We start from the raw sequence: 70,817 nt of genomic DNA on the forward strand, positions 1-70,817 counted from the left end.
GCGGAAATCTTACAAAAATAAATGATAAAATGAAGCGAACTAAATATTATTCCCTGGTGCCACAAAGCTGACTGGGAGACGCCACCTAGATCAAGTCGAAAGCCTCAGTGTTAGGCAGCTCCTCTTCGACCACCTGTTCTTCTCCTGTGGGGGGGTGTGAGACAACAAGGGTGAGCTTACATATTAGTTCACCGGGAGGTGAAATGAAGGCCACACACTCATGCCTCCATGTTAATCTCAAGATTCAAGGAATAGATTTTCTAGTCAACCTAGTGGTCTTAGGATCCAATGGTATTGATGTGATTCTTAGACGTGACTGGTTGAAAAGTTGTGATGGAGTGATACAATGTGCCAAAGGAATAATTATGTTGACAAGTCCACAAGGACGAAGAATCCAAGTTAGCACATACATGTCAACAGATGCAGAAGGAGAGACAATGGTAAATCACTTCGAAGAAAAGCCCCTAGAAAATATCAAGATAGTGTGTGAATACCCAGACGTATTTCCAGAGGAATTACCAGGTATGCTACCTGATCGTGATATAGAGTTTTCTATTGAATTATTACCCGAAACTGCACCGATTTCAAAAAGACCTTATAGAATGGATGTCAAAGATTTGTTTGAACTAAATAAACAAATAGAAGAAATGTTAGAAAAAGGTTTCATTCGCCCAAGTTCATCCCCTTGGGGAGCCCCAGTTCTATTTGTGAGCAAGACAGATGGTTCAAGAAGGATGTGTGTTGATTATAGAAGTTTGAATGAAGTAACAATTAAGAATAAATACCCTTTACCTCGAATTGAAGATTTATTTGATCAGATGAAAGGAGCCAAGATATTCACAAAAATATATCTAAGATCAGGATATCATCAGCTAAAGATTCGAGCGGAAGATGTACCCAAGACAGCCTTCACCACGAGATATGGATTATATGAGTTTTTGTTCATGTTGTTTGGACTGACTAATGCACCGGCATACTTTATGTACTTGATGAATAAAGTATTCATGGAATATCTAGATCAGTTTGTGGTCATATTCATTGACGACATACTTGTATACTCTCCGAATGAAGAAACACATGAAGATCATCTAAGACTAGTTCTACAGAAGCTTCGTGACAACCAATTGTATGCAAAGTTCTCGAAGTGTGATTTTTGGCTGAAGGAAGTTGCTTTCCTAGGACATATTGTTACTGATGGTGGAATTAAAGTAGATCCAGTAAAGATAAGTGAAATACTAAATTGGAAGCAACCGAAGGATGCGTCCAAGATCAGAAGTTTTCTTGGATTGGCAGGATACTATAGAAGATTCATTGAAGGCTTCTCCAAAATAGTCAAATCCCTACTTCACTGCTAGAGAAAGGAAAAGAGTTTAAGTGGAATGAAGCATGTCAGAAATGTTTTGACGAGTTAAAGGAAAGGCTAACCACTGCACCAATATTGGTAATGATAGACATTCACAAAGGATTTGATGTGTATTGCGATGCATCACACCTAGGACTTGGATGTGTTCTAATGCAAGAAGGAAAAGTAATAGCTTATGCCTCAAGGCATTTGAGAAAGCATGAGAAGAATTATCCTACACATGATTTGGAACTAGCTGCCGTAGTGCATGCTTTGAAGATTTGGAGACACTACATGATTATAAACAAGTGCAAAATCTTCACGGATCACAAAAGCTTGAAATACATATTCACTCAGAAAGAACTCAGCCTAAGACAGAGAAGATGGCTTGAGTTAATAAAAGATTATGATTTGGATATTCAATACCATCCAGGAAAAGCAAATGTTGTGGCAGATGCTTTGAGTCGTAAAGGTCAAGTAAACAGTATTACTACCTATTTGATGCCACAAGAATTATGTTGGGAAATGGAACAACTCAACCTTGGTGTGCTGAATAATATGGAAGCAACAATTATGCAAGTGGAATCTACTTTGGAACAAGAGATTCATAAAGGACAAGAATCTGATGAGAAAATTAAAGAAATTAAAACTCTGATTAGTTTGGGTAAAGCCTCAGATTTCATAGAAGATAAACAAGGCTCCATTTGGTTTAAAAACAGAATATGTGTACCAGAAGTCGAACATCTACGACAACTTATTTTGAGAGAAGCTCATGATTCGGCTTATTCTATTCACCCTGGAAGTACTAAGATGTACCAGGATTTGAAGGAAAAGTATTAGTGGTACGGTCTGAAAATAGATGTTGCTACTTATGTTACACTATGTGATGTGTGTCAACGAGTTAAGGCCGAACATCAAAGACCAGCAGGACTGCTACAACCTCTCAAGGTAACAGAATGGAAATGGGAAGAAATCGGTATGGATTTCATAGTTGGATTACCCCGTACTCGTGACGGCTATGATTCCATATGGGTTATAGTTGACAGGTTGACTAAAGTGGCACACTTTATACCTGTGAAGACAACTTACTCGGGAGCCCAGTTAGCAGAGTTATATATGTCGAGGATTGTTTGTCTACATGGAGTACCAAAGAAGATCGTATCAGATCGAGGAACCCAATTTACCTCGTGCTTTTGGAAAAGATTACATGAGTCCATGGATACCAAGCTAAACTTCAGCTCAGCCTATCATCCGCAAATAGATGAACAAACAGAAAGAACAAATCAAGTGTTGGAAGATATGTTAAGAGCTTGTGCTCTAAAGCATGGTAGAAGTTGGGATAAAAGTTTGCCTTATGCAGAATTTTCGTATAACAATAGTTACCAAGCAAGTCTAAAGATGGCACCGTTTGAAGCACTTTATGGACATAAATGAAAAACACCGCTATACTGGAATCAAACGGGAGAAATTCAAGTGTTTGGTCCAGAAATTCTCCAAGAAGCAGAGAAGCAAGTGCATATTGTCAGGGATAATTTGAAAACAACACAGTCAAGGCAGAAAAGCTATGCTGACAATAGAAGAAGAGAATTGATCTTTGAAGTTGGAGACTACGTGTATCTTAAAGTTTCCCCAATGAGAGGAGTTAAAAGATTTAAAGTTAAAGGCAAATTGTCTCCTTGTTATATTGGTCCATTTAAGATATTGGAAAGAAAAAGAGAAGTAGCGTATCAATTGGAACTACCCGACAGTTTATCGGATGTACATGACGTATTTCATGTATCACAACTGAAGAAATGTTTAAGAGTACCGGATGAACAGTTACCCATGGAGGAACTCAACATTGATGAGGATTTAACTTATTTGGAGTATCCTATCAAAATTTTGGAAACATCTCGTGGAATTACTCAAAGTAAAGTTATAAACATGTGCAAAGTTTAGTGGAGTCATCATTCAGAAGATGAGGCCACTTGGGAAAGAGAAGATGAACTAAGAACATAATTCCCCCAGCTATTTTTAGAAGATTTTGTAACCATAAAGCTTATACTTAGCGGTAATAAATAGAGATTTAGACTATTCATCTGAAAGTGATGAAACATTTGAATTAATGATCATGACAACCATAGTTTAAATAGTAGCTAGATATAAGTTATCTAATGATCCTTAGATTGTGTGCCTCTTAAAAATTATTATAGTGCCGTGATGTAGATTTGCAAATGAAAAAATTAAAAAGGAAATATAATCCATGTGCTTCCCGATAGAAATATAATAAATAACTAGTTAATTATCTGGATTCCATAAAGGTTGAGCTAGTGTTATATTTACGTATTTTTAAATGAATCTATGTAGTGTGTTTCCATGATTAATTTACCATATAGTCTTTTCTAGGAAAATGGTGAAACTAAATAATTAGTAAGTCATGTCATAAGCAAATAGAATGATTACCGGTGTATTTTAATTCATATTATAGTTACAAATAAAGTTATGTGTTTGGATGTTTTCCTTTTATAAGTATGAATTGTGAGGTTGATCCAAACAGATCCATGGAAGTATCACAATAAACAGATGCAAGAGAGAAATCGAACTAGGAAATCCACGGAAGGGAAGATAGCCACCTCGAATCCTGAGACCTATTAGACTTCCACTAGACTAGGAAATATCTCAAAAGATCCTCGGCATGGTTCCTTGCGGCAGGGTTGATACAGTTTCTTGGATGGTGCTTGTTTATTTATTGGTGCATGTTTTCTCTTTTGTATGTTCGATGTGTGACGTGATTAGAAGCTGATTGTGTGGTAGAGGACCCGAATTTGTTTGAGGACGATCCATAGGACACTTTTGAGCAAGACAAGTGGATTATCCCTCTGCATTTCTGTTTGTACCCAAATAATACATATAATAATGTTTACTTTTTGAATATTTGCATAATTTGATGGGATTTGCCTAAATAGGATTTCCTAGAAATACCAATCCTATTCCTTGATTACCCTGGGATAAATACTATGCTTAGCAATTTGTGCTACCGCTCAACTTGATAATTATGATGTCACTCTTTAACGATACTATTGTTTTGGAAATGAAATTTGTATTATGATGTTAACCCGATGGTTAAACAAGATTATTTCATATTAAATGGAACATGGAGTGACCACCCAGGATAACAGTGCAACCACGAGTGTTATCATGGCTCTGGCTTTGGTAATTAGCTTAATGCACTTAGTACCTAGCAACCTTACCTGAAATATGGGCAATAGGGGGAGCAACAGTGGTGGCAGCTCACGTTAACATGGGGACATATTCTTGGCTAAGGTACCTCGCCCAGAGGGCCTCCACACCGACTTAGAAACCTTAGCAGGTTGTTTTGTATTAAGTGTATTTTGTGAAAACCTCATAGTGGATCCCTAGCCATTCACCTCGGCGGTGTTTAAGGGTCCGTACAACCCAGGCTAGATGGGATACACGACTTGTGGGTAAATTTGTACCACCTCTGCAGAGTGTAAAACTGATATGTCAGTCGTGCTCACGGTTAAGAGGAACCTGTACCCTCACATGATAATTGAACATAAAGATGGATAATAAATCGTGATTCGATGATTCACAAATGGTTTGCTTAAGTGATTTTACTTAAGTGTTTTGATATAATCTTATGCCTTTGATTAATTGGGATATTTGGGACACACTTATTAGTAAGACAGGTGTTGCTAATAAAATATTGACCAACTAAAATGCTTACCGCTTAACCTTAGCCTTACCTTGTTAAACTTGCATAATTTCCCCCACTTGCTGAGCCCCGACCATAAGTGAGCTAACCCTTGCTAATATTTTGATCAGAGGGTGATGAAGAAGACTTTGATGTAGATTTTGATGAATACTGAGTCTAACGATGCGCCGGTCATCTTCCCGTGGGAGATTACCCATGTTATTTCCGCTATACTTTGATGATACTGTTTAATATACTTATGTCTAGATGATGTAATAAAGTTATTCTACTCTCTTTACGCCTTTATTGCATTGTCTTTTGATATATTACACTTGTGACGTTAACATATGTGTGGAAAATGGATCCTGGCACACATATGCTATGCATTCGGTTTTGCCCCCAGAACCGGGTGTGACAGATAGACTGAAATCTAACGAGGCTAAGCTTGCTGCCCAAGCCGAAGCTCACAAAGCCGAAGTACAAGAACAAAAGAGGAAGGTTGCTGAAGCAACCGAAAATTTTGAAGTGGAAGTGGTGAAGCATGAGATATACGAGACTGAAAGATTAAGAGCGCAAAAGAATGCCGATGAGCTTCGTGCTGCCAAAGAAAAATGTTACGAAGTATCCTTGGACTGTGCTAAGAGTTTAAAGAACAGCTTCGCTAAGGTTCGAGCCTATTCTTCTAAGCAAAGATTTATCCGTGGTGACCCCGATGGAGTTATCCAGTGGATCAACGGGAAAGCCAAAGCTTTTGAAGAAATTCTCAGTGATTGAGGGGATTTTTGTGCCTTTGCTGGTGCCCGGGGGGCCACGTCCATCATGGAGAAGGCTAGTTGCGATCATACTAAGGCTATAGCTCAGTCAAACTTCGCCTTCTCAGTTGATGATATCAAAAACCCTTCAGGCGAAGCTACTACCCTAGGTGGAAAATTTTACTCCAAGATATGGCTGAAGGGTAGACGAGAAGTCGCTGATGAAGCCATCAAAAGGAACGAAAAGGAATCACGTGATGCTTCAGAAGAGGCAAAAAGGGCAGAAGAAGCTGCCGAGCGGGCTAGGCTTATAGGTACATCTATTGTGTTTTAGCTTCGTAATCTGTTTTAGCTTCGGAAGTAACAAACATACTTCAGTGCAGCTGAACTATCTCCCCTCCGGAGCCATATGATCCAGAGGCTGATCCGTCCCTGAAGGAAGCGCTCGAGACTATTAGAATTGCCAATGAAGTTATTGACGAAGCTGTCAACAAGCTGTTAAACGAAGCTGTCGAGAAGGTCCTGAATGAAGACTAGAACTTTGTATTTTTGCTAGTTGAATGTCGTTGAACATGATCCCTAGTTTTGCAAGAAACACTTGTAAACAATTTGTGTGTTGTTGCAATATATTTCTTTGTGATGCATGAAACTTCCGTACATACCGTTTTTGAGCCGCTGGCGAAAAAACACCTTCCCTTCTTTTCATGCTCCACGAAGAAAAAAATTCCCCTTCTGTCGATTCAATACTGAGTATTTTTCCACGGTTGCTGTATAGTAATACTGTTGACGAAGGTTCCCCTCCTATGTAAAAATAGGTCTGCCGAAGGCATATCTTGTGCTACAACACATTCTTTCATGAACTGACAGGTATTTTCGAAGGAGCAATTTTCCTTCTTCTCCATGACTTTTTGCTGATGCAAAATGATGTATCATGTGATGCTATGCTATATGATGGTATGATGAAAAATGATATTTATGCTGAAGGTAAAAATCCACATAAATACACACCCAAACTCTGCATCCCCTTAGTAACGACTTTGGAGTCTCTTCACCTTTTACTTAGGTGGTATTTCAGCTCTGCATTCCCTTAGGAACGACTTTGGAGCTAAGCTCTGCATCCCCTTAGGAACGACTTTGGAGCTTCTTCACCTTTTACTTAAGTGGCATTTAAGCTCTGCATCCCCTTAGGAACGACTTTGGAGCTTCTTCACCTTTTACTTAGGTGGCATTTTAGCTCTGCATTCCATTAGGAGCGACTTTGGAGCTTCATCATCTTTCCTGTTACACTCGATGGTGTAACCATAGATTTTTTACAACAAGTCGAAGGTTAAACCTTCTTATATTGTCTTCAAAGGGGAGAAACATAGGGACAGAAAGGTGAAGAGTACATTAGGTATTAAAATTTTGTAATGAAGCCCCTGTGTGACTTCAATAAATATGCCTCGACTCAGGCACAATGCTGTTGACTGTGCGAGCTTTGGATTCTTCACGCACGTCACGCTGTTGCTGAGCCTGATGATGCCATTATGGATGTTGGTTATGAACCAAGGTAGGCGCCAGTGGTGGAAGTGGTGGCAACTGAGCTCAGGAGGCTTGAGAGTGACTTGCCGAAGCAACAGAAGCCGTAGGCTGTTGATTGCCCACATACTCCGGGATATACAAGACCTGCTTCGGTGGGTTCTGCTGTGCTTCGGCTTCAGCGATTTCCTTCTGCTTTTGGATCGTGACTTGGCACATCCTTGTCGTGTGTCCCTTATCTTCGCCACAGAACAGGCAGAATAGTCTCCTGGGTTGATTACCATATCTTCCTCTAAAGCTTCTGCCCCCTCTGCCTCTTGGAGCTGGTGGCCTGAAGGAACTTTGTTGTGCCCCTGATGATTGGGAGCTGTGTTGTTGCCCTTGGGTATGATTTCCCCTATCGTCGCTTGAGCTGGGATTATGGATCATCCTGACATGCCTAGGGTGGAGTCTTCCTCTGAAGCCCCTGGTCATCTTGGAGTATCTGTAGGATTCTTCCCTTCTCTACCGAAAGTCATTGTTGGCTCTAATGTACTCGTCCATTTTCTAGAGAAGCTTCTCCAACATTTGTGGTGGCTTCCTTGCAAAATATTACGCTGTAGGTCCTGGTCTGAGCCCCTTGATCATAGCTTCAATGACAATCTCATTGGGCACTATAGGTGCCTGAGCTCTCAATCGCAAAAACCTTCGGACATATGCCTGCAAGTACTCCTTATGGTCCTGCGTACACTGGAACAGAGCTTGGGCAGTTACTGGCTTCGTCTGGAAGCCTTGGAAACTAGTGACTAGCATATCCTTCAGCTTCTGCCATGAAGTAATTGTTCCTGACCAAAGAGAAGAATACCATGTTTGAGCCACACGACTGCCATGACGAAGGACTTCGCCATGACAGTAGTGTTGCCCCCATATGAGGATATGGTTGCTTCGTAGCTCATCAGGAACTGCTTCTGAGTGCCCATCATACATGGGGAGCTGAGGTGGCTTGTAAGATGGTGGCCACGGGGTAGCCTGCAACTCTGCTGCTAGAGGAGAAGCATCATCAAAAGCAAAGTTACCATGATGAAAGTCATCGTACCATTCATCATCATTGATTGGGCTTTCCTGATGAAGCTCCCTGTGGTGGGGCCTTCGGTCTTGGTCATCCTGAGTAAGGTGACACATTTCTTCGGCAGCTTCGTCGATCTTTCTCTAAAGGTCGGCTAGTCAAAGCATCTTTTCTCTCTTCCTTTGCACTTGCTGGTGAATAGCCTCCAAGTCCCTGATCTCCTGGCCCAACTCCTCCTCCTGAGGTGTTGGGCTGGTAGCGTTTCTCTTCTGGCTCCTAGCTTCTCGCAGGGAGAGTGTCTCCTGATTTATGTCCAGTGGCTGTAGGGCAGCCTCTAGCGTTGTTGTCTTCTTCGGTGGCATGACGAAGGTGGATGCTTGCCAAAGGTTGTGGAAGTGAGTTCATCGATGGTGGGCGCCAATGTTGGTCACTTGTTCTCAAATGTTGTGAATCAAGAACAAGGCAACACAATTGTTAATTATTACGAACCTTCGTCTTCTGAAGCATTATCTTTGTATGGGTATAATGCTCATCGGACGAAGGACAAGAAGGACATACCTTCATCATTTAATATACCAATAAGAATGTATAAGAATGAAGATAATAACTGTATCTCGTCAATTCATTCGTATTTGCATTCTACAGAGCATGTGTGAATATTAACATAATTCATATTACATTGATACCTTCAGCTTGCTCGAAGGTGCGGACGCGAGAGAGTGATTACAAATCAGCGTGAACAGTACGGTGCTATTGTTCATCTATTTATAGGCACATGACGCAACCCGGGTAAAAGTACATTTATGTCCCTGACATCTATTTATAATTATAAAATGAATCGTTAAGGACTAAATAGTCTTTTTCCCCTTTCGGTCAGCATCATATTTAGTCTTCGTCACCATATTAAGACGAAGCTCCTTGGCTACAGTTTCGGCGACCATTCTTGTCCCCTTCGGGTTGCATCTTCACATCGTATGTATTTACCATGAGAGAAGACCTTTATACCGAAGTCGAAGCCCCCTCTGTAATAATCCATATACTGAAAACATATGGTCAGTCAAGTTTTTGAGGACCTTTGGAAGAGGAAGGCCACCAACACCTTGGTGGCGAGCCAAACCACGAGATAAATCCATGTCTTGTGTGCCTCATTTACATTCTTCCATATTCATATTGTTGAATTAGAGTTTGCGATCGATCTACTTGCTCATTAGTGATATACTTGATTTATCTCTCAATCTATAATCTATATACCTGCAGAAAGGTTAGAAATTTATCTAATCTAAGCTCTATAGGTGACATTTTAAATTTGGCGTATTTCTCCCCTGCGTAGGTTAGTAGTGTCATCCTTATAGGCCAGCAGCGTCGTCCTCTATTTTGATAGAATTTCGAATTGAATTTTTATAGGCTTATTCACCCCCCCTCTAGGCCTCCATCCTATTCCAGGAGATCCTACAATGTGATATTTTGATGAAAAATGACCCTTATACCCTTGAAACGATGTATTGAGATACATAATGTAGTTTTGTGTGTAATTTTCATTAGTAAAAGGGGTGAAATCAACATCCATTACATAATAGTTTTTAAACACTAATAATTCATCGAGTTCAAATATATATGTCAGAATCATTCTAGTTCCAAGTTAAGGAGATTGTTGTTGCTAACTCACCACAAAACACATCCATAGGTTGTGCATTAGGCAATATAGTAGATCCATTGGATAGAACTACATATTTGCTATACAATTTGATATTCTAGTCGCCATGGCTACACTCTCCCTGGGCGTGAATGACATGCCCTACCTACCCTCCACGGCCTTGGTTGTGCCCCCTTGCAGATGCGGTCCGTATCGGCGCGGGATAGCCTTACGCAAAGAGGCACGGATGGCCGACAAACATGGGGAGATGGTGTTGTCGGGTTGGGGATGAAGTCATGAATTGTTGTGTGAGGAGAACATCTAGATCCATAATGTCCATCCTCCCTTCGCCCTGATGGTCCTCTCCCATGGTTGGGTGGGGGCGAAGGGATCGGAGGAGAGAGGAGGCATAGGGGATTGAGGGGTTTTTTATAGTGGTAAAGATGAGGACATCTAAATCTTCAATTCATGAAGTACCCTTTCTCCGCTGCAAGAAATTTGTGAAGTTCTCCTCAACTTCATATTTTTTTAGTGAAGAGGTTGGATTGATTTGGATGTCGGTTTGTAAAGTTGAGCTGAAGCAGTTCCAAAAATGCCCTAAAAATGAACAAATCCCATCCTAAATGCCACTAGCAATCTAAAGAATATTTCTGTATCTCATGACTTGAAGTCTGAGGCTGAACATTGTCGTGTGGTGTTCAGCCACGTAATAATACTTAAATATGAGATACAATAATAATTTGTTTACACCCATTCATGTCAATCAGTGCACAAAAAGTAACCTCGATGTATTGTCTACTACTACTGCTACTACTAATTAGGTACACATCATAATCCTCTCACCAAACCTCTCCATGAACTTTGCCACCGACCAGGTATATATCGGTCGGACCCACCTGCCATTCTTTGAAAGTTTCACAAGATCTCTTCTCAAGCAAGGCCGCAGCACAAGCATTGCTTACGCCGTGAGCAACCAGTCCAGTCAGCATTTGTCGACGTCCCTCCACTTGAGGTACTCGACTCCGGCGTGGTAGTGCGCGTACGCGCCGGCGATGACGAAGAGGTGGAACAGCTGGTGGCTATGTCCGACTAGGTCGAACCTCCCGGGCGCCCACCGCTCGGGGACGCGCGCGGCGTACACGGCGACGCCGAGGCCGTAGAGCACGCCCATGAGCGCCTCGTACCCCGCCGAGGCTACGGCGCCGGGCGCCGTGCCGCCGTAGAGGAGCAGCTTGTGCGCGATGGGCACGGCGCCCGACGCGCCCATGCAGGAGAAGAGCGCGGCGCGGAGCGGGCGCAGCTCAGGCGCCTGGAACGCGGGGACCAGCGACGCCGTCACGGCGGCGGCGCCCAGCGCCGTGATGGAGCCCATGTAGAGCCGCTGCAGCGCCGGGTTGCAGAGGAAGGAGTAGTAGGCGAGCGGGTAGAAAGAGGTGACGATCAGCGCGGCGATGCCGGCGTAGTCGAGCCGGAGCGTCACGTACGCCGTGCGCTCCGAGTGGCACAGGATCAGGTGACACACGCTGCTCGTCAGCAGGCACACCATCGCGCCGACCAGGTACGCGAACAGCGGCCACCGCGTGATGGGGTCGGCGGCGGTGCCGGCGTCCACGGTGGCCGCCGTACCAGTGCTGCTCTGCATGCAAACACGTACAGATCATCAGATGCTGTTCTTGCCGGATTTAACTTTACTGCAGTAAACACAACAACTACTAGCTAACTCATGTCACCTAATGGAGTAAAAGTGCACCATGAAGGAATTGTCAGTTGTGGTCCCTCCTCAGATCTCAGATTTACTACATTTAATGATTTATTTAAGAGGGCTTTTCTGGTTACATGAAAATTCAACCATGTTTTATAAATCAAACATGACACTCAATTCGTTCCAATTTATAATTTATTTGACTTCTTTTACTACAACTTTAACCGACTCGTCCTATTTAAAAAATTTATAATTATTATAATTTTTACTGTGATATTGTTTATCATATAATATACTTTAAGTATAGTTTTAATTTTTTCGTAAATTTTTTGAATAAGACGAGCTAGTCAAACATGGTAAAAAAAGTCAAACGAATTTAGTATAAAGTAAGTATGAGCATTTGATTAAGCAGAAAAATTACACTTTGGCAACATATATAGTACACTAAATCTGAATTCCGAATGTGTGGTCCAGTGTCAGGTGAATTCCTGAGATCCAGAATTTTATGTTAGTCATAGTGTCAGGTGAATTCCCGAGATCCAGAATTTTATGTTAGTCATAGGTGAAGTGGTAATAGATCATAATCTAAATGATTCTTCACAAAATATTAGAGCCTTAAATAAATTGTAGTTAAAAATGAATAGAAATAGAGCCTGATTCTAATATAATCCTATCATTAAATCTTATAGTGTAAAATTTAGAGCACATTGTCACTCCTAGTCATGGGACCTGTTGTCCTCACAGCTCACTACTGTATTTGTTTTATCAATACGCGCACACACCCTATATTTGATTATACATATTTGAATGTTAGAAAAAATACTATATATATATATATATATATCTATATATATATATATATATATATATATATATATATATCTATATATATATATATATATATATATATATATATATATATATATATATATATATATATATATATATATATATATATAAAACTGCTGCAAATGCAAGTGTCGCTATCTCAATGCATGTAGCAATCATGATTATAACTGCTGCTGACCAAAACAAAACAAATCAAACCGGTCTAGTTGTTGTCCATCACATCAACAAATTTGTAGTAGCTACGGTTGCACTGTTTTGGCTGAAACCGTTACATATACACATCTATCACTCCAAGTTTCAGACACATTTGCAAACCAGCCAATTTTTTACTGCTGCTGCTCGTGCATGACAACCTAATAACTAGCTTGATGACATTTTGCAAAAGCAGAACACAACAGGTAAAGCAGGTTAAAAGCATGCATCAATGCATCAACAAGGTGGTTAAGAACCCTAGCTAGCAGGGAAAGCAGAAAGGACTTGCTGTGTGTGTGCAAATGCAATGCAGATGTAGCCTGCCAGCAGCTAGCTAGCTAAGCTAGCAGCCCATTAAACACATGCCAACTACTAACCCAGAAGTTATTAAGGAAGCCACCTACCTGAGATCAGTACCCTGACAGGGCCCATTAACAACAACAGCACATAACCACATGACACTGACAGTACTCTAGTCCTCCAGCTACTAATTGCTTATAAATTAGTCAAAGACTAAGAATAATAAACATAATCTTCTCCCTCTCATGACAAATTAGTTTCATGTAGGTGCCTAATTTACTATGGTCATCAGCACACTATTTTGAGGACGAATTACTGGCAAAAAAGTCTAGTAATTTTGAGGACCAAAGTTTTCAAATGGGAACTATATGCATGGAACCAGTGACTTGAGAGAGTACACGTACTAGCAGCTACTGGACTTGAAAACAAAGAAACAAAAAACAGTCTAGTAATTTGGTACCTGGATCTGGATGGCATGATGATGGGAGGAGGAAGTGTTGGGTGGACAGCTGGTTGGGATCTGCTGCTGACCATCTTCAGACAAAGCAGCAGCAGATGGTGGCAGCAGGAAACACGCTGCAAGTGCCTCGTGCCTCAGCGCTACCGTCATGTTGGCCATCTCCACCAGATCTCCCAGCTGGTATGCAGCGCTGTTACTGCTCCTGCTGCTGCCATTCCTTGGGATCACCATTGCTGTAAAGATTGCCAGGCACAGGAACAGCAGGAACCCTAGCAAATGCCTGGCAGCAGCAAATACACGTGGAGTGCAGGAATTACTGTCTGAAGGATATATTAGTATTAACGACTTAGATAAAAAGTAAATTGAACTGTAGAGAAACACTGATGAGGTCAGGCCAGGGGACTCACGACCAAACATTGAGGGTCTCGTTGTGGATGGAGAAGATGCTGAGGACGGTCTCCTTCATCGGCCACTCGCACCGGTAGTAGCCATGGATGAACTCGTTGTCCTTGAGCCACTCAGGCAGTGCTTCGTACCCGACGAGATCACACTTCCGCTTCTCCTCCTTCTCATCGGTACTGCCATTATTGCAAGCTATGCAGGAAGAAGCAGCCATGAGCTCCTCCTCCAAGCTCACCACCCACCAAGGTCTTCTAGCTAGCTTTTGGAGATGTATAATTCCAGCACACCTCTTGGTTGTAGCCTTGCTCTCTCTGGTGAAGCGCGCAGTGGCCCTGGCCTTTCTTGCATAAGACGACCACACGACACCGTGGTTGTGTTGTGAAGCTGGTCAAGACAAGGAACAATGCATCAGAAGCAATCTAGCTATATATGCTGCCTGGCAATGGTGGTTAGGTTCTGTAAAGGTATCTATAGACTGAAGTTTTGTGTGTGGACATCTGTATGTATGTATCTATCTATCTGCCCCCCTCTCTCCCTCCCTATCTCTATACATTTATATATAGGCACATATATATAGCTCTCTCTCTCTCTCTTGTGCTTGGAGCCAAACAAGAAGTGCAAGCAATTGGGATCCCTGAGACCATATATATACTAATAATATTCCAATTTGAGTAGTAGATCCCTCCACGTAGATGCGAAGATTCCCATCGGCTATGTGGACTAGTAGTTGGGTTTGGCGTGAGAGAGGCCAGGAGAGAGGTGGTTTAAATTGCTTGTCCCATACCCCATGTGTGTGTTCATGAGAGAGGAGAAATAAAAAAAATTTGTCCCATGTGTCCCTTTCCTGTTCTTTATCAGCAAGTAGGAGTCTTGCATGTATATATTTATGGCTTTCTTGCAGGATTTTGATTTATTTGCACGGAGTACGCGCACTGAGAGCATTGACAATGCGGTGTTTATTTCGTCCAGCTAATCAAATTAAGGAACCGATTCAGATCAACCTCTTTCTTTATTGTTGTTGGTTTGTTACTCGATGGTGGTTGCTTCTTATCTGAACACTGTTTTTTTAGGGAAAGAAATCGTGTTAGATTAGGGCGGTGGACAATTGAGCAAAGGAAACCTAGTCTCAAATCACACGTAACGTAACAACCAAACATGAATTAGAGTTAGGAGATCGAATTATCAAAAGTTTGCTTTACTAGGTATGCATGTGACCGTATGTTGCCACGAGGCGGGGGAGCGTGGGGAGCGGCGCGTAGGCTACAAATATAATTATTGTTTATTTCTAAACACTAAATTACATGTAGTCTGTTGGTTAGCCTCAAATTTCTAGAGTAGAAGGGGTGTGGGTTCAAGTGCTTGTTTTTGCACTATTTTTTGCGGGCGCTGGGCGTGGTGAGGAAGCACCTGGTAGCATCAGGTCCCCACTAGCCAGTTGTTCGTGCTTTTGCTATGGTTTTTATATATCATATAGGTGGATGCCCGTGCGTTGCAACGGGACCACTACATTGCAATCATCAATACAATATCGACTTCTATATATGATAGTACAATATGTTGTGACGTCACATAAATTTTTATTTGATAAAATGTTAAGACTATATAGAACAAAATAAATAATACAATGCCGCAAGGGTTTCATCAAACAATGTCACATAGTAACAAGTATGTCACCATATAAAACGAAGAACATGCAAAAACTCTATTCATGTAACCCACCACAATAGAGCCAGAGATAAATGTTCATGAGTTCGAAGGCATTGTAGTGAATGTATGAATGAGCCTAGAATTCTGATTAAGATCCCTTGGTAGTAAAAATTATCTTTCTTCTCGCCACAAGGTAGGACACCGATTGATTCCCATTCTAACGTGAAAACAACATCCTACACGAATCCATAACTATATTAGCATTATATATAAATAAGAAAAATTGTTCACTTGAGCAGGTGAAGACAAGGGCTTACAGAGGGGTTCTGGGGATCTATGTCAAAAGATTTGATAGCATATGCTTTAGCAAGCAATTCAAGGGGTCTCTCATCTCCTAATAGAAAAAGAAGCCACGATAAGCAAAGATGATAAACACTGAACACCGACAATCCGAACACTACATGTACATCTCACTTGCCTTGTTTGACAATTGCAAGGATCCCATCCTCTAAACACACGTCATCACTGGCAAAATATTCTTGTAGACATAGAAGAGATGAGCATCCCACCAGCAAACATTCAAAAATGAGCCATGTTGCAGATATGACTCATGTAATCACACCCATAATACTCATTTGAACTATGTGGTCAATAGGGGTGGACTAAAATTGGAGAGTGGTAAGGGTCAACACACCAGCAATAACATGAACTTTCTGCTCCTCACTATCAGCAATGCAGTGACCTATATCCATACAGCCCATGGTACCAATGGACTATGTCACTGCTCAGACTCACTTATTAGATATATGTGGGTGCAAGAGCATACAATACAGTTACGGACCCTTGTAGGACCAACTCATCTCAAAAAAACTAATTATTGGATGAATTTGGATATCTCATATCATAGGACAAAGTTACTCAAGTATAAAACAGTAAATCACTTTCAGAAAAGATGTAAACCAACACAGACTTCTGATTCTTGATTGCATGAAAAGGTTGCTCATTTAAGAACATTCCTGTGGTCGCCAACCACCTCAAGAACCCTAGGACACGAAGCTTGCAAATGCAATAAACTAACAGAGTTTAGCAGGCATATTAATTAACACAAAGTTATCATGACCATGTATCTAGGCATCTTTGATACAGTACTCCTACTTAAGTTTTCTATACACAAGCTTGATGCATATTAGATATCGTAACAAGAATATAGTACTACAGATATGAATTGAGTTTGGTTTTGGGTAACATTAACATAAGCAAATGAAAAAGGCATCAAAGCATTTCTTCTATTAGAAAATATGTTCCCACTGTACCTTCTTTCCTCGGATGACCACTCTAGGTTCACCTTGGATCACCATGTATTTTGTACCTCCAACAAAAAGACAAGTTGGTGCAAGAGTTCTAGGTTCATCAAAGTCCAACAACTTCCTCATCCTTTAACAGCAACAAGCAGGAAACATAAACATGAGAACTCAGCCAGTCAGTCTAAGAGTGCTTCATATTATATAGATCATAGAAACTTTTAACAGAAGTTCTTAAAACAAAAAAATGTGTCTAAACAAACACCAAAAACTGAAATTTACAACAAAAGTGCACCTTTTTTGTTCAAGGAAGAAATATCGCATTCAAAACAGAGAGTCTAAGTGCATAATCAAAACAGTAAGTGCTTACAAATATTTAAGAAAGTGCAATCCCTTAACTATGGAGGGTCACAGTTTCTACAAAGACATTTAAAATTAGTACTTCAGGAAAACATTATGATTGCGAAGAGAATAATGAGAATACCCTGGTTACCATGGTTGAGAATAACATCACAATTGCAGCACACTTGAAGTGCTGACACAATCGGGCAGTAGGTAGCTTAACTGGAGAACCTAGAATCCTGTTAAATGAACTAAAATTTATTGAAAAAATGCTGACACGATACTGAAAGGGCACAAAAGATATATGCAACAATCATGAATATCACCTGGTATTTTAGCACATATGTCAAGCAAGATCTTCTTGGTTTCAAGCATTCTAGAAACCTTATTTCCTGCTTCAACTATACACATAAACCGGGTTTCAATGTCCTTCATGCTTGACACAAAATCTTTGGCTCGATGAGTGATGAACTCTGAAGGATCCTTTGCCTCTACACATCATCACAGTCTGCTATATATAAAAAGCTTTCACCAATTAGAAATCTTGTTTATGATAATTAATAGTCTTTGCTCCTTAGATCCTATCAACACCAAAAACAATACTTGTGAGACTATAGAACATATAAAATGTAGAAATGAATCTTGACAGAATCGACCAAAACCAAACATAGAGTACTTGGAATTGGAAAACAATATCATGCCCCCTCACTCTCTTTGCCATATGCTTGTTGCCCGAACTGGAGGCCCAAGGGCTCATATCTAAAAACAAGTATTAGAGGAGAAGAAAGTAAGTACTTGGAGTGGTTGATGCAAAATGACCTCAAGCAATTGAATCAATGTGTCACCTGCTTATCATTATTATCGCCTGAGAATAATTCATCACTGGCTGCACCTAAAGATGAACATCTGCCCCAACTTTCTCTGTTAGAGCTTGTGAATGAACATGACTCCTCATTGCGCCTACTTCTTTCATCCTATAAGAAAGGAATGCTTCTGATCAGACATTTTGCAAGCAAGAAGTATATGAGCATCAGTTCTCAAGACTTCTAATGTGTTTCTTAGGACCCTAACTGATGGGACATCTCTATATCACACATACTGCAATAAACAATTTAACACAATGGGCAATCCAGTGGAAGCAAGAGAATGCATCGCATGGGTAAAATTGCTAGACTTGACTAAAAAATATATAGGGTCCAAATTCTGTGCAAACTTACTTGAAGTTATAAAGTGAACTTTACCTGCAATCGTGATCCAACACTATCACTATCAATCTCTGGTCAGTTCATAATGTTGACCAAAATTGAATGCAAATGGCAGCCTAAAAATAGCAGCAATCAGTTGATGTGTCTGTTTCCTTCAGAATGGTGGTTATGTGGACGCTAACACTATAGGAACTATTTCTCATTCTACGCGCAATGGAACAGGTAGGCAAGTACCTAAGTACCTTGCTCATTCTATTTCTTTCACGTCTCTAATCTGTCACCGCACAACATCAATATGTCACCTATCATATCCTATCAACATTAAAAGCTAGAAATAATGCACATATTAAGTGAACCGGTGGAAACAGCCAGTTCATAAGAATGCTATTTGCAAGTAGCAAAACCAAGCAGCAGGCAGTTTACAATGGTGGCTAAAATTGCTTCAAAATAGGAACCTGACAATAGCAGCTTTGTTTTGCTGTCAGTTCATAATGTTGACCAAAATTGAATGCAAATGGCAGCTTTAAAATAGCAGCCTAAAAATAGCAGCAATCAGTTGATGTGTATGTTTCCTTCAGAATGGTGGTTATTTTGAGTGAAAAATAGCAGGAGTCGGTGCATGAGAAGTCTGAGCACAAAAACCATTCATAGTAGACACCATTCCCAGTACTTTGGCACAAGACCATTAATAATAGACAAACTACAAGTTCATACATCCTAACGCAGAAAGACTTTGACAACATTGGGAGAATCCACGCCACACTAAAGAATGACCTCTTTAGATTAGAAGAAATAGAGGAACATGCGTCTTCGAACGATGCAATCGCACTACTACGAGGATCCCTAGAAATTCTCTTATTCCCCCCGCATACAGGATTCATTCCAAGCCAAGGGAAGGCTCATGATTTCGACCGAAGCGGCCGGATTGGAGGTTGAATAGTTTGCTGGTTGTGTCCAGAGAGAGACAGTCTGCCTTCTCTCAGGCTAGGAAGGAGAAAGAGCAATATAAGTCCGCCAATTTGTATAATAGAATGGCAAAAAGTTACAGTTCGACATATATTTGATTCTGAATGTTTGAAGCCATTAATACAATTGTTGCTATTTGAACTTAGATTTCAGAGGCCAAATAATTATGGTATCTGCAGAGTTGGGCAAGTGTCTTAATCTGGTTTTGGGACTGGTTTCACCCATGACATTTTCATTTTTAGCAGATAGAGCCTCTCTGCAAAATATAGTGGTAATGTTTGTCTCATTTACTCCTTGTTTAGATCCTAATCAGATGGGAGCCACCACCAACATTGGATAAGTACTGTTTATAGTCAATTGTTTTATAAGTACTCTCTGTATCTGTTTTATACTGATTTTTAACTATCTTGAAAACCCTAATTCCAAATAGGTTCTTAATGTAAAGCTCCAACTAAATTATCTAAAACTAAAACATAAAATTGCATTATGTTTCCTGTTTATAGATTGAAATAGCAGTCTTTTAAAAATGACTTTTTAGATTCATTTATATTTTCTGTTTATAGATTTAAACAACAACCTTTGAAGGCTGACCAAAAAACCTTAAGGATTTATTCTTTGGAGTGACTCCTTGATTCTTAGATGACTTCAAACAGAAAAGTCACTGTAATGCAACATTAGACCACACTCTATGATGACAAGAACATTGATCCATAAAACAAATAAAATTATAAAATGCAGATATCAAGGAGAGACAATCGGTATGGACCTATTTGGGTTATCTGGGAGAGACCAACATCCAATGAAAGATGGACATGTGAATATATTTTTACAATCCTTGATGCTCTTTTTTAGACGCTTCGCGCTCGTGTAACTACTAAGGTGGAAGAAAAGAGGTTGGAGCTGTTGTACATTCAGTGGACTGAGCACCATAAAAGGTTGTCCAATTTCTTAAGGTAGCTTTGCTACTTTGCATCATTCTTCATTTTGAGTTAGACCCAAAAATTGGAACCCTCATTTTCTTTACATAAGCTGTTTCCCATGTTTGTGCAGTAATTCTACTATCTTGTTTGAATGATCTGTTATTTTCTATGTTCTGCAGGTTATTTTTATTTCTGGTCCAAAAGTGTCCATATTGACAATTAAATTGAGGGAAGATACATTATAATTATGCAGACTTGATGTTTGATAACCATTAGTATATCTATTTACATTGTATACTGATGAACGCCTTCGGCGTCCAGGGGTCACGGATCGACTATATCCTATTCAATTCTCCCCAACTCTGTATCTGTAGCTTATATTTTCACTATACATGGAATTTGGTTCACAGTGGCACCATACTATCTGATCACATACCCAGGGAGTAGAACCAGCATACCACAAACGAGTGCCTGTGCAAAACTAATCTACAGAACAATACAATTAGATGCACTCGGTCGGTCAGTTGTGATATACTAACCTCGTATAGGGATGTGGGAACAAGCCTCTCGTATGATTCATTAAGTGTCACCACACCACAAACTCCAAGCGTCTTTAGCCGGAGAACATCGCTAGGGAATGGAACAGCACCGAGCAGGACATGCTGATACACCAAAAGCAATTGAAGGCGATGAGAGCATAACCAGCAGAAAATTCTAAACGAATTGGAACATAATAGGTCAGCAAAACATTGTAAAACGTTGCATGACCTTTATTCATGTGCTTCCAAAATCAATTAAGAAAAACGAAAACTAATGCGGAACAACATAATGTGTGTCGTCATCTAGCTTTGTATCTTGAATGTGGTAGCAGTTATCTGAAAACACTAAGAATTCAGTGCACAGACAACTGTGAATAAAAAATAGAGAGAACTGTGAAGTTGTGGCATGTGGACTGTTAATATGTTTTTTTTGAACTATGAATTTTACACAGAGAACTGTTTAGTTGTGTCGTGTTGTTTCTTGATAAGTGTTTTTGAACTGTGAAACTGAAAACACACACAACTAAGAATATGCGAACCAAGGGTTTATCTAGTAGCTGCAGTGTGGTGCACCTCGTTCTCATAGACACAGTTAGAGACCTCCTTAATCGGGCCAGGAATAATACTGTTAACTTGTAAGCAGAATAAATGATGTTTGAGGGATGTCAAATTATTTAGTTAACTATTCATCAAACAAAGACATGATTGATACCGTAATTGTAATCTAATCTCAATGAACCTGGATAAAAAAAGTGAAGATATGATTGCCTTCACAATTATTATCCGAATGGAATTTAGAAATGCAAAAAAGCAAAAAAAAACGCAAGGATATCTCTTACCAGAAGGTGGGAGTAGGGGCAGTGGCGAAGATGAGCCCTCGTGGCCCCTGTCGTAGGGGTTTATGACCTGAATGGTTCTTGACCTTGGACATGATTGAAGGGAACAACTATATCCATTTGTTTTGCAAATCAGAAGTAAATTTTCAAATTTAAAATAAAAACAATAGATGATCTAGCTAGTTACCAGGAGGAGAGATCCACTACACATATGACCAGAAGAAGCTCCATAAATACATGTATAGGCACCATTAGTTGCTAGTCAAACTTTTTGATTGACTTACAAAACAGGTAAACACATGTCATAAATATCGATATAAATTAGAAGTCTAAATAAAGCACAAAGCAAACAGTTGTACATTCATAGAAAACTGATACCTCCAAACAAATAAATAAACATCTAATATTGTTTACCTCTGATATACGACACCCGTAGAAATTAAAGCATGTCCAATTTGAGGTGCTTACTCAAAATCACATTTGGTAAGCAAACATGTATCAGGTCACTTAGACAAAGAAAAACAACAATATATATCATTTGCTTATGTAATTACATTATTTGTTGAAACTGATTGATCAAACTCTTCTAAATCATAAAATAGCTTACTACAAAAGCAAGGTTCCTATAGTTCACCGGGACAATTCTATGAAATGTGACATCAGCTATCCATAAGTAGGAAGTTAGAACTGAAATTACAAGCAAGTAAATCAATAGTATGAAATGCCACATATGTAAATCAATAGTATAATCAAATCTGAGAAAGAAAATATCATTCCAACAATGTAAGGTCCTAGCAAGTAGGAACAAAAATCCACCCAAAATCAACCTGAAAAGTGCCTTTTGAATCTAATTATCCACTTGCCACCATTCTGATTTGCAGGATCCTGGCCAATTGAAAACAGTTAGCAATAGGAACAGACATACTACACATAGACAGAGAGATGATAGAGAATGCATACTCTAAATATGCATCAGGGAAACTGCCACCAAAGAGGCTACAGAGATTTTATTCACTGCATATGGAGGCTGCAAAGATTCTTGGTGGACCAACACATGGAGCCAAGGTGTATTCTCCAGCCAAGATTTAGGGTTATTGTGCCTTAATATATAAATTGTAACATTCGCATGATCTCACAATACTTTATTTCCACATGTGGCAGAAATATCAACAATTATTCAGACTATCAATCATGCTTGGTTGATCTTATGGCAATCCTCCACAAAAGCACAAACAAATAGAAGAATAGGAAATGGAATTATATTATAAAAAAATCATAAAATGGTTGCAAGAGAAGGTACTACAAAAGGGTAACAAACATAACAAAAGTGTTTTATTCATGACTAACCATTTCATCAAATTGATCAGCACCAAAGACTTAGATGGATCAAACTTTCCCTTAGATGCATTTCGATCAGCACCAAAGCCTTAGATGCATTTCGATCAGCACCAAAGCTATGTGTGTGAAGCATTGCTCTATTGGGATAAAAGATCTCATTGCCCCAGTTCATAACTCAAGATTAGAAGGCCCCCATATGTTCACTTGATTTCAAGTTAGCAGGAAGAAGACTACAGTTAGTTGGTTGAAACACTTTTAATAGAGAATGCATAAATGCATCTGTTGATAGAAAAAACACATAAAAAGAAACCATGTCAACATACCGACATGCCCTCACCTCCAATTCTTGCTAAGCTGACACTGTCCTCTGGTTTGTTGCTCCAAAAACTTCATTACCACGTTACAAAAGGATTCTACAGCAAAAGGTTATCTGAAACTCTCAAGTATGAAGCTCCTAAGTAATGCCTCTATGCAAGGTTTGGATTTAAAGTGAGAAAACAGTGGTTGACACTTCATGTACGAACCTCCTAATTCTATCTCTTCAATAAACAGCCGTCGGCGCAGTGGGATGGCGACGCCGACGCCCATGCCCAGAAGCGAGGGGACGCTCGTGGCGGTGATGCTGCGGTCCCCGTCCCGACGCCGGCGGGGACCTCGGCGACTGAGACGCCCGTGCTGATATTCCTTTACTTCCACAAGGCGATCCGCGCGGAGCTCGAGGCGCTGCACGGCGCCGTCATGCTCCTGGCCACCGAGCGCACCGGCGATGTCGCGGCGCTCGCCGAGCGCTGCCGCTTTTTCTTCAGCATCTACAAACACCACTGCGATGCCGAGGACGCGGTACAGATGCTGGCTACCCCGTGTGGAGCTCTGTTTTTGTGTTTCTGGCCATTTTCCCCTGTCGCTTCCTGTTGGGCGGGGGGCCTTGACCCGCGGTCACCGTTGCGGCTCCGCTCTACCTCATACATACCCTTCCCTCCCTTACCTAGTTCCCGCCGCCGCCACCCCAGCAGGCACAGCCGAGGAGGAGCAGGACCCAACAAGCCTGCCGGGCTGGAGGGGCGCTAGGGTTGGACGGAATCGACGAGGACGGAGGTGTTTGTGCGAACGTGGCGGTGGCACGGCGGGCGATGGGGAGATGAGGAAAGATGAGTGGTCGACAGTGGAGGCGCGGATCTGCGGGGAAACGCGAAGGGTGGGATGGCGGGTGGGGAAACGCGTAGCTCGGCGCGAGAGGGGCGGGGACACTGAGCTCATGGCGAGGAGATCATGGCGAGGAGATCTGCGGGGAAACGCGTAGCTCGGCGCGAGAGGTTGGCAAGGCTCATGGCGAGGAGATCAAGCTGGAGGTTGGCGCGGAGCTCGGCCGGCCGAGCTCGTCGCGGCGAGGAGGGTGGAAGTTGCAGAGCGCATCGAGGACGGGAAGGGCTGGTGGGCGAGGGGGAGAGCGATGCGGGGATCGTGGGAGGGTGGGCGTCGGTGGAGGACTGGAGAGAGCGCGCATCGGACGGGGGAGGAGCTCCACGGCATATTGGACGATCGAGATAGCTAGATGGCAGAACGGCAGAACAGATAGAGGCAGACTACTCTTACATACTTAATAGGTAGTAGAGATAAATATGTATTGAGATATTTATTCAAATTATAATTATTGTTTATTTCTAAACACTAAGGTACATATAGTCTAGTGGTTAGCCTCAAATTTCTAGAGTAGGGCGGGCGTGTGTTCAAATGTTCACTTTGTACTATTTTTTATATAATTATTGTAGTATTACTAGCTGTATGCCCGTACGTTGTTACGGCGGCAACATATTATGATAAAATCCATTAATATGCATAAACATTAATCATCATTCTACATATGTGCTCCCCAATGAACAAATGGATGTCAAGAAATTAAAAAGGATGGAAAACAAAATCATCGACCAGCTAGTTCATACAAGGGAGTAGTGCTTTCCCGGTCAGCATCCCACCTTTTTCTAATCAATATTCCACCTTGTAAAATTCAATTTGGTTCTACAAAAAAGTATATTCAAGAAACAATTGAGCGGACTCATCATAAGTCGATGAAACACGATTTTGTTTTGTGGCACATTGACATATAGTCGAAGTAAAAGCAGAAAAACTGGACAAGGTGATGTATCTTTAGTTACTACTTTTGCCTAGGCTTTTGAAGATTTTTGGGTTTTCCACTGCTCATCGACTGCCACGCCACGTTCGCCTCGTTCGCACAAGCCACCTTCTCCAGCGTGAACATGTGCGACAATAAGGAGATTAGCATCATATACAAATACAACCTCTATATACATGAAGATTCTCAAAATTCAATTTTTAAAATAGCAAATGTGAATAGCATTTAGTAATGCAGATAAGACTTGGGCAACAAATAGAATATAGACATTTGTACAAATGAACTTGCCTTTTAGTTCTATTGGAAGGCCGTGGCAATCCCAACCAGGAACAAAGGACACTTATGATTCTGAAGCAGCTGCATATAGAAGAACTCAAGAAAGTATAAGCAAAGATGTGATTCTGAAACACTAACCAACAGCAATAGTCATATGAATGGCAGTTAATACCTTGTAGCGATTTATACAATCCTTGAAGATTTTATTGAGCGCATGGCCCATGTGAAGATCACCATTAGCATAGGGAGGGCCATCGTGGAGAACAAAAGCAGTCTAATCAATCATCCAAACAGAACAAGCAACTAAATCAGATTCACAGATCTATTAAATATTTGAAGTTACATACTTGAATATATCAACTCACCCCAGTGTTCCTTTCAGAAACCCTTTTCAGAACCTGATTATCGTCCCATAATTTTTGGAGCTCTGGCTCCCGCTGTACAGATTTCGCTCTCAGCTCAAATGTTGTTTTCGGGAGATCCACAGAGTGCTTGTATTTTCCATCTTCTTGTTTTCACCTAGCAAGAGCAAACAAGCCAAACTCAATTCTACTACTTTGTTCTTGACAATAAAACCAGGACTGATTGCCAGAGCAGAGATCAAACTATCAAATATCAACAGACTGCTTCACTTTTTTATCTAAAAAAACAAATCAGATCAAAATTACGGGTATAACCAAGCAATGTTCTACCCTATACATGAAATTCAGATATTCAAATGTTCAGATATTCAGATTCTTTGAAATTCTTCAGATTTTAGACAAAAAGTAACTCTAATATAGCAGCTTCACACACACCCATAGGCGACAACTCCGAAACTGTGTGGGCAGAAGACTTTCAACACGGTCGAAAAGCTAAAGCCTATGGGCGAGCAGCAACCGGTGCTGGAGCTAGAGCTGTAGCAGCAGCACCAGGACATAACTCAACACAAAAACGATGACGGCAACTAAGGATAGCAGATTCTATTCACATACATCCTATTTAAATTGGTTGGATAAGAACACATGGTAAACATCTTACAGCTAAAAGGCAAATAGTGAAATACGGAGTATAACTGAAGGCAGTTGACCATTAAGACACGGCTATCAAGACATCACGAGACAGGTGTATCTTACTTCTTACAGGTACTAATCAGAACAATAAATGCTATATGAAAACATTCAGGGGTGTGTCCATCAGAGGAACTGGAAACAGTTAAAAGGTGCATCATAGACGAGATAAACTTACCAGCAAAAAGACTAATTAGACAAGTGCTAATCAGAACTAAGTCACAAGCATGCATTGACAGATCTCCTTCTTAACAACTTATTTCACAGGATATTCATTATAAACGCTAAATCGGTCGGTGATAGAATGATCTAATCATACCCTGCGCCTGAAGCGCTCCGGCGGCTTGCCGTCCCTGCGCTTCTCACGGGATCGGGCGCGGGAGGTTGACGCGGCGACCGAGCCGTCGCGGCTGAGTTGCTGCTCGAATTTCGACAGGGAAGCGCCGGCTGCATGCTGCTCGTCGAAGAAAGCAGCGGTGTCCTGGACGACTATGGAGGGAGCAGGGGCGAAGGGAGGGGACGCTGGACGGGGAGGGGATGGGGCGGATGCGGTATGCAGATGTCCCATGCACGGCTCGCGGATGGGACGGTTTGTGCGGGCGAGGGGAACAGGGCCAGTGCGAGCGCGGAGGGGAAGCGGGGGCATGGCTGTAGTCTTCACTATCGTCTTAATAGTTAGTAGAGAAGAGAAGTAGAGAAGAGATTGGAAAAAAACCCACAATGATCAAATTGATAACATGATCAATTATCAAGCAGTTGAGAAACTAATAGGAAAAAATGTCAAACATGTAGCAATTCCGTACTCCTAACGAAAAACTGCATTTGCTTTACACAGCAAAGTGACTCATTTAATGAAAATAAGTTTCTCACTGGGATTTGACAGGAATGATCAATAGAAAGTGCAAAGCTTATGAACACATATATAGATCAATGAAGAAGCAAACCTGAGCAGAATCAGATATTAGTAGCAAAATAGGATCACTGCTTGGTACAGTCTCCCATATGAAGAACAAACAACATGCATTATAGCAATCTAAATTGCATGTAGCAGGACAAATTAAGGTCTAAGCACTGGCAAAGTTTGCACAAAAGAACAACACTTGGCAAGCCAGTACATGAATAAAACAAATGTAAGAATTTCCCATCCTTAAATGATCAGCTAATAATGTGAATAATAGCTGACAAAGTGAGCAAAATGGTAGTAAATATTGGGACCTGTTCATCCCACAGGCACTGTTATTGCCATCGGGGCAACGTATTAGTCCCAAAAACATGGTATTTCAAATAAGATGTGCTCAAGCAGAGGCAAGCAGAACATATAACATAGCAAGAAAATTCTACTTTTAACCATTTCCCATTCTTAATGATCAGCTAAACAATTATGGCCAACAACTAATAGTAAAAAAATGGAGCAAATGTTGGGACCTGTTCATCCCACAGGCACAACATAAAAGTCATAGGGGCAACATAGAAGTCCCAGATATGTGGCATGTCAGATCAGACAGGAAGCAAAGGTTGCTCTTTAGCAATTTTAAGTTGTATCTAAGTATTAACAAAAAAATTGTGGCAAGTGTTGACAGGCAGAGATAGAAACATGGATCACATCCACGTATGGAAATTTCCCATCCATCATGATCAGCTGAAAACAAAATATCAACTGACAAAGTAAATAAATGGTTGAACGTGTCAGGGACATTTTCATCCCACAGGCACTACAGACTTGCCATCGGGGCAGACATGAAGTCCCAAACAAACATATGTTATACCCTATACATGAAACTTCAAGCTCGCTAATCTAAAATCGGGTATTATGATCCCACCAATATCATTGCAAAATTTGCATAACTCATCACAAAAACGATCACGACAACTAAGGATAGCAGATTCTATTCACATACATTCTATTTAAATTGGCCGGATAAGAACACATGGTAAACATCTTACAGCTAAAAGGCAAATAGTGAAATACGGAGTATAACTGAAGGCAGTTGACCATTAAGACACGTCTATCAAGACATCACGAGACAGGTGTATCTTACTTCTTACAGGTACTAATCAGAACAGTAAATGCTATCTGAAAACAATCAGGGGTGTGTCCATCAGAGAAACTGGAAACAGTTAAAAGGTGCATCATAGACGAGATAAACTAACCAGCAAAAAGACTAATTAGACGAGCGTTAATCAGAACTAAGTCACAAGCATGCATTGACAGATCTCCTTCTTAACAACTTATTTCACAGGATATTCATTATAAACGCTAAATTGGTCGGTGATAGTATGATCTAATCATACCCTTCGCCTGAAGCACTCCGGTGACTTGCGGTCCCTGCGCTTCTCACGGGATCGGACGCGGGAGGTTGACGCAGCGACCGAGCCGTCGTGGCCGAGTTGCTACTCGGATTCCGATAAGGGAAGCGACGGCTGCATGCTGCTTGTCAAAGAAAGCAGCGGCGTCCTGGACGTCTGTGGAGGGAGCAGGGGCAAAGGGAGGGGACGCTGGACGGGGAGGGGATGGGGTGGATGCGGTATGCAGATGGCCCATGCGCGGCTCGCAGATGGGACGGTTTGTGCGGGCGAGGGGAACAGGGCTGGTGTGAGCGCGAAGGGGAAGCGAGGGCATGGCTGTAGTCTACACTATCGTCTTAATAGTTAGTAGAGAGTAGAGAAGTAGAGAAGAGATTGGAAAAAAACCCACAATGATCAAAGTGATAACATGATCAATTATCAAGCAGTTGAGAAACTAATAGGAAAAAATGTCAAACATGTAGCAATTCCGTACTCCTAATGAAAAACCGCATTTGCTTTACACAACAAAGTGACTCGTTTAATGAAAATAAGTTTCTCATTGGGATTTGACAGGAATGATCAATAGAAAGTGCAAAGCTTATGAACACATATATAGATCAATGAAGAAGCAAACCTGAGCAGAATCAGATATTAGTAGCAAAACAGGATCACTGCTTGATACAGTCTCCCATATATCACCCAAAGTTCAACTCTCTTTGGTGAATCCCGCTGCTTGGGCTTCATCAAAAGATTTAGAACCTTTCCGAAGACCAGTCTGAAATAAAAACAACAGAATCAGAGATGCAAAGGCTGCTTATTGCTTTATTAACATCGAGTCAACAAGAAATGATGGAAAATATGATGGCCCTTTGAAGTCATGATTTAGAACCATACTCCTGCCTCTAACTCAGACGAACCGTCCTCCTAGCCCAAGTAGAACGCATCGCGGCGGTGACCAAACACCACGGCGGAGCGCCTACTGGAGCACCCACAACTCGCCCTCCGGTGCCCCATAACCCAATCTGAGACGCGTACACAAGTAGGAGAACCAAGCGAGCACAAGGAGGGGATTCTTACCGGCGCGTTCGCAGTGTAGAGCTCAGGCCACGGCGGCAGACGAATCCGCGGCGCCACCCAACACCGGCGAGAAATCCGGTTGACGCCGGGGGTGCACACACCAAATTGCGCACACCCACACGATCCGCACGCGCCAGTGAACTCCAATCTCGCCTTCCCCGAAGCAAGAACGGCAACATTCCGAGGAATCGTCGCGGCGGCAACCCCTCTCTCTCTCTCCGCGTTCTCTCCACTGGTGCCGTTAATTGTGACCCAAAGGCTTCGGGTGGCTAGGGTTTTGGAAGCTTCGGGGCCTCATCCACTTGGCGGTTCGCGGCGTGGTTCGCGGCTGGCGTATCGCGGCGGTTCGCGGCGGATGGCGGGGTTCGCGGCGTCCGGGTCGGGCGGATAGCGCCGGGCGGGGTTCGCGGCACGAGTGCGGGCTAGCGCGGTTCGCGGCGGTCGCGCCTTGCGGTTGGCCGCGGGATGGCTAACGGGGTCGCGCCTTGCAGTTGGCAGCGGGATGGCGGGCGGGGTTCGTGGTGTACGGGTCGCGGCTTGCGGTTGGCGGCGGGGCGTGTGGGCGTTGGCGGCGGGGTGTGCGGGCGTTGGCGGCGAAGGTGGATTGGCGGGGGCAGTCTACACTGCCCTCTTAATAGTTAGTACAAACTAGTAGCACCAGGTACCCACCTTCTGTTCTTAATAGTATTACTAGTTAGGTGTTCGTGCGTTGCGACGACACACAATCACGGAAACAGGCTTTCAGACGTAATTATCGCTACCTTCTTTGTTCTACCAATGCAAACAAAGTCTATGGCTGGGTACCAAGTATGACAACATGGTGGTAATATCAAATTCCATGTTGTTAGTAGTGTTTAGACTGTGCATCCCTCGCAAAATAGCATATGAATATACACTCACAATCTCAAATCCATCTCGAATTAACGAACAAATAGATAGACATTTGAAGCATGATCTTGTTTATCCTATAATTATCGCTACCTTCTTTGTTCTACCAATGCAAACAAAGTCTATGGCTGGGTACCAAGTATGACAACATGGTGGTAATATCAAATTTCATGTTGTTAGTAGTGTTTAGACTGTGCATCCCTCGCAAAATAGCATATGAATATACACTCACAATCTCAAATCCATCTCGAATTAACGAACAAATAGATAGACATTTGAAGCATGATCTTGTTTATCCTGCAGCAGCTACACGATATCACTAACCTTATCAATACTTTTGCCAACAGCAGCTGCATGGTCCTTTTCTCCTGCTTAAGTCGTTTAAATAGTCGATCATTTATATGATCACTAAGAACAGTTATTCGTAAAACTTTTTCCCCAAGAAGATCACACTGTGGTAAAGGTTTGCACAACCCACATTTGACCTCCTCGACGTAGCAATTGGGGCAAGTATATTCAGCTTGTCCTCCATCATTCCTTCTTCCATTAAATAGAGCACAAATTTGATGTTGCTAGCATTCACATTTGTCACTTTGAACCCACTGCAGAATGCATGATTCGAAAATGTTTAGCACAAAAGAAAAAATTTCAAACGTTTGAGCTTTTATGACACTACTGTATCAATGGAACTGAAGAACTTACTCGTTCTTCGCCTTTGGAAATGTTTGATTCCATATATACCACCCCAAGAGCATCAAAAAGGTACAGAGGAAAAGGGTACTGAAGCATCCAAGGAGACACCAACCGTACCACCTTAATGTGAGGGTAGGGAACTTTTCACTCTTGCTCTTAGCATTTCCATGAGTAATGGACCTTCTTTTGTGTAATAAGAAAAAATGATATGCACAAGTTAGCGATACTGTCAAGTTTGTTTTATGATATTATGGGCTTCCTTTTTATCATGGCTGATAAGAATTAGAGGACCTATCGTGAAGTCTACGTGGATGTAGGATGTAATTCACAAAACGTAGAGCTTATGTGAAAGACTGAATGTGCTAAGACCAACTCTATTCTAAGCTTATCTTATTAACATCTAAAAAGACCAGGTCACAGTAATAAATTGTACCATGAGTTACAAGTTCATTCAACATACATCAATATTTACTTGAAGTTCAGTATTTACCTCTGGAGCTGAAACTGCCTTAGGTCAATCACATGTTCTCTGTCTTCTTGGATCCATCACAATTAACTCTACCACCAGCATCTCTTAAACTATTGAACATGGTAGACAAGTCAGGTAGCACCATGGTAGCGTATAACAAGTGCTCAACTGAATTGACTTGAGACCACAAACAAGAAGAAGGGAAGGCCTGGGTAGCACTAACACAAATGGATGGGAAGATGGGATGTAAGGTTCATCTCCAGTGGCGTGCACGACACCCAGGACGACTACATTGGTGCACAGGAACACGAAAAGCCCCATGAACAAAACAAGTGGCAATAAGGTTAATTAGTCCAATTCTGCCAGCAAGTGTCTAAATTAATTCAGATAAGAAGAGGGAGGGAGCTAATGACAATTGTGGGTTATCAGTAACATGGTAAAAGAGTTGACATCGTATCTAAAGTTGTGCAAGTAAAGAATGAAGTATCGACCTTTGGTACTTTTACATGTGAAGTCAGGTCTGCTTGAACCACCCCATCTGCAAAAGGAATGGGAGAAGTCAATGCATAGTGCCATACTGCAATCAAATGCATCAGAGTTAGGTAAAATCAGAATTGATACCTGAATACCTCTAAACATACGCCATGAGATTTTACAATCTAAGGACCAGATGTCCTCTTAAAATTTAAGGAGCAGATGACATCCTAAAATTTAAGGATCAGATCAATTAATTATCTAAAATATATGACCTGACGAATTAACCTTATTAACATGAGTGATTATAAGCGAACAGTTTAATCTCGCGTGCGGACAACACGCGATACGCGCGACAACGCATGCGAACAGCATGCGCGACACTCACAAACGACACGCGAAGACACGCGCCAAACAGCACCGCGGCACGCACACGGTACGCGCGGGCCGACATGCGAAAGTAATAAATAAATAACAGCATAATTACACTAAACAATTATTAATAAGTAACATTTCAGGTAAGGTTAATCATGTTGGTGGCTAATTATAAATACACAAATTGAATTCCTAAATTAGATTTTAAAATTGAAACGTCGTTCTAGTATCCATTGTTAAACAAATGTTTAAGTAAATTAAAAAATATGTGCAACAGTGGGGATAAATATTTCTAAATTAAGATAATTTTAATACGAATCTAATGCAACTTGAATGGATCGAATCGGGTTTAAAATGCAAAAGTTATCATTGTTTTAAACTAGACTGTAATTCACGCATACTAAATTACAGAACTGCCATCGTTTAATTACGTAAATTAATTAACGTGAGCGATTCTAGGTAAAACAGTTTATTGCCGTGCGACACGGCGCATAACTCACTAAACAAGGTGCGCGGAACGGCGCACGCGACAGTGTGTGTCGACACGTGTGAACGACACGTACGATGCACGCGAACGACACGCGTTGACTTAAACGCTCTACGCGAATATTGACTATGATATTTTATTCAACTTAGCCATATTAGCAAGCAATTATTGTAAGCACCAATAAAATCATTACTTAACTCTAATTGTGTTGTTACTCGAATAATTGTCGTTTTAGTACGTAGTTAATTAGCACGAGCGATTCTAGGTGGAGTGGTTTACTAAAGCGCGATGAGACGTGCAACGCACGAGAGCGATGAGCGCGTTACGTGCAAGATAGCGCGCGCGATGGCGCGGATAGGCAGCAAGTTTGACGCGCGAACAAACGATGGGTGCGATGGCGGGGCTATGGACACGCAGGGGGGGTAGATGGACGTCGTCTATGGGTAGACGAACGTCGTCGAAACCCCAACGGCGCGCTGCGAGAGCACAGAAACGCGTCGCATGAAGGCGTGGGGGCTGTGTGGGGTGCTGCGTAGACCGCGCGCAGGACTGTGCTGGCCACGGTAGAGCGCCAGCCGCGCTAAGACGGACTGGCAAGGACAGGGACGCACCGGGGGGAGGGGCCGGGCTGCAAACCGCGCGCGCAGGGGTATGTCGGCCGCGCTGGCCGCGTGCAGCCGCGCCGCACTGGCCAAACCGGCCACGCTAACCGTGCGCTGTCGCGCCGCACTGGCCAAACCGGCCGCGACGGGCGGGTTCCTCACCGGGCGCTACGAGCGAAAAGGAGAGGGATGAGGAGGGGAGAGAAGGCGAACTCACCTCGGCAGATTTGACGGCGAGCACCGGCCGAGCGAGCTCAGCGACGACGAGCTAGGCGGGGGGTGGTGAAGAGGCTCGGGCGCGGGTGGCTTGGAGAGGAAGGAGGACACGATGCCAGGCGGTTGAGTGGGGAGAGCCTGGGCGGGCGGTTGGCGAGAGTATCGCGTCGTGGGCGGTTCCCTCGGAGAAGACGAACAGGAACGACGTGACGTGCGGGTCTGGAGAAAACAACGCGTCCACTGCTGCATGCATCCGATGCTGCTGGGGAAGGAAATGCCAAGCGGGCCACGGGGGGTGCTGCTGGGTCGCGGGGAGGAAAAGGGGGGGAAGACGAGGGGTGGGCTGCGCGCTGGGGCGCTGCTGGGCACGCTGTGTTGCGCGGCGCGGGGCAGCTGGGCCTCGGGCCGCGCGCAGCGGCCCAGGAGCACGGGTAGGATGTGGGGTGGGGGGTGGAGGCGAAGGCACGTGGGCGGGGTGGCCGATCGGCCTAGGAAGGGGGGGACGGGCCACGATTGGGAAAATGAAGGGGAAAGAATGGTGGGATTTTTTTCTTTTATGTTCCTCTTCTTTTCTTTGTCTATTTCTTTTCTTCCCTTTCTATTTAGATTTGGTTTTAGTTTTGAATTCAAAATATACCATGCCTTATGAGTCTAGATGAATGCACAACAAAGCACAATCATCACAAAAAAATAGGTGCTCCGGCATGATGCAATAATCAAAACTCTTAGGGTTTCATTGCACTACACCTAACACCTACATAAAAACAAAATATTCCTCCACTATTTGGAAAAGAGAAAGAAAGGCAAAGGGAAGAGAGGATAACAACTGAATTTGGTGGATATTAGAAAAGTAATTTTATACCCCCAAATTCAAGGTGTTACACTGTTCAGGTCGACGAGGACGGGGGAAGGGGAGTCGTCGAGGATGAGGCATCGGGCGGGGCGCCGAGGACAGGGAAGACGGGGTTGTGCGCCGTCTGTCAAGGCGCGACAGGCAGAGGTTGGGGGTTGGCAACGCGAGCGGGGGTAGGCGGGGGCACGGTGTGGGTGTGGACGCCCTCATTCGTATCTTAATAAAGCAGTATAGATATAAGTATTGTTTATTTTTAAATACTAAGGTACGTGTGGTCGGATGGTGGCTGCGCGGGCAGTAGTTGAGAGCTTGCTGAGAGTGGGGCGGGCCCATTATGTCAGCACGGTGTGAAGCCGTGGTAGCACCAGGTGCCCACCTTCCGTTCTTAATAGTATCAGGGATAAGTATAAATTCACAAAGAGGAGAATAAGGGCCTGTTTGGTATGGCTCCAGAGCAAAACTTTAAGGAGGAGCTGATCAGAGCATGCCAAACACCCCAACTCCAGAGTTGTAAACTCTATGGAGTTTTTGGAGCCGCAGTACAATTTTTTGGAGTATCTCTTTTGCTGCTCCGAAAACTCCAAAAAAGCAACATAGTCATGGAGTTTGGAGTTATTTACTCGTCACTGCCACCGATCATGAGAAACAATCTAAACTATGGAGCAGAGCTGCTCCACGCAGAATTTTGGAGTAGAGCTGCTCTTGGTAGAGCAGAGTCATGCCAAACACGTCCTAAGTATCAAGCATGTGAGATGAAATTATGCAAAAAAAAAATTAGAATAATTGGCATGCTTTGTCCGCCGACTTGCTTAGCTACTAAACATTTGTGCCACGATACTATTAACTAATTTAAATTTCTCTTGTTACGATATTGGCTCATCTTAGCATCAGATGATATGTGGACCGAAGGTTCACTGGAGGCAAACGTATTGGGCCACCAAGCTAATTAATGGTCTGTTTGGATCTCATTATTATGATCTAAATTATGTATAGGGTTATTTTTAAAAGGTCGCAAGAGATTAGCGAATTTATGTTAGTAGAAGAAACGAGAAAACAATAATAACAGATACAAAGTTACATGCCACGCAACCCACAGCGTCGTCCGCTGAGCGCTCCAAAATCGCGGCAAAAATAATGCAGTATTGGGGTTTGAACCCGCACTCATTGGGTCAAAATATTCAAAACCTACCACTGAGACTCAAACCTATCTACATTCAAATAAAAACAATATTTTAAATATCCATATACAAATTTTTGAAATACAAATAATATAATAATGTTTGAATAAATATCTCATTTAATCAATATTATCTATATGATACATAAAAACGTAGCAATGCAAAGTTATCTGACAAGTATAATCTTATTAATATAATCGGAATGGTTAAACTTGGTCTGAGGTTGTCAGTAACAGATCATGTAAAATAAGAGATATGAAATTTGAAATAGGATATGAGATAAAATAGATGTTGGAGACAACATAAGTGTGTCCAACTGTTCATGTCTCATCCTATACTTTGGTTTTCTTTTTACCTAATACATATCTAGTAAGACTTTCTCCAGCAACGGACGCTAAAGCGTCCGGTACGCTAAATTTAGCGTTTGTTTATGTCCGCAATGTATCCAACAACGCTCGCTATCGCGTCCGCTAAGTTAGCGTTCGTCCCTGGCAGCCGCTAAATGTGGTGGTTCACTGTGCGTCCTCTATCCGCGCAGCGGCACGGTCTTTCTCGTTGAATCGCTGCACCGTTCCGAGTTTTGACTGCCACTTGCTGGTCATCTTCTCCATGGCCGTTCACTTCGCCGAGCTCACGTAGCCACGACGGAGCAGCGCCGAAGACGCCCCAAACCACACAGTTGCCGCCGCCGCCGCCGCTCGCCATCAAGGTCGTGCTCCATCTCCTCATCCTCTGCCATGCTCTCCTGACTTGAAGAAGCCAATCGTGCAACAGACCAAGTGTGGCAACTAGTGGAGGCGATGCTAGAGACGACATGCACAGAAGGTGTTTGACGATATGATCAAACCAGTTTGCAACAACCCTGTTGTGGATGTCCTGCTTAAACAACAAGAGTAGTCCCGTACTGATGTTAAGCCCTTTGTTTAATAGTATAAGTTTATTTAAAAATATTTTCTTATAGAGGATGAGATATAGAGGATGAAATTTAGAGAATGCTTAAAAATAATGTAGATTATTGAAATCTGGTAACACTGTAGATATAGAGAACCAAATTTAGGGGATATTACTGGAGACGAAGAAAATATAGAGAGTAGAATCGTTTAGAGGGTGCTGTAAAGTACAGAGAATATTTTTTTAAGAATGAAATTTAGGGGACGTTGCTGGAGACAGCCTAGCCGGCGAGTCCCTTTCCGTTTAAAAAAATCATAATATCTTATTTTAACCACACATCATGCTATCTAATTTTTGAAATAAGAACTTCTCAGTAAACTTTAAATTACTCAATAAATGATATCATATTTTTAAAAAGTAAATTCATAGTATTATAGTAATTGTATTGCATATTTTAGTTGTGCTTTAATTAGTTAGTGGATATCTCGCACGAGACCTTCGGCAAGCATGATACCTACATGGAGGAAGGATGGAGCCATATCTCTACTCATTTAAAGCACTAATTTCACGTGTCGTGCGTCGCGTCACATGTGAAATGCGGGATTGCGGGTTGAATAAATAAAGGGCAGGGGCTCTTATGCAAATGCTCACGCACAAAACGGTATCAATCGGTTAATCAGATCCGTTCGATCGCTATCTGGCAGTCCAGATTAGACCCAGCCCACATGGAACCGGCGCGCAATATAATCCCTTGGATCAAGATCGCACGGTGGAGATTTTGATCTCGGTCGTGCGATGGACAACATACGACTATCCTAGGTCTGCCCACCTCCCGATGACCTGAGGCGGTGGGGGTTCGCGTCCACAGTGGCCGACCCGCCAGCGTTCGGTCTCTGATGACCCTCGCCTACTATATCCGCCTAGAAGGCTACTATATGCGACACAAGCATAAGCGAGTCGATTGAAGGAACACTCACCGATGGTCGTGATGCGTAGAGTCCTAGCCACGGATGTAATACCCAACTTGTAAACAATATGAAGAGAGTAGACCTCATTATATGTTTTTGCCCCATACTCATTGTAACATGGTAATAACCATATATAAAGGGAACAAATAATTAACAACACCTAAAATAAACTATGCATCATGTTGGATTTATTTGTTTGCGCATTTAGAAAAATATTAAAGTCCAAATTGGAAAGTTAACCTAAGTCACAATTTAGGGAAATTGAAAATAACCTAGAAAAAGGAAAGAGAAAATGCTACATAATATAATAAATAAATAAATTCTTTCCATATGAGTATGTTTAAATTAAATATTTATTCTAAAGACAAACTACCACGAAGTTTGAATGTAAATGGAAATTTGAATTTTGAATTTGTACATAGAAAGAAAAGAATAAAGAAAAAAGGGGAAAACTAGTTTTGGGCCCAAATCCGCGCTAACCGGCCCAACTAACCTAGCCCTTCTGCGCGGCCTGCCTGATCAACACCGACACCTGGGCCCTCCCGTCAGGCTCTCAACGCGTGCACTCACCTCAGCGGAGTGCCGACATCGTGGACCCTCCTGTCAGCCTCGTAGGTCAGCTGCTCGGTGTGCACCGTGGGCATCTCTCTGCAAAGACGAACCCACTGACCAGCCAGCCCCCGCGTGTGTAACTCTTTTGTGACCGCCACCGACACATGGACCCCGCTGGTCAGGGTCGTCCATTCCTCGCGGCAATGTCGTTGCAACCACTTCGCGCGAGTCCGAGGGAATCGGAGGGTGGGATTGCAGAGCTGGGCGATAAAGCGTGAGCACCGTGGTCTCTCTCTCTCTCGTTGTCTCATGGGCGTACACAAAAACTATTACCGCTGCTGTGAGGCGAGGAAGAGAAGTAGAAAAAACCTCGCCGCCATCGACGCCGCGGTCGATATTACAGTACCGCGCGCCATTGGCGGAAGGCGGGGGTCGGGGACGGTATTCCGTCCATCAGGGACCTAACCGGGCGGACCGCAGACGGTGGGGCACGAGATTGAACGACTAATTTCTCGCCGGTGTTCCCTGACTAAGGTTAGCGCCGCCTCGCTGTGGCCTGCTGTATCGCCGCCGTGAATTGAGGTAAGTTAGTTATCCGCGAATCTGCTAGGCTTCCCTAAGGATTTTGCACCCGTTAATTTAGAGTTTGGTGGTCGTCTGGGGCAATGGGCGAGCTCGCCGCAGTAGCGCCGCCGTGTGGTGCGCACGACGCCGTCGTCTCTGTTCGGGGTTAGGGTAGGCGTCGCGAGGACCGTTGATCCCTCGCGCAACGGTCGGGATTAGAACCAGGCATTCACTCGGATCCAATAGGATCTACACCGTAGATTTTAAATCCCGGGGTCGACATCAAATACCGATTCAGGGTGATACTAGGGCTAATGTTGACCGTGCGATATGGATCTTGCGGTCCACATTCTATACTGATTCGCTTACAACGCAGCGTAACCTGAGTCGTCCTGATCTAATCCAGTGGCTAGAATAGACGATACCCCTTCGGCCTGCACCTTTTGCAGAAGAGCCCTTATAGATTATAGAAAATAACATGCCATCCTGCGCGAGTGTCCACTGTGTCTGAGGTATTTTTATAGATTGGCCCCCGACCTTTCCAGAAATTGATGCGCTGACCAAGGAGCCGAGAAAAGGGATAAATAATTATAGAAATTAATTTTTTAATACAAAAATAATTCCAGGAACTTGTATAATCCATATAAAATTCATTTTAACTCCAAATTGAGTCATTCCAGAGACATTAATTTTGTTTTAATACTGTCTATCACTTAGTAAATTTGTTTAGCCATGAAACTAGAACTTAAATTATTCACATGAGTTATGCTATTTGTCGGCGTTTCGAGACCGGGGGGGTCCCTAAGCCGACGAGTGAATGTGCCACGTGCCCCAGCCCAGATGGGTCGAGCGCGTGGGCGAGCGCGAAGGGGGGAAGCGAGGTGGCCGGAGACGGGCGTGACAGAGGTGGAAATCCCGCGGCCTTCGTGTTCGTCCCGCGCCCAGGTCGGGTGCGCTTGCAGTAGGGGGTTACAAGCATCCACGCGGGTGAGGGAAGCGAGCGGCCCCAAGAGAGCGCCTGTCTCGTCCTCGTCCCCGCGCGGCCAACCTTCTCTAAGAAGGCCCTGGTCCTTCCTTTTATAGGCGTAAGGAGAGGATCCAGGTGTACAATGGGGGTGTAGCAGAGTGCTACGTGTCTAGCGGGGGGAGAGCTAGCGCCCTAAGTACATGCCGATGTGGCAGCCGGAGAGATCTTGGCACCCTGCTGGCGTGATGTCGTGGCTGTCGGAGGAGCAACGGAGCCTGGCGGAGGGACAGCTGTCGAAGCGGTTGGGTCCTTGCTGACGTCCTCCTGCTTCCGTAAGAGAGCTGTGAGCCGCCGTCGTCACAGGGCTTGTGGGGCGCCATCATTGCCTATCTGGCGGAGCTAGCCAGATGGGACACCGGTCTTGTTCTCTGCGGCCCGAGTCGGCTCGGGGTAGGGTGATGATGGCGCTTCCTGCTGACGTGGTGGGCCTGTGCCCTAGGTCGGGCGACATGGAGGCTCCTCCGAAGCCGAGGTCGAGTCTGTCTTCCATGGCCGAGGCCGAGCCCGAGCTCCTGGGTCGGGCGAGGCGGAGGTCGTTCGGCAGAGGCCAGGGCGGAGTCCGAGCCCTGGGGTCGGGCGAAGCGGAGTTCGTCGTCTTCTGGGGCTGAGCCCGAGTCCGAGCCCTGGGTCGGGCGGAGCGGAGTTCGCCGTCTTTCCGGGGCTTAGCCCGAGTCCGAGCCCTGGGTCGGGCGAAGCGGAGTTCGCCGTCTTCCGGGGCTTAGCCCGAGTCCGAGCCCTGGGTCGGGCGGAGCGGAGTTCGCCGTCTTCCGGGGCTTAGCCCGAGTCCGAGCCCTGGGTCGGGCGGAGCGGAGTTCGTCGTCTTCTGGGGCTGAGCCCGAGTCCGAGCCCTGGGTCGGGCGGAGCGGAGTTCGCCGTCTTCCGGGGCTTAGCCCGAGTCCGAGCCCTGGGTCAGGCGGAGCGGAGTTTCCTATGGCGCCTTTGGCAGGGCCTGACTGCCTGTCAGTCTCACTCTGTCAAGTGGCACTGCAGTCGGAGTGGCGCAGGCGGCGCTGTCCTTCTGTCAGACCGGTCAGTGGAGCGGCGAAGTGACAGCGGTCACTTCGGCTCTGCCGGGGGGCGCGCGTCAGGATAAAGGTGTCAGGCCACCTTTGCGTTAAATGCTCCTGCGACTCGGTCGGTCGGCGCGGCGATTTAGTCAGGGTTGCTTCTTAGCGAAGGCAAGGCCTCAGGCGAGCCGGAGATGTGTCCGCCGTTAAAGGGGGGCCTCGGGCGAGACGGAAATCCCTCGGGGTCGGCTGCCCTTGCCCGAGGCTAGGCTCGGGCGAGGCGTGATCGAGTCGCTTGTATGGACTGATCCCTGACTTAATCGCACCCATCAGGCCTCTGCAGCTTTATGCTGATGGGGGTTACTAGCTGAGAATTAGGCGTCTTGAGGGTACCCCTAATTATGGTCCCCGACAGTAGCCCCCGAGCCTCGAAGGGAGTGTTAGCACTCGCTTGGAGGCTTTCGTCGCACTTTTTTGCAAGGGGACCAGCCTTTCTCGGTTGCATTTTGTTCCGGTGGGTGCGCGCGAGCGCACCCGCCGGGTGTAGCCCCCGAGGCCTCGGAGGAGTGGTTTCACTCCCCCGAGGTCTTAATGCCTTGCGTAATGCTTCGGCTGGTCTGGTTGTTCCCTCATGCGAACTGGCCGTAGCCCGGGTGCACGGTCGGGGCCCAAGCTCTCGGACTGGTATGTTGACGTTGTCAACGGTTCGGCCGGAGCCGGGTTTGCGAGAGCAGCCCCCGAGCCTCCGCACAGGGCGAGAGGGCGATCAGGGACAGACTCGGCTTTTTTACATACGCCCCTACGTCGCCTTTCCGCAAGGAGGAGGGGGGGAGAGCGCCATGTTACCCTCGATGGGCACCGAACATGGTGTCTCTGGTGAGCTGCAAGTGGGTAATCCGAGTGAACGTCCGTGCCCTGTTCGTTGGGGGTCGGCTAGGGGCCCAGAGGCACGCCCAAAAGTACCTGCGGGTGATCTGCCGGACCCGGTCCCCTGGCGACGGGGTCCGAGGGCTCGATGCCTCCCTCCGATGGGATTCCATTACAAGATCGCTCCCGCTGGTCTCGGAAATGTCCTAGGGTACCTCGGGAGCGCAGCCCGAGCCTTGGTTATGTATCGAACGTACCCCTGGTCATCCCTCGCTCGGCGTCTGAGGCGACTGTGAACCCTTCGGGGGCCAGCCTTTGAACCCCTGATCAGTAATGGGCGCGGAGCCCGAGTAGCCTGAGGCGGCCGTGGAGCCCTTCGGGGGGGGGGGCCTTCGAACCTCTGACCAGTAGTGGGTGTAGGACCCACATGATCTGAGGCGACTGTTGAACCCTCGGAGGGCCAGCCTTCGAACCTCTAATCAGTAGGGGGGGCTCGGAGCCCGGTTCCTTCACGGGGAAGGATCCTTTTCGGGGTATCCCCCTTTCCCGGTCCCTGTTGCAAGAGATAGAGAAAGAGGAAAAAAGGAAAAGGATACGAAATCGAACGACGTGGCGTACCTTTTTTGGCGCGGTTATTACGGCGAAGGCGAAGCGTCGCCCGCTTCTCCTGCCAAAAACGCCGCCTGTCCCGCCGCGGAGTTAATACGACGGGGTGAGTTGTTGGCAGGGCGGCCGTTGCGCGTGCGCGAGCCGTTCGAGGAACGGATCACGGGCGCCCTGTCTTCACGCCGTGAGAGGGGGTTCTCTTGCTGCCCCCGGACGGGACGTGAGTCTGGCCGACGACGCGACCGCTGCTCCCGCCCGCCTGCCACCGTCATTACTGCCGGCCCACTTTCGGCTGCATTGACCATCGCGCCAGGCTGGCGCTGCTGGGTCGTGCGTTGGGCCGCCTCGAGTCGCGGTATTGGTTCCGCAACCGAAGAGGCGCGGTGGTGGTGCAAGTGGCGGTGCAGTTGCTTGCATGCAGCATCTGGCACGCCGGTTGCGTGACGCGTGGGCCTGGGCCTCCATGCTGGCGTGTTGGGAGTCGGAGAAGCGCGTCCACCTGGCGCGATTGCATGCCGCCTGCATGGCTGCCCGCCCCTTTCGCCCGTTGGTCTGGGCAAAAGTGGGGGTCGCTTGTTACTGCTGGGCGGTTGTGTGCACCACGCGCGGTGGTTTGGCTTCTTCTGCTCCGAGCCGGCTTGCGTGACATGCGGGACCCAGCCCCCGCGCCGCAGGGGAGGGCCTTGGAGCGTGTTGGAGAAGACTCAGCCCGTGACGTTTGGGGGCGCACGTAGGGAGAGTTGCCTTTAAAAGGAGGGCGACCCCTTTCGGAAGGCGACCATGTCTTCTCGCTCCCTTATGTGTCGCGTCTTTCCACCTTCCAAGCCCCCGGATGGGGGGTACCCGCCGTCTTTTCGCCTCATCGTTGGAGGAACGCAACTCCGCGGGAGTTGGTACCTTTCAGCCATCGTTCGGCTTCAAGGATTTTCATCATGCAGCCCGGCTGCACCCCTCCACCGGCGGTCACCCAAGATGGTGACCTCCAGCTTGATGGTGGGGGAAAGCGAGACGGGCTGCGGCCTCTCCCCCTCCCTCAGCCTCAAGGATTTTCATCACCAAGGCTGGGGAGGGGAGTGTGCCGAGTTGGGGTCGGCCCCTGCGTGGGCGGTGGCCCGCTCCTTCACTCAGTGATGGGAGGAAGGAGCGGTTGTCGTCCGTGGCGCTGGCAGCTGCAGCGTGCCCGGCTTTCGGACGCGAGTGGCTTCGGAGCCGCTCGCGGCGCCGGCGTCTGCCACGGCAGCTGGAAGAGGTTCTTCCGCCGGCGTGATAGCCAAGGCTGGCCACGGACCGACCTCCGACTCTACGGCCTTCTGCCCGTCCTTGCCTTACGAGTTTTGGCATGGGCGGGGGCCTCCTGGCAGCAGGATCCGCCCTGAGGTCAGTGCTGCCGCTGTTCGGCCCCCCGGAGCAGAAGTCGTCGTCGTCGCCGCTGCTGGAGCAGGTGGTGGCGCGCCGTTCGTCGGTCTTCCGTTGCTCCGCAGGCCTTCCCCCATGGAGTGGGGTTGTTCGTACCAGCGGAGGGGGAACCGGAGTTCCGTTTGTAATGGCACTTTGAATGCCAGTGTCTTAGTTCATTGTGGCTGTCGAGGCCTGAACATGTATGTAATTTTGGCACGGAGCCGTGTTTTTTCCTCATTTTCGAGCACTAAGACTCGCCTGTTGATTATCTGAACCGCTTCACCAAGCATGAGTCGCCCCGTGTCAAGGTGACGAGTGAGGTATCCGTATCCCGGAGGCGTAGGAATCCCTCGGCTCGATCGGCCTTGTTGTCTGAGGCTCCTCTAGCTTAGTTAAAGAGACCCCTTGGCCGCTCTTCGACGAGCCGAGGCCAGGGGTAGCGATATCAGCACGAACAGAGGCGGAGTTGGCTCGAAAATGAAAACTTGGTTGGCCGGAGCCTAGCCGGGTTGTCCCTCAGCGGGACCGATGCCGGAGTTGATCAGCCGAGGCCTCGGACCGGGCTGGCGCCCTTGGAAGATGGTTGGCCGAGGCCCCTGGGGTAACCGGCCGAGCCGCCTGCTCGGGCCGGATTCCCGGAGAAGTCCCTGGACCGCGTCGCCGTCCGAGGCTGGGTCGGACCTCGCTGAAGGTGTCGTCGATGCCGAGGGTGCTACAGCCCCCTTCCAGCGTGAAGACCCGAGCCTGCAAGATCAGATTGTCTTGTAGTGTGTGCCTTCTGCGGCCGCTGAGGCCAGAACACACACCCTCGCTGCGTTGTAAAGTTGCGTCTCTTTTCCTCTTATTTCGAGTATCTGGACTTTTTTGTCGGTAACAGGGATGTTTGTGCGAGCGAGAGTTGCTTCTCGCGGAAGGTGATGAGTGAGGTATCCGTATCTCGGAGGCGTGGGAGTCCCTCGGCTCGGTCGGCCTTGCCGCTTACGCATACTTTCACCCGTCCATGAGGCCCTATCACCGATTCAGTCGAGAAGGCTCGAAGGACCGCTTCGGCAAAAGAGCTTCCGAACGTAAAGACTTGTTCGGTCCGCGGAATCACTTTATCCGAACGCGAGTTACTTATCGCAGAAGGTGATGAGTGAGGTATCCGTATCCCGGAGGCGTAGGAATCCCTCGGCTCGGTCAGCCTTGGCTGCTTACGTGTACTCCGTCGTTTTCAGGATCCGCTTTTCGAAGTAGTCAAAAAGCACGAAAGATATTCTGCTAAAAGGGATCTTTTTTCGAGGAAAATTTCGACGCAGAGGGGGTCCTCCCCCTTTTAGCCCCCGAGGGAGGGTCGGGCTTTGCCGAGGCGAGGCCGACCCTTCCTTGATGACTAAACTTTGCGTGGGTGCGAGGTATATGAACAACTTGAAAACATCTTAAGGGTAGAAGCGACATAGCTGTTGGATGTTCCAAGCGTTGCCGTAGACCTCGCCTTGATTGTTGGCCAGCTTGTACGTTCCGGGCTTCAGAACTTTGGCGATGACGAATGGCCCCTCCCAGGGGGGCATGAGCTTGTGCCTCCCTCGGGCGTCTTGCCACAGCCGAAGCACCAGGTCGCCCACCTGGAGGTCTCGGGGCCGGACCCCTCGGGCGTGGTAGCGTCGCAGGGACTGCTGGTACCGCGCCGAGTGTAGTAAGGCCTTGTCCCGAGCCTCTTCCAGCTGGTCCAGCGATTCTTCTCGGCTAGCTTGGTTGCTTTGATCGTTGTAGGCCCTCGCCCTCGGGGAGCCGTATTCCAGGTCAGTGGGCAAGATGGCCTCGGCCCCGTAGACCAGGAAGAACGGCGTGAAACCCGTGGCTCGGCTCGGCGTTGTCCTCAGGCTCCAGACCACCGAGGGGAGTTCCTTCATCCATCGCTTGCCGAACTTGTTGAGGTCGTTGTAAATCCGGGGCTTGAGCCCTTGTAGAATCATGTCGTTGGCACGCTCTACTTGCCCATTCGACATGGGATGAGCCACGGCGGCCCAGTCCACCCGGATGTGGTGATCCTCGCAAAAATCCAAGAATTTTCTGCCGGTGAACTGGGTACCGTTGTCGGTGATGATGGAGTTTGGGACCCCGAAGCGATGGATGATGTTGGTGAAGAACGCCACCGCCTGCTCGGACCTGATGCTGTTCAGGGGTCGGACCTCGATCCACTTGGAGAATTTGTCGATGGCGACCAGCAGGTGCGTGTAGCTCCCGGGCGCCTTCTGCAAGGGACCGACGAGGTCCAGACCCCATACAGCAAAGGGCCAGGTGATGGGTATCGTCTGCAGAGCCTGAGCGGGCAGGTGGGTCTGCTTCGCATAGAATTGGCACCCTTCGCAGGTGCGGACAATCCTAGTGGTGTCAGCCACCGCCGTTGGCCAGTAGAAGCCTTGCCGGAAAGCATTCCCGACAAGGGCTCGAGGCGCTGCATGATGGCCGCAAGCCCCCGAGTGTATTTCTTGCAGGAGTTCCTGACCTTCGGCGATGGAGATGCATCGCTGGAGGATGCCCGAGGGGCTGCGGTGGTAGAGCTCCTCCTCATCGCCCAGCAAGACGAACGACTTGGCGCGTCGCGCTACCCGCCGAGCCTCGGCTTGGTCGAGGGGTAGCTCTCCTTGGCGGAGATATTGCAGGTACGGGGTCTGCCAATTTCGATCAGGTGTGGCCCCGTTCTGCTCCTCCTCGACGTGCAGTGCCTCGCCCTCGGGGGCCGAGGGTACCTCGGGCTGAACCGAGGACGCCTCGGGCTGAGCCGAGGGTACCTCGGGCTGGACCGAGGGTGCCTCGGGCTCGGGCGTGTCGTTGATCTTGACGGAGGGTTGATGCAGATCCTGGGAGAAGACGTCCGGGGGAACCGTCGTTCGCCCCGAGGCTATTTTTGCCAGCTTGTCCGCAGTCTCGTTGTAACGCCGAGCGATGTGGTTAAGCTCGAGCCCGTAGAACTTGTCTTCCAGGCGCCGAACCTCATCGCAGTAGGCCTTCATCTTCGGGTCGCGGCAGTGGGAGTCTTCATGACTTGGTCGATGACGAGCTGCGGGTCACCGCGGGCGTCGAGGCGTCTGACCCCTAGCTCGATGGCGATCCGCAACCCGTTGACCAGAGCCTCGTACTCAGCCACATTGTTGGACGCCCGGAAATGGAGGCGTAGCACGTAGCGTAGGTGTTTCCCGAGGGGCGAGATGAAGAGCAAGCCCGCGCCGGCTCCTGTCTTCATCAGCGTCCCGTCGAAAAACATGGTCCAGAGCTCCGGTTGGATCGGAGCCGTCGGCAGCTGGGTGTCGACCCATTCGGCTACAAAGTCCGCCAATACCTGGGACTTGATGGCCTTCCGAGGGGCGAACGAGATTGTCTCGCCCATGATTTCCACTGCCCACTTTGCGATCCTGCCCGAGGCCTCTCGGCACTGGATGATCCCCCCCAGGGGGAAGGATGACACCACAGTTACCGGATGGGACTCGAAGTAATGTCGCAACTTTCGCCTCGTCAGGATCACTGCATACAGCAGCTTCTGAACTTGTGGGTAGCGGATCTTGGTTTCGGACAGTACCTCGCTGACGAAGTAAACTGGCCTCTGAACGGGCAATGCATGCCCCTCTTCTTGCCTCTCGACCACAATCGCGGCGCTAACCACCTGAGTGGTCGCGGCGACGTAGACCAAGAGGGCTTCTCCATCAGCTGGGGGCACCAAGATAGGCGCCTTTGTAAGGAGTGCCTTCAAGTTCCCGAGAGCTTCCTCGGCCTCAGGGGTCCAAGCGAAACACTCGGCCTTCCTTAAGAGACGGTACAGAGGCAGACCTCTTTTGCCGAGGCGTGAGATGAAGCGGCTCAGGGCCGCGAGACATCCCATGACCCTCTGTACGCCTTTTAAGTCCTTGATAGGCCCCATGCTGGTGATAGCTGCGATCTTCTCCGGGTTGGCTTCGATGCCTCGCTCGGAGACGATGAACCCCAAGAGCATGCCCCGGGGCACCCCGAAGACACACTTCTCGGGATTGAGCTTGACGCCTTTCGCTTTGAGACATCGGAATGTCACTTCAAGGTCGGAGAGGAGGTCGGAAGCCTTTCTTGTCTTGACTACGATGTCATCGATGTAGGCCTCGACTGTGCGACCGATGTGTTCGCCGAACACATGGTTCATGCACCGCTGGTACGTCGCGCCCGCATTCCTCAAACCGAACGGCATGGTGACATAGCAGTACATGCCGAAGGGCGTGATGAAAGAAGTCGCGAGCTGGTCGGACTCTTTCATCCGGATTTGGTGATACCCTGAGTAGGCATCGAGGAAGGACAGGGTTTCGCACCCAGCAGTGGAATCCACGATTTGATCGATGCGAGGCAGAGGGTAGGGAACCTTCGGACATGCTTTGTTGAGACCAGTGTAGTCTACACACATCCGCCATCTCCCCCCTTTCTTTCTCACAAGCACAGGGTTGGCAAGCCATTCGGGATGGAATACCTCTTTGATGAACCCTGCTGCCATTAGCTTGTGGATCTCCTCGCCTATCACTCTGCGCTTCTCCTCGTCGAATCGGCGCAGAGGCTGCCTGACGGGTCGGGCTCCGGCCCGAATATCCAGTGAGTGCTCGGCGACATCCCTCGGTATGCCGGGCATGTCCGAGGGACTCCACGCAAAGACGTCGGCGTTTGCGCGGAGAAAGTCGACGAGCACTGCTTCCTATTTGGGGTCGAGCCCGGAACCGATCTGGATCTGCTTGGAGGTGTCGCCACTGGGATCGAGAGGGACGGCCTTAACCGTCTCCGCAGGCTCGAAGTTGCCGGCATGACGCTTCACGTCTGGCACCTCTTTGGAGAGGTTCTCCAGGTCGGCGATGAGGGCCTCGGACTCGGCGAGGGCCTCGGCGTACTCCACGCACTCCACGTCGCATTCGAACGCGTGTTTGTACGTGGGGCCGATGGTGATGACCCCGTTGGGGCCCGGCATCTTGAGCTTCAGGTAGGTGTAGTTGGGGACGGCCATGAACTTCGCGTAGCATGGCCTCCCCAGTACCGCGTGGTAGGTTCCTCGGAACCCGACCACCTCGAACGTCAAAGTCTCCCTTCGGAAGTTGGAGGGCGTTCCGAAGCAGACGGGAAGGTCGAGTCGTCCGAGGGGCTGGACGCGCTTCCCAGGAATGATCCCGTGGAAGGGCGCAGCGCCTGCTCGGACGGAGGACAGATTGACGCACAGGAGCCTGAGGGTCTCGGCGTAGATGATGTTGAGGCAGCTGCCCCGTCCATTAGGACCTTGGTGAGCCTGACGTCGCCGACGATGGGGTCAACGACGAGCGGGTATTTCCCCAGGCTCGGCACGTGGTCGAGGTGGTCAGCTTGGTCGAAGGTGATGGGCTTGTCGGACCAGTCTAGGTAGACTGGCGCCGCCACCTTCACCGAGCAGACCTCCCGGCGCTCTTGCTTGCGATGCCGAGCCGAGGCATTCGCCGCATGCCCGCCGTAGATCATGAAGCAGTCGCGGACCTCGGGGAACTCTCCTGCTTGGTGATCTTCCTTCTTGTCGTCGTCGTGGGCCCTGCCACCCTCTGCGGGTGGCCCGGCCCTGTGGAAGTGGCGCCGAAGCATGACGCACTCCTCGAGGGTGTGCTTGAAGGGCCCCTGATGATAGGGGCATGGCTCCTTGAGCATCTTGTCGAAGAGGTTAGCACCTCCGGGGGCTTCCGAGGGTTCTTGTACTCGGCGGCGGCGACAAGGTCCGCGTCGGCGGCGTCGCGTTTCGCTTGCGACTTCTTCTTGCCTTTCTTCTTGGCGCCGCGCGGAGTAGACGCCTCGGGAGCCTCTTCCGATGGGCGGCCCTGGGGCTGCTTGTCCTTTCGGAAGATAGCCTCGACCGCCTCCTGGCCAGAGGCGAACTTGGTGGCGATGTCCATCAGCTCGCTCGCCCTGGTGGGGGTCTTGCGACCCAACTTACTCACCAGGTCGCGGCAGGTGGTGCCGGCAAGGAACGCGCCGATGACATCCGAGTCGGTGATGTTGGGCAGCTCGGTGCGCTGCTTCGAGAATCGCCGGATGTAGTCCCGGAGAGACTCTCCCGGCTGTTGCCGGCAGCTTCGGAGGTCCCAGGAATTCCCGGGGCGCACGTATGTGCCCTGGAAATTGCCGGCGAAGGCTTGGACCAAGTCGTCCCAGTTGGAGATCTGCCCCGGAGGCAGGTGCTCCAACCAGGCGCGAGCGGTGTCGGAGAGGAACAGGGGGAGGTTGCGGATGATGAGGTTGTCATCGTTCGTTCCACCCAGTTGGCAGGCCAGGCGGTAGTCCGCGAGCCACAGTTTCGGTCTCGTTTCCCCCGAGTACTTTGTGATAGTAGTCGGGGGTCGGAACCGGGTCGGGAACGGCGCCCGTCGGATGGCCCGACTGAAGGCCTGCGGACCGGGTGGTTCGGGCGAGGGACTCCGATCCTCCCCGCTGTCGTAGCGTCCCCCACGCCTGGGGTGGTAGCCTCGGCGCACCCTTTCGTCGAGGTGGGCCTGACGGTCGCGACGATGGTGCTCGTTGCCGAGGTGGCCCGGGGCCGCAGGCGCGGTGTTGCGCGTGCGCCCGGTGTAGACCGATGCTTCTCGCATGAATCGGGAAGTCGCGGCATGAGGTTCCGAGGGGTATCCCTGCCTTCGGGAGGCAGAGCTCTCGGCCCGTCGGACCGCAGCGCCTTCCAGGAGATTCTTGAGCTCTCCCTGGATTCGCCGACCCTCGGTGGTTGATGGCTCCGGCATCGCGCGGAGGAGCATCGCTGCGGCTGCCAGGTTCTGACCGACCCCACTGGATGCGGGTGGCGGTCTGACCCTGACGTCGTTGGCGACGCGGTGCTGGAAACCCTGGGGCAGGTGACGTATTTCTCCGGCCGGGGGTTGGCCCGCCCATACCTGCCCGACGTCCCGGCGAATCGACTCAAGCGCTCCTGCTCCCTCGTCGAGCCTGGCCTGCGCCCCGCGGACTTGCTCGAGCTATGGGTCGTGACCCCCCGCCGGAACGGGGACCACAGCTAGCTCCCGCGGGATGTCAGCGCGAGGCACCGGCCTATGGAGATCACCGTCCTCCGGCATGCCGAGATGGTTGCCTTCGGAGGGATCCCCTAGCTCGACGTGGAAACATTCGCGGCTTGGGCCGCAGTCCTCGTCGTCAAGGCTGCGGCTACCGTCGGAACAGTCAGAGAGGCAGTAGTCACATGCGGTCATAAAGTCCCGCATAGCACTGGGGTTGCCAAATCCAGAGAAATCCCAACAGATGCTGGGATCGTCATCTTCCTCGGACCCAGAGGGCCCGTAGGTCGAGACGTCCGTCAATCGGTCCCAAGGCGACCGCGTACGAAACCCCAGAGGGGTTGCACTCGCCTCAACGAGAGCGCCCGCCAAAGCGAGGTCGCTAGGCGGGTTGAGGCCGAGTCGAAATGACGTAGGATGGAAATCAGTCAGTACCTTTTGGTCGACGAGGAGCGACATAGTGACATCGGGGACTGATTGCACCGTCGTCCCAGGTACGAGGGCGACGTCCTGCAAGCTCTCCGCGAGCACGCTGGCGTCGTCCACTTGCTCGGGATTGGCGCGTCGCGGGGGGACGGCGCCCGCCTTCGTCTCAAACGCGAGGTCGACGCCCGACGCGCCCCCCGTTGGGGCACTGGGGATGTCGATTCGCTCAACAGCCGACGAAGCGCGGCCTCCCGCTTGGCCTTGGTTGCCCCGCCTCCTCCTCCTCCGTTGGCGGGGGAGAGGACGGGGCGAGCTCGAATGTTGTTCTTCCACCACGCAGGGAAGATGTCGTCGATTCCGCTGCCGGCGGGCGGGTTGTCGGCCGCCATTGTCGTTGCCACGCGGCGGTGGAAGGAGTATCATGTCGTAGCTGCCGTCGAAGGACATGAACTCAAGACTCCCGAAACGGAGCACCGTCCCGGGCCGGAGAGGTTGCTGGAGGCTGCCCATCTGGAGCTTGACGGGAAGCTGTTCGTCAACACGCAGCAGGCCCCTACCTGGCGCGCCAACTGTCGGCGTTTCGAGACCGGGGGGTCCCTAAGCCGACGAGTGAATGTGTCGCGTGCCCCAGCCCAGATGGGTCGAGTGCGTGGGCGAGCGCGAAGGGGGGAAGCGAGGTGGCCGGAGACGGGCGTGAGAGAGGTGGAAATCCCGCGGCCTTCGTGTTCGTCCCGCGCCCAGGTCGGGTGCGCTTGCAGTAGGGGGTTACAAGCATCCACGCGGGTGAGGGAAGCGAGCGGCCCCAAGAGAGCGCCTGTCTCGTCCTCGTTCCCGCGCGGCCAACCTTCTCTAAGAAGGCACTGGTCCTTCCTTTTATAGGCGTAAGGAGAGGATCCAGGTGTACAATGGGGGTGTAGCAGAGTGCTACGTGTCTAGCGGGGGGAGAGCTAGCGCCCTAAGTACATGCCAATGTGGCAGCCGGAGAGATCTTGGCACCCTGCTGGCGTGATGTCGTGGCTGTCGGAGGAGCAACGGAGCCTGGCGGAGGGACAGCTGTCGGAGCGGTTGGGTCCTTGCTGACGTCCTCCTGCTTCCGTAAGAGAGCTGAGAGCCGCCGTCGTCACAGGGCTTGCGGGAGGCCATCATTGCCTATCTGGCGGAGCTAGCCAGATGGGACACCGGTCTTGTTCTCTGCGGCCCGAGTCGGTTCGGGGTAGGGTGATGATGGCGCTTCCTGCTGACGTGGCGGGCCTGTGCCCTAGGTCGGGCGACGTGGAGGCTCCTCCGAAGTTGAGGTCGAGTCTGTCTTCCATGGCCGAGGCTGAGCCCGAGCTCCTGGGTCGGGCGAGGCGGAGGTCGTTCGGCAGAGGCCAGGGCGGAGTCCGAGCCCTGGGGTCGGGCGAAGCGGAGTTCGTCGTCTTCTGGGGCTGAGCCCGAGTCCGAGCCCTGGGTCGGGCGGAGCGGAGTTCGCCGTCTTCCGGGGCTTAGCCCGAGTCCGAGCCCTGGGTCGGGCGGAGTGGAGTTCGCCGTCTTCCGGGGCTTAGCCCGAGTCCGAGCCCTGGGTCGGGCGGAGCGGAGTTCGCCGTCTTCCGGGGCTTAGCCCGAGTCCGAGCCCTGGGTCGGGCGGAGCGGAGTTCGCCGTCTTCCGGGGCTTAGCCCGAGTCCGAGCCCTAGGTCGGGCGGAGCGGAGTTTCCTATGGCGCCTTTGGCAGGGCCTGACTGCCTGTCAGTCTCACTCTATCAAGTGGCACTGCAGTCGGAGTGGCGCAGGCGGCGCTGTCCTTCTGTCAGACCGGTCAGTGGAGCGGCGAAGTGACAGCGGTCACTTCGGCTCTGCCGGGGGGCGCGCGTCAGGATAAAGGTGTCAGGCCACCTTTGCGTTAAATGCTCCTGCGACTCGGTCGGTCGGCGCGGCGATTTAGTCAGGGTTTCTTCTTAGCGAAGGCAAGGCCTCGGGCGAGCCAGAGATGTGTCCGCCGTTAAAGGGGGGCCTCGGGCGAGACGGAAATCCCTCGGGGTCGGCTGCCCTTGTCCGAGGCTAGGCTCGGGCGAGGCGTGATCGAGTCGCTCGTATGGACTGATCCCTGACTTAATCGCACCCATCAGGCCTCTACAGCTTTATGCTGATGGGGGTTACCAGCTGAGAATTAGGCGTCTTGAGGGTACCCCTAATTATGGTCCCCGACACTATTCCTAGTACTTCATAACTTCGAAAATTCATAGCTTATCAACGGTAGATCCAAATTCAGTGGTTCTTGTTCCTATGTTCTCATTACGCAGCGTAGAATATTATCATGTATTTTGTTTACATGTTTGGTGTGATATTAATTTTCCCTTTATACTATTGTTGGGGACCTTCGGCTTCCGAAGGTCCTCAAAAACATAATTTAACAATGTTTCTCGAGTATAATACATGAGCAGGTACCTTCGAATTTGGATCCTTCGGACATGAGTCAAAATCACAATGTGAAGAAGCACAAGGGATACGAAGGATGGAACAAAGCCGAAGCTGTGCGCAAGGGAGCTTCGGCATGATAACAGGAAAGGAAACCGACTTAAAGGGGAAAAGGCTATCTAGACCCCGATAGATTACTATAGAGTTATTAGCAAATGTAAAGGGCATGAGTGTAATTTTACATGGGCTGCGTCCCGTGCCTATAAATAGATGAACAGTGCTCCCGTACTGTTCACGCTGACTTGGCATTTTACTTTTGCGTCACGCTTGTACTCTTTACCTTCCCTCAAGCCGAAGGTACACTTGCAACATGATATTATTTCTATTTCTTCATAGTAATAAAATAGAAATGATTCAATAATAACAACATATTTAATTGTTCATGTTGTCTCTTATACTTCTTATGATTTCCTCTCTATTTTTATATATCATGCTTACGAAGGTAAGTCCTTCGTAACCTTCGTCCGAAGATCGTTATATCCTAGAGGAAATAATGCTTCGAAGGACGAAGGACTTTAACATTTAATACTTTGTGTTGTCTTGTTCTTAACCCATAGCATTTGAGAACAAGTAACCAACATTGGCGCCCACCTCCGGTGAACCTTTTTCGACCACTTTCGGCAAGCATCGACCTTCATCATGCTGCCAAAGAAAGCTTCAGCAACAGGGGCTGCCGCTCTGCAGCCGCTGGACCCGAACCAGGAGACCCTTTCTCTTCGGGAGGCCCGAAGCCAGAAGAGGAAGGCCACCAGTCCAACGCCTCAGGAGGACGACTTGGACCAAGAAATCAGGAATATGGAGATGCTTCATCAGCAAGTGCAACAGAAGAAGGAAAAGATGGCTCGGCTAGCTGACCTGCAAAGGCAGATAGACGAAGCCTCTAAATAAGTTCGTCATCTTGCTCAGGATGAGCAAAACCGAAGGCCCCAGCACAGAGAGCTTCACCAAGAGGGCTTCGTCAACGAGGATGACTGGTATGAGGACTTCCACCATGGAAATTTTGCCTTTGACGATGCTTCTCCTCTCTCAGCTGAACTGCAGGCTACACCTTGGCCCCCGTCTTACAAACCACCTCAGCTCCCCATGTATGACGGACACTCATATCTGAAGCAATTTCTGATGAGCTACGAAGCAATCATATCTTCATATGGTGGCAATACTGCAGTCATGGCGAAATCCTTCATCATGGCAGTCAAAAATGTTGCACAAACCTGGTACTCCTCTCTTCGGCCAGGAACAATCACATCATGGCAAAAGCTGAAGGACATGCTTATCACCAGTTTCCAAGGGTTTCAGATGAAGCCAGTCACTGCTCAAGCTTTGTTCCAGTGCACCCAGGATCACGAAGAATACCTTCAGGCGTATGTCCGAAGGTTCTTACGACTGAGGGCACAGGCGCCAACGGTGCCCAATGAAATTGTCATTGAGGCCATGATTAAGGGGCTTCGGCCAGGACCTACAACCCAATACTTCGCCAGGAAACCCCCTCAGACCTTGGAGAAACTGCTTCAGAAGATGGATGAATACATCCGAGCTGATAATGACTTTCGATAAAGAAGGGAGGAAGCTTACAGATTCTCCAAAATGACCAGGGGCTTCGGAGGGAGAGTCCATCCTAGGCACGTCAGATCAATTCATTCCACTCAGAATGACGACAGAGGAAGCCAGCAACAGAGGCCACAATATTCCTTCCAGGCTTCGGGGCAGCAACAGAGCTATCCTCGGCCCCCAGCTCCAAGGGGCAGAGGCGCCAGGGGCTTCGGAGGAAGGTTTGGGGATCAGCCTAGAAAAATTTATTGCCTATTCTGCGGTGAGGACAAGGGCCATACTACCAGGATGTGCCATGTCACCATCCAGAAACAGAAAGAGATAGCAGAAGCTGCAGCCCAACAGAGCCAGCCGAAGCAAGTTATGCATACTGCTTCGTACCACTCACCGTACATTCCAGAGTATGTGGGTAACCATTCTGCAGCTTCTGTTGCTTCGGCAAGCCAAACTTAGGCATCTTGGCAACAGCTTCCACCTCCACCACCAATACAACGAGGATAGCAGCCAGAAGGGAGCCAGCACACTCATCAGCAACGAGACTTCAGAGAGGAGTCCGAAGCTCGCACAGTAAACAGTACTGTACCAGAGTCGAAGCACATCTACTAGAAGATATCCTGCTGCTGAAATAGTTCTTGCATTTGTTACCATTTTTCTTTTTAATAAGGAACAATCATTGAAAGCTTAAGTTTTTCTTACCGTTTTCAATTTCTTGTAACAGCTTCGTTTTTGTCATAGTGAAAATATATCTTATACATAGATATACGGAATCCAAAAAGTTGCTGAAGCATGAAAACTCGTTCTTAAGAGATCGTGGATACAGAAAGTATCTCCGAAGCTACAAAAAGTCGTTTTAAGGAATGCAGTGTAAGTTTTTGTCGGAGCGACAAAAGTCGTTCTTAAGGGAACGCATCGTAAGTTTTCTTCTCAAAAGTCGTTCCAAAGGGAATGCAGAGCTTACAGCGAAAAATAAACGCTAATACCGCCGAAATAAAAGGCGAAGAAGCTCCTAAGTGAGGCTTACAGCAAAAAATAAACGCTGATACCGCCGAAATAAAAGGCGAAGAAGCTTCTAAGGGAGGCTTACAGCGAAAAGTCAACGCTGATACACCAAAAAATAAGCGGTGAAGCCAAAAAATAAGCGGCAAAGAGACTGTGTTCTACTGTGGGAACGTGTGTGTATCTTCGGCACAAATATCATTTTGCATATCATAGCATCATCACATCATTCGCATAACATGACATCATACATCATATTGCATCAATGGCACAAGAAGGGAATACAATGTTAATCTTCGAAAATTGTTTCGAAGAAATTGTGCCAAGGCACAAAATATAGTTTGAAGAAGTACAGTTTCGTCAACCTTAGTATCAGAGAAGATCTATTGCTTACGAAGCATAATATTTTCACGAATATGGATATTCTTCACGAAGCATGAAAAGAAGGGAAGGTGTTTTTCGCCAAAGGCTAAAAAACGGTATGTATGTAAAGTTTCATGCATCGTAAAGAACTGAATTACATACAGCTTATATATATTACCTTCAAAACTATAGAATATTACACACTTTGTTCAGCAAATATTACATCAGTATTCCGAATGTTTTTACAACAATAGCTATTCTTCTTTTAAAACTACTTTCGCAGCTTCATTTAGTAGTTGAGTTACAACTTTGTCCATAATAGCTTCGGCCATCCTAATAATTTCATCTTCATTTTTTGCTTCGGGGTCGGCTTGTGACTCGAAGGGCTCCGGGGGAGGAGATAATTCGGCTGCGATATAAAACATGAATAAGTTCGAAGTTACAAGAATAAAACATAAAGTCAAAAGCAAGTAGACAATACCGATCCGCCTTTCAAGTTATGCAGTTTTTTCAACTGCCTTTGCTACTTCTCTAGCATCGTGGGTATCTTTTTCACTTTTCTTTATAATTTCGTGATCCATTTCTCGGCCACCATTTTCCCAGATGTCGGTAAAAAACTTTCCGCCAATCAAGCTTGCCTCGGCCGAAGGGTCTTTTGTATCTTCAATCGAAAACGCAGCTTCGGCTTGGGCCAGAATCTTCACATGTTCGCATTCTGCCTTTTCTAAGATAGTCGCAATTCCCCTGGCACCTGAGAAGGCACAGACATCTCCGCGGCCACTCAAAACTTCCTCAAAGGCTTCGGCTTCGCCGTTGATCCATTCGATTGGACCTTCGGGATCGCCTGGTACGAAGTTGTCCTCATTTGAGTATGCGCCAATATTGGCGAAGCTGGTTTTTATCTTTTGTACACATACCATAGATTTTTCATAGCATCTTTCTTTTGAAGAACGAAGCTCCGCAACAGTTTTTTCCCAGTGATTTTTCCAGTATTCACTGGCGTCTCGGTCAGCTTCGGCAACTGCACATTTTAATTTTTCTTCTGCCAGTTGTTTCCAAAGATCTTCAATTTCGCACTTCTGGGTCTCAGCTTGGGCTTTCGAAGTAGCCTCGTCTTCTTTTATCTTGTTTATCAATGAGTTTAATGTTTTGTCTTTTTCAAGACCTTCGTTCCTTAGCTCAATTACTTCGGAACGAAGGTTATTCAAGGCCATGGTATATCCCTCGTCTTCAACGCTTTTTTGCGCCCTGAGGGCGTTGCTAAGAATAAGGCCCTGCAAAAGAAGTGTGGTATTAAGTATAAGCAAACGAAAAAATCTTGTTTTTAAGCACAAAAATCTTATTCTCTCACCTTTAAGCTGTTGTACGCTAAGCTGTCGGCCAATTCGTCTTTTGATAACACTGAGAGCCCATTTTCTAGCGTCGGGAATCCGAAGCTTCTTCCCATCTCCCGGCAGATAGAGATCTCCTTGCTGTCTGGGAGACAATACAAGAAGTCTTCTTCTCCGCTGCCGTTAAATATCAACGCCCCTTTTGGATATTTTAATTTCTGGGCATAATGATGAGCTTCTCGCTTTTCCTCTTCAGATAGCCTTTTGCCCGAAGCATGTCGTACAATGTAATCAGGTACTCTAGAAGATGCTTCAAAAGTTGAAGAGAGAGTTTTTTCAGGCATAATTTGCTTTATAGCCTCTTTTTCGTTTCTCCTCCGGTTTCCAAGGACTCCTCCTTGGCGGGCTCTGAAGGCCCAGCTTCGGCCTCGGTCTAGCTCTTTGCAGCTTCGTCTTCAGATGGTTTTGCCTTAATTTGCGTTTTCGGAGCTTCGGCAGGTTTCTTCGGAGTGGTACTTGAAGACTTTATCGTCTCTAGCACATCTAATACATTGACCATCTTTTTTCTCTTCGGAGTCGCAGTGAGGTCTTTTTGTGCCTTTGGCACTATCATTCCTGCCGAAGGGCTTGTAACTTCTACTATATTTGTTTTCGCGGCCTCTATTTCTTTAACATTATCAGCCTTCGGCATCATAGTCGGATCTTCATTCTTCTGTGTAAGAGTAGGCCCTTTGGCTTCAGTAGCCGTAGAGGTCTCACCACAAAATTCGGGCACTGAGGTCGGTTCGATGAAGCGCGGTCGGTGAGTAAGGACCTTCACCTTTTTCCTCTTTGGCGCGGTCTCACTTAGAGCAACTGAAGCATCACCTTTTCCAGAAGTTGCGCTTTTTCTCTTTTGCCCTTTCAGCGGGTAGCGGTAGTCAGGGTATATAAACCCAATAGCATCGAAAACTCTATTCAGCCTCTTCTTCTTCCGGCCTCTGAAGGTCGTAGATAGCGCGTTATCTTCTGTCTTTGAATATGGTCCAAGCAGTTCGTCGCTTGTAGCTTCGATGCACTTCAGCCAATCATCATCTGGCTCAATAAACTTACCCTCGTATCTGAAGGTGTATTTCAACCTAACCAGTCCACCTTCGTCAGATTTGCTGATAGTTTCCTTTGGCATTTCCCATTGCTCTACAAGCGGCCACACTCTGAAGGTTATGTGCTCCTAAACTAAATCTCTCGTCCCAATGAAAGAACAGACTATGCCGAAGGCCTTTTGGCATTCTTCGGCTGCTTCATCAATTTCCACCTTCGGTTTCCGAAGACCGAAGCGCTGCCAGATAGGACGCATGATAATATCTTTAATGTCCTCTCGTGCCTTCAAATTGTTTTTCACGTAAAACCATTCCTTCATCCAGTCCCCAGGCCATCTTTTCCGGAAGGTTGGCACGGGGCAGCTCGAGCCGGAGTGAGCAACGAAGTTATAGCAGCCAAAATTGTTATGGTATTGCTCTTTGCCCCAAGGTTTCGTCTCATAAAACAACTCATGCATACTGCAGAAACTTTTTGTATTTGGCTCCAAGCCCTGGCTCCTCACGGCCTAGACGAAGATTCCCATTCTTATGATTGCTTCGGGAGTAATTTGATGAAGGTAGACCTGATAAATCTTTAAAACCTCAACCACAAATTTGCTTAAGGGGAACCGAAGACTAGCTTTAAAAAAGCTTCGGAAGATCACAACTTCATTCTCTTCGGGAGTAGGCACAGTCCTCTCTCCGTCATCTGCCCTCATAGTAGACATGTCTCAAAAATATCTCCCCCTCATGTTGTCAAGATGGCTCTGTTTAATAGTTGATTTTCCAAAGACTGTGTGACTTGGTTGCCACGGTCGATCTTCGGAGTCTTCGCCTCGACTTTCCACATCATAACAGTCACTTTCACCGGTGTCTTCAGATAAACCTTCTAAAATCTCCCTAGTGATCTTTTCTGTATTCGTCTTTGCTATCGATTCAAGAAACCCAAGATTCTTCTCCTCAGAAAGGCTCAGCTTCGTCTCGGCAACAACTTTTTTATCTTGAGTCATCTTCAGAAATGTTGAAAATGTGCTCTTAAGGCTGAAGCTAAAAAATCTAAAAAACCAGGCAAGCGTTGGTGTGCAAGAGCTAAAAAGTTGGAAAGCAATAGCAGATGGCAAGAAAGCGTGCCAAATGTGCTCGCGGTATGCTCTTATTTATACGCCTAGTGTGTTGCAAGTGGGAGGGTCCCGCTTGTCATTGACTATTGCTATTCTGGCAAAGGGAAGGTGTTTTTTCGGACCTTCGGCTTAAGGCCTTCGTCCATATCGCAATCTGAATTTATCATTCAAACAAATTAATATTGCGAGGGGCTACTGTTGGGGACCTTCGGCTTCCGAAGGTCCTCAAAAACATAATTTAACAATGTTTCTAGAGTATAATACATGAGCAGGTACCTTCGAATTTGGATCCTTCAGACATGAGTCAAAATCACAGTGTGAAGAAGCATAAGGGATACGAAGGATGGAACAAAGCCGAAGCTGTGCGCAAGGGAGCTTCGGCATGATAACAGGAAAGGAAACCGACTTAAAGGGGAAAAGGCTATCTAGACCCCGATGGATTACTATAGAGTTATTAGCAAATGTAAAGGGCATGAGTGTAATTTTACATGGGCTGCGTCCCGTGCCTATAAATAGATGAACAGTGCTCCTGTACTGTTCACGCTGACTTGGCATTTTACTTTTGCGTCACGCTTGTACTCTTTACCTTCCCTCAAGCCGAAGGTACACTTGCAACATGATATTATTTCTATTTCTTCATAGTAATAAAATAGAAATGATTCAATAATAACAACATATTTAATTGTTCATGTTGTCTCTTATACTTCTTATGATTTCCTCTCTATTTTTATATATCATGCTTACGAAGGTAAGTCCTTCGTAACCTTCGTCTGAAGATCGTTATATCCTAGAGGAAATAATGCTTCGAAGGACGAAGGACTTTAACATTTAATACTTTGTGTTGCCTTGTTCTTAACCCATAGCATTTGAGAACAAGTAACCAACAACTATGTATGTTTGTAATGATGCGAGTAGACGAGCAAGTCACTTAGGATCCTAGTGCCTAGCAGGTAGAAGTTGCTAAGCAGGAGCTCGTTGAAGGCAAGTTGTGCCCTTGATCACTTCTTTTACCCAGTCATGTTCTTATTAATCATAATGATCTGCATAGGTTAATTTTGATGGGACCCAATAGGTTACCCTAGATTTTGACTATCTTTATACCTTGTTTCACCACTGGTTTTACTACTAAATTTTTGGGTAGTACATGCTATTGCTTTATGTGGCTTTGGGTATAGAGATATTCATCACTCATTTTTATACTTTTTATTATCTGTTTATTATTTACTTTCATGATAATATCATTATGTTAATGGGAACATGAAGAACCACCCGGGAAAACAGTGCTACCACAAGGGTTTAATGGGACGCCCTTGGCTGATTAACTAGGAAAGCTAGTGGATGATTACCTTACCTGAAAGGGGCAAGGGCAGTAGGGGAGTGGTCAGTGTAGGGAGGTCCTTGGGTTGATTTTGCTGCGATGGCGGTCACGCGAGGGATTCCTGCACTGGAGCTTCCTATAAACTGTAGCGGGTTTTCTGAAGTGATAGTCGCCTAGAGGGGGGGTGAATAGGGCGAAACTGAAATTTACAAATATAAACACAACTACAAGCCGGGTTAGCGTTAGAAATATAAACGAGTCCGCGAGAGAGGGCGCAAAACAAATCCCAAGCGAATAAGCAAGTGAGACACGGAGATTTGTTTTACCGAGGTTCGGTTCTTGCAAACCTACTCCCCGTTGAGGAGGCCACAAAGGCCGGGTCTCTTTCAACCCTTCCCTCTCTCAAACGGTCCCTCGGACCGAGTGAGCTTCTCTTCTCAAATCAAAGTCGGGAACAAAACTTCCCCACAAGGGCCACCACACAATTGGTGCCTCTTGCCTTGATTACAATGGAGTTGTGATCTCAAGAACAAGTGAGAAAGAAAAGAAGCAATCCAAGCGCAAGAGCTCAAATGAACACGGCAAATCACTCTCACTAGTCACTAGGGTTTTGTGTGGAATTGGAGAGGATTTGATCTCTTTGAATGTGTCTAGAATTGAATGCCTAGCTCTTGTAAGTGGTTGAGAAGTGGGAAAACTTGGATGCAATGAATGGTGGGGTGGTTGGGGTATTTATAGCCCCAACCACCAAACTTGACCGTTGGCTGGAGGCTTCTGCTCGATGGCGCACCGGACAGTCCGGTGCACACCGAACAGTCCGGTGCCCCTGCCACGTCATCACTGCCGTTGGATTCTAGCCGTTGGAGCTTCTGACTTGTGGGCCCGCCTGGGTGTCCGGTGCACACCGGACATGTACTGTTTGATGTCCGGTGCACCGGTATGGGCAAGTCTGACGTCTGCGCGCGCTGCGCGCGCAATTAATGCACCGCAGGGAGCCGTTGGCGCCGCAGGGAGCCGTTGATCCGCTGGCACACCGGACAGTCCGGTGCACACCGGACAGTCCGGTGAATTTTAGCGGAGCGGCTGCCGCGCGAACCCGAGGCTGGCGAGTTCAGGAGGCCGAGCTTCCTTGGAGCACCGGACATGTCCGGTGCACACCGGACAGTCCGGTGAATTATAGCGCGCCGGCTTCCGAGAATTCCCGAGAGTGAAGAGTTTGAGTCTGAGTCCCCTGGTGCACCGGACAGGTACTGTTTACTGTCCGGTGGCACACCGGACAGTCCGGTGCGCCAGACCAGGGGTGCCCTCGGTTGCCCCTTTGCTCCTTTATTGAATCCAAAACTTGGTCTTTTTATTGGCTGAGTGTGAACCTTTTACACCTGTATAATCTATACACTTGGGCAAGCTAGTTAGTCCAAAGATTTGTGTTGGGCAATTCAACCACCAAAATTATTTAGGAACTAGGTGTAAGCCTAATTCCCTTTCAATCTCCCCCTTTTTGGTGATTGATGCCAACACAAACCAAAGCAAATAGAGATGTGCATAATTGAACTAGTTTGCATAATGTAAGTGTAAAGGTTGCTTGGAATTGAGCCAATATAACTACTTACAAGATATGCATGGAATGTTTCTTTCTTATGTAACATTTTGGACCACGTTTGCACCACGAGTTTTGTTTTTGCAAATTCTTTTGTAAATCCTTTTCAAAGTTCTTTTGCAAATAGTCAAAGGTAAATGAATAAGAGTTTGTAGAGCATTTTCAAGATTTGAAATTTTCTCCCCCTGTTTCAAATGCTTTTCCTTTGACTAAACAAAACTCCCCCTAAAAGAGATCCACCTCTTAGTGTTCAAGAGGGTTTTGATATACCCTTTTTGAAATACTACTTTCTCCCCCTTTTGAACACAATAGAATGCCAATTGAAAAATACTTTTGGAAAACACTAAGTTTTTGAATTTGTTGGTGGTGGTGCGGTCCTTTTGCTTTGGGCTCCGTTCTCCCCCTTTTTGGCATGAATCGCCAAAAACGGAATCATTAGAGCCCTCGAAGTAATTTCTTCCCCTTTGGTCATAAGAAAATGAGTTAAGATTATACCAAAGACGAAATCCGGTCCTTTTGCTTTTGAGCTTTTACTCTCTCCCCAAAGGATGAAGTCCTTTTCCTTGATGCTCATTTCTCCCCCAAAGAAGAGAGAGTTGCTCGGAGTGATGGCGAAGTATGAGTTACGGAGTGGAAGCCTTTTTCTTCGCCGAAGACTCCAATTCCCTTTCAATATACCTATGACTTGGTTTGAAATAGACTTGAAAACACATTAGTCATAGCATATAAAAGAGATATGATCAAAGGTATTCAAGTGAGCTATGTGTGCAAGCTAGCAAAAGAAATTTCTAGAATCAAGAATATTGAGCTCATGCCTAAGTCTGGTAAAAGATTGTTCATCAAGTGGCTTGGTAAAAATATCGGCTAATTGATCTTTAGTGTTAATGTAAGAAATCTCGATATCTCCCTTTTGTTGGTGATCCCTAAGAAAATGATACCGAATGGCTATGTGCTTAGTGCGGCTATGCTCGACGGGATTGTCGGCCATTTTGATTGCACTCTCATTATCACATAGCAAAGGGACTTTGGTTAATTTGTAACCGTAGTCCCGCAGGGTTTGCCTCATCCAAAGCAATTGCGCGCAACAATGGCCTGCGGCAATGTACTCGGCTTCGGCGGTGGAAAGAGCGACCGAATTTTGCTTCTTTGAAGCCCAAGACACCAAGGATCTTCCCAAGAACTGGCAAGTCCCCGATGTGCTCTTCCTATTAATTTTGCACCCCGCCCAATCGGCATCCGAATAACCAATCAAATCAAACGTGGATCCCCGAGGGTACCAAAGCCCAAACTTAGGTGTATAAGCCAAATATCTCAAGATTCGTTTTACGGCCGTAAGGTGTGATTCCTTAGGGTCGGATTGGAATCTTGCACACATGCATACGGAAAGCATAATATCCGGTCGAGATGCACATAAATAAAGCAATGAACCAATCATCGACCGATATACCTTTTGATCTACGGACTTACCTCCCGTGTCAAGGTCGAGATGCCCATTGGTTCCCATGGGAGTCTTGATGGGCTTGGCATCCTTCATTCCAAACTTGGTTAGAATGTCTTGAGTGTACTTCGTTTGGCTAATGAAGGTGCCCTCTTGGAGTTGCTTGACTTGGAATCCTAGAAAATACTTCAACTCCCCCATCATCGACATCTCGAATTTCTGTGTCATGATCCTACCAAACTCTTCACATGTAGACTCGTTAGTAGACCCAAATATAATATCATCAACATAAATTTGGCATACGAACAAGTCATTTTCAAGAGTTTTAGTAAAGAGTGTAGGATCGGCTTTTCCAACTTTGAAGCCATTAGCAATAAGGAAATCTCTTAGGCATTCATACCATGCTCTTGGGGCTTGCTTGAGCCCATAAAGCGCCTTAGAGAGCCTATAGACATGGTTAGGATACTCACTGTCTTCAAAGCCGGGAGGTTGCTCAACATAGACCTCTTCCTTGATCGGTCCGTTGAGGAAGGCACTTTTCACATCCATTTGATAGAGCTTAAAGCCATGGTAAGTAGCATAGGCCAATAATATGCGAATTGACTCAAGCCTAGCTACGGGTGCATAGGTTTCACCGAAATCCAAACCTTCGACTTGTGAATATCCTTTGGCCACGAGTCGAGCTTTGTTCCTTGTCACCACACCATGCTCATCTTGCTTGTTGCGGAAGACCCATTTGGTTCCTACAACATTTTGGTTAGGACGTGGAACTAAATGCCATACCTCGTTCCTCGTGAAATTGTTGAGCTCCTCTTGCATTGCCACCACCCAATCCGAATCTTGAAGTGCTTCCTCTATCCTGTGTGGCTCAATAGAGGAAACAAAGGAGTAATGTTCACAAAAATGAGCAACACGAGATCGAGTGGTTACCCCCTTATGAATGTCACCGAGGATGGTGTCGACGGGGTGATCTCGTTGGATTGCTTGGTGGACTCTTGGGTGTGGCAGTCTTGGTTCTTCTTCATCCTCCTTTTCTTGATCAATTGCATCTCCCCCTTGATCATTGCTATCATCTTGAGGTGGCTCATCTTCTTGATTTTGTCCTTCATCAACTTGAGCCTCATCCTCATTTTGAGTTGGTGGGGACGCTTGCATGGAGGAGGATGGTTGATCTTGTGCATGTGGGGGCTCTTCGGATTCCTTAGGACACACATCCCCAATGGACATGTTCCTTAGCGCTATGCATGGAGCCTGTTCATCACCTATCTCATCAAGATCAACTTGCTCTACTTGAGAGCCGTTAGTTTCATCAAACACAACGTCACATGAGACTTCAACTAGTCCAGTGGACTTGTTAAAGACCCTATATGCCCTTGTGTTTGAGTCATAACCAAGTAAAAAGCCTTCTACAGTTTTAGGAGCAAATTTAGATTTTCTACCTCTTTTAACAAGAATAAAGCATTTGCTACCAAAAACTCTAAAATATGAAATGTTGGGCTTTTTACCGGTTAGGAGTTCATATGATGTCTTCTTGAGGATTCGGTGAAGATATAACCGGTTGATGGCGTAGCAGGCGGTGTTGACCGCCTCGGCCCAAAACCGATCCGAAGTCTTGTATTCATCAAGCATGGTCCTTGCCATGTCCAATAGAGTTCTATTCTTCCTCTCCACTACACCATTTTGCTGAGGTGTGTAGGGAGAAGAGAACTCATGCTTGATGCCCTCCTCCTCAAGGAAGCCTTCAATTTGTGAGTTCTTGAACTCCGTCCCATTGTCGCTTCTTATTTTCTTGATCCTTAAGCCGAACTCATTTTGAGCCCGTCTCAAGAATCCCTTTAAAGTCTCTTGGGTTTGAGATTTTTCCTGTAAAAAGAATACCCAAGTGAAGCGAGAATAATCATCCACTATTACAAGACAATACTTACTCCCGCCGATGCTTATGTAAGCAATCGGGCCGAATAGATCCATGTGGAGTAGCTCAAGCGGCCTGTCGGTCGTCATGATGTTCTTGTGTGGATGATGGACTCCAACTTGCTTCCCTGCCTGGCATGCGCTACAAATCCTGTCTTTCTCAAAATGAACATTTGTTAATCCTAAAATGTGCTCTCCCTTTAAAAGCTTATGAAGATTCTTCATCCCGACATGGGCTAGTCGGCGATGCCAGAGCCAACCCATGTTAGTCTTAGCAATTAAGCAAGTGTCGAGTTCAGCTCTATCAAAATCTACCAAGTATAGCTGACCTTCTAACACTCCCTTAAATGCTATTGAATCATCACTTCTTCTAAAGACAGTGACACCTATATCAGTGAATAGACAGTTGTAGCCCATTTGACATAATTGGGAAACAGAAAGCAAGTTGTAATCTAATGAATCAACAAGGAAAACATTAGAAATGGAATGGTCAGGAGATATAGCAATTTTACCCAATCCTTTGACCAAACCTTGATTTCCATCCCCGAATGTGATAGCTCGTTGGGGATCTTTGTTTTTCTCATATGAGGAGAACATCCTTTTCTCCCCGGTCATGTGGTTTGTGCACCCGCTGTCGAGTATCCAACTTGAGCCTCCGGATGCATAAACCTACAAAACAATTTTAGTTCTTGACTTTAGGTACCCAAACGGTTTTGGGTCCTTTGGCATTAGAAACAAGAACTTTGGGTACCCAAACACAAGTCTTGGAACCCTTGTGTTTGCCCCCAACAAATTTGGCAACTACCTTGCCGGATTTGCTAGTAAGCACATAAGATGCATCAAAAGTTTTAAATGAAATGGCATGATCATTTGATGCATTAGGAATTTTCTTCTTAGGCAACTTAGCATGGGTTGGTTGCCTAGAGCTAGATGTCTCACCCTTATACATATAAGCATGATTAGGGCCAGAGTGAGACTTCCTAGAATGAATTTTCCTAATTTTGCTCTCGGGATAACCGGCAGGGTACAAAATGTAACCCTCGTTATCCTGAGGCATGGGAGCTTTGCCCTTAACAAAGTTAGACAAATTTTTAGGAGGGGCATTAAGTTTGACATTGTCTCCCCTTTGGAAGCCAATGCCATCCTTAATGCCAGGGCGTCTCCCATTATAAAGCATGCTACGAGCAAATTTAAATTTCTCATTCTCTAGGTTGTGCTCGGCAATTTTAGCATCAAGTTTAGCTATATGATCATTTTGTTGCTTAATTAAGATCATGTGATCATGAATAGCATTAACATCAATATCTCTACATCTAGCACAAATAGTGACATGCTCAATGGTAGATGTAGAGGGTTTGCAAGAATCAAGTTCCACAATCTTAGCATGAAGAATATCATTTTTATCTTTAAGATTGGAAATTGTAACTTTGCAAACATCAAAATCTTTAGCCTTAGCAATTAAATCTTCATTCTCTAATCTAAGGCTAGCAAGAGATGCATTCAATTCATCAATCTTAGCAAGCAAGTCAACATTATCATCTCTAAGATTGGGAATTGAAACATTACAAACATGTGAATCAACCTTAGCACTTAAAATAGCATTTTCATTTCTAAGGTTGTCAATCATCTCACGGCAAGTGCTTAGCTCACTAGATAATTTTTCACATTTTTCTACTTCTAAAGCATAAGCCTTTTTAACCTTAACATGTTTTTTGTTTTCTTTAATTAGACAATCCTCTTGGGAATCCAAAAGGTCATCCTTTTCATGAATAGCACTAACCAATTCATTTAATTTTTCCTTTTGAGCTATGTTAAGGTTGGCAAAAAGGGAACGCAAATTATCTTCCTCATCACTAGCATTATCATCACTAGAAGATTCATATTTAGTGGAGGATTTAGATTTAACCTTCTTTTTGCCGTCCTTTGCCATGAGGCACTTGTGGCCGACGTTGGGGAAGAGGAGTCCCTTGGTGACGGCGATGTTGGCGGCGTCCTCGTCGCCGGAGGAGTCGCTAGAGCTTTCGTCGGAATCCCATTCCCGACAAACATGGGCATCGCCGCCCTTCTTCTTGTAGTACCTTTTCTTCTCCTTTCTTCTCCCCTTCTTGTCGTTGCCTCGGTCACTGTCACTGGATATAGGACATTTAGCAATAAAATGACCGGGCTTACCACACTTGTAGCAAACCTTCTTGGAGCGGGACTTGTAATCCTTCCCCCTCCTTTGTTTGAGGATTTGGCGGAAGCTCTTGATGACGAGCGCCATCTCCTCATTGTCAAGCTTGGAGGCGTCTATTGGTTGTCGACTTGGTGTAGATTCCTCCTTCTTTTCTTCCGTCGCCTTGAATGCAACGGGTTGAGCTTCGGATGGGTCGCCAAGCTCGTTGATTTTCCTCGAGCCTTCTATCATGCACTCAAAACTTACAAAATGCCCGATAACTTCCTCGGGGGTCATTTTAGTATATCTAGGATTACCACGAATCAATTGAACTTGAGTGGGATTTAGAAAAATGAGAGATCTTAAAATAACATTTACCACTTCGTGGTCATCCCACTTCTTGCTCCCGAGGTTGCGCACTTGGTTCACCAAAGTCTTGAGCCGGTTGTACATATGTTGTGGCTCCTCCCCTTTGTGAAGCCGGAACCGACCGAGCTCCCCCTCGATCGTTTCCCGCTTGGTGATCTTGGTGAGCTCATCTCCCTCGTGCGCGGTTTTGAGTACATCCCAAATCTCCTTGGCGTTCTTCAACCCTTGTACTTTGTTATATTCCTCTTTGCTTAGTGAGGCGAGGAGAATTGTTGTGGCTTGTGAGTTGAAGTGCTCGATTTGGGCTACCTCATCCTCATCATAGTTCTCATCCCCTATCGACGGTACCTGTACACCAAACTCAACAACATCCCATATACCTTTGTGGAGCGAGATTAGATGAAATTGCATTAAATCGCTCCACCTAGCGTAATCTTCACCATCAAAAGTTGGTGGTTTGCCTAACGGGACGGAAAGTAAAGGTGTATGTTTGGAAATGCGAGGGTAGCGTAGGGGGATCTTACTATACTTCTTGCGCTCTTGGCGCTTAGAAGTGACGGAGGGCGCATCGGAGTCGGAGGTCGATGTTGATGAAGTGTCGGTCTCGTAGTAGACCACCTTCCTCATCCTCTTGTGCTTGTCTCCTTTCCGATGCGGCTTGTGGGAAGAAGATTTCTTCTTCTCTTTGTGGTGAGAAGAAGATTTCTTCTCCTTCCCTTTGTTGGAGGAGCTCTTCTTCTTCCCCCTCCTTTTGGTGCGGGACTCTTCCGATGAAGTGCTCCCGTGGCTTGTAGTGGGCTTTTCGCCGGTCTCCATCTCCTTCTTGGCGTGATCTCCCGACATCACTTCGAGCGGTTAGGCTCTAATGAAGCACCGGGCTCTGATACCAATTGATAGTCGCCTAGAGGGGGGGTGAATAGGGCGAAACTGAAATTTACAAATATAAACACAACTACAAGCCGGGTTAGCGTTAGAAATATAAACGAGTCCGCGAGAGAGGGCGCAAAACAAATCCCAAGCGAATAAGCAAGTGAGACACGGAGATTTGTTTTACCGAGGTTCGGTTCTTGCAAACCTACTCCCCGTTGAGGAGGCCACAAAGGCCGGGTCTCTTTCAACCCTTCCCTCTCTCAAACGGTCCCTCGGACCGAGTGAGCTTCTCTTCTCAAATCAAAGTCGGGAACAAAACTTCCCCACAAGGGCCACCACACAATTGGTGCCTCTTGCCTTGATTACAATGGAGTTGTGATCTCAAGAACAAGTGAGAAAGAAAAGAAGCAATCCAAGCGCAAGAGCTCAAATGAACACGGCAAATCACTCTCACTAGTCACTAGGGTTTTGTGTGGAATTGGAGAGGATTTGATCTCTTTGAATGTGTCTAGAATTGAATGCCTAGCTCTTGTAAGTGGTTGAGAAGTGGGAAAACTTGGATGCAATGAATGGTGGGGTGGTTGGGGTATTTATAGCCCCAACCACCAAACTTGACCGTTGGCTGGAGGCTTCTGCTCGATGGCGCACCGGACAGTCCGGTGCACACCGAACAGTCCGGTGCCCCTGCCACGTCATCACTGCCGTTGGATTCTAGCCGTTGGAGCTTCTGACTTGTGGGCCCGCCTGGGTGTCCGGTGCACACCGGACATGTACTGTTTGATGTCCGGTGCACCGGTATGGGCAAGTCTGACGTCTGCGGGCGCTGCGCGCGCAATTAATGCACCGCAGGGAGCCGTTGGCGCCGCAGGGAGCCGTTGATCCGCTGGCACACCGGACAGTCCGGTGCACACCGGACAGTCCGGTGAATTTTAGCGGAGCGGCT

The 70,817-nt window shown here is 46.9% G+C and overlaps 1 protein-coding gene, 4 long non-coding RNA genes and 3 other non-coding genes across 12 annotated transcripts; all 8 read right to left on the reverse strand.

The window, feature by feature from the left end:
- Positions 1 to 10,622: 10,622 nt before the first annotated feature.
- LOC100191658 (uncharacterized) lies at positions 10,623 to 14,630 on the reverse strand. 2 transcript variants are annotated; one of them, XM_035959361.1, is made up of 4 exons: positions 14,177 to 14,630; positions 13,895 to 14,081; positions 13,488 to 13,767; positions 10,623 to 11,620 (listed from the first exon to the last, which is right to left on the reverse strand). In XM_035959361.1, exons 1-4 carry the CDS (start codon positions 14,235 to 14,237, stop codon positions 10,967 to 10,969), a joined length of 1,182 nt encoding a protein of 393 aa, XP_035815254.1. In that variant the 5' UTR covers positions 14,238 to 14,630; the 3' UTR covers positions 10,623 to 10,966. The 2 variants fall into 2 exon arrangements, with proteins under 2 accessions (XP_035815254.1, NP_001130559.1); NM_001137087.1 differs by having other exon boundaries at positions 10,624 to 11,620; positions 13,895 to 14,273.
- An 819-nt stretch (positions 14,631 to 15,449) lies between these two features.
- On the reverse strand, positions 15,450 to 15,936 carry LOC109940304 (uncharacterized). The gene is made up of 2 exons (XR_002262998.1): positions 15,854 to 15,936; positions 15,450 to 15,772 (listed from the first exon to the last, which is right to left on the reverse strand). It is a non-coding gene; the product is annotated as an uncharacterized lncRNA (long non-coding RNA).
- A 73-nt stretch (positions 15,937 to 16,009) lies between these two features.
- On the reverse strand, positions 16,010 to 18,149 carry LOC103629146 (uncharacterized). 4 transcript variants are annotated; one of them, XR_002262997.1, is made up of 6 exons: positions 18,025 to 18,149; positions 17,856 to 17,938; positions 17,506 to 17,760; positions 17,322 to 17,418; positions 16,850 to 16,970; positions 16,010 to 16,061 (listed from the first exon to the last, which is right to left on the reverse strand). It is a non-coding gene; the product is annotated as an uncharacterized lncRNA (long non-coding RNA). The 4 variants fall into 4 exon arrangements; XR_002262995.2 differs by having other exon boundaries at positions 16,011 to 16,074; positions 17,331 to 17,418; XR_002262994.1 differs by having other exon boundaries at positions 16,011 to 16,074.
- Positions 18,150 to 18,419: 270 nt separating this feature from the next.
- On the reverse strand, positions 18,420 to 22,086 carry LOC103629147 (uncharacterized). The gene is made up of 4 exons (XR_554174.3): positions 21,833 to 22,086; positions 21,649 to 21,755; positions 20,810 to 20,932; positions 18,420 to 18,500 (listed from the first exon to the last, which is right to left on the reverse strand). It is a non-coding gene; the product is annotated as an uncharacterized lncRNA (long non-coding RNA).
- A 5,487-nt stretch (positions 22,087 to 27,573) lies between these two features.
- On the reverse strand, positions 27,574 to 27,673 carry LOC111589633 (small nucleolar RNA snoR99). Its single transcript, XR_004850987.1, has one exon. It is a non-coding gene; the product is annotated as a small nucleolar RNA snoR99 (small nucleolar RNA).
- Positions 27,674 to 27,786: 113 nt separating this feature from the next.
- On the reverse strand, positions 27,787 to 27,883 carry LOC111589636 (small nucleolar RNA snoR99). The gene has a single exon (XR_004850991.1). It is a non-coding gene; the product is annotated as a small nucleolar RNA snoR99 (small nucleolar RNA).
- Positions 27,884 to 28,054: 171 nt separating this feature from the next.
- On the reverse strand, positions 28,055 to 28,152 carry LOC111589634 (small nucleolar RNA snoR99). Its single transcript, XR_004850988.1, has one exon. It is a non-coding gene; the product is annotated as a small nucleolar RNA snoR99 (small nucleolar RNA).
- A 2,808-nt stretch (positions 28,153 to 30,960) lies between these two features.
- On the reverse strand, positions 30,961 to 32,393 carry LOC103629149 (uncharacterized). Its single transcript, XR_002263188.1, has 5 exons — positions 32,344 to 32,393; positions 32,076 to 32,139; positions 31,874 to 31,962; positions 31,393 to 31,566; positions 30,961 to 31,292 (listed from the first exon to the last, which is right to left on the reverse strand). It is a non-coding gene; the product is annotated as an uncharacterized lncRNA (long non-coding RNA).
- Between the last annotated feature and the right edge of the window lie 38,424 nt (positions 32,394 to 70,817).

This window comes from Zea mays, chromosome 6 (assembly GCF_902167145.1).
Source record: "Zea mays cultivar B73 chromosome 6, Zm-B73-REFERENCE-NAM-5.0, whole genome shotgun sequence".
Taxonomy (NCBI): domain Eukaryota; kingdom Viridiplantae; phylum Streptophyta; class Magnoliopsida; order Poales; family Poaceae; genus Zea; species Zea mays.

Bases quoted from the DNA above. Each gene is read 5' to 3' on its own strand.
- LOC100191658 (XM_035959361.1), bottom strand. From the start codon at position 14,237: ATGCAAGAAAGGCCAGGGCCACTGCGCGCTTCACCAGAGAGAGCAAGG. The intron at 13,768-13,894 runs GTGAGTCCCCTG...TGCTGCTGCCAG, and splicing joins GAGACCCTCAATGTTTGGTC to GCATTTGCTAGGGTTCCTGC. The intron at 11,621-13,487 runs GTACCAAATTAC...GTTTGCATGCAG, and splicing joins ATCATGCCATCCAGATCCAG to AGCAGCACTGGTACGGCGGC.